The 60,948-nt window shown below is 41.4% G+C and overlaps 3 protein-coding genes across 5 annotated transcripts in view; 1 reads left to right on the forward strand and 2 right to left on the reverse strand.

Moving 5' to 3' along the window:
* Positions 1-10,758, reverse strand: part of LOC122823171 (rho GTPase-activating protein 44-like) — a 61,567-nt gene extending 50,809 nt beyond the window's left edge. Inside the window, exon 1 of one of the 2 annotated variants that reach the window (XM_044102523.1) lies at positions 10,396-10,758. In XM_044102523.1, coding sequence (XP_043958458.1) covers positions 10,396-10,448 — 53 coding nt within the window. In that variant the 5' untranslated portion in view covers positions 10,449-10,758. The remainder of the gene's footprint in view (positions 1-10,395) is intronic. The other variant, XM_044102522.1, reaches the window with a different exon arrangement.
* Positions 10,759-13,213: 2,455 nt separating this feature from the next.
* Positions 13,214-22,141, forward strand: stx4 (syntaxin 4). The gene is made up of 10 exons (XM_044102607.1): positions 13,214-13,424; positions 13,737-13,838; positions 16,230-16,329; positions 16,512-16,586; positions 16,661-16,731; positions 17,159-17,267; positions 18,737-18,810; positions 19,913-20,050; positions 20,125-20,235; positions 20,830-22,141. The coding sequence occupies exons 1-10, from the start codon at positions 13,395-13,397 to the stop codon at positions 20,905-20,907; spliced, it is 888 nt and encodes a 295-aa protein (XP_043958542.1). The 5' UTR covers positions 13,214-13,394; the 3' UTR covers positions 20,908-22,141.
* Positions 22,142-22,193: 52 nt separating this feature from the next.
* Positions 22,194-59,778, reverse strand: LOC122823211 (Snf2-related CREBBP activator protein). 2 transcript variants are annotated; one of them, XM_044102605.1, is made up of 34 exons: positions 59,523-59,778; positions 55,977-56,053; positions 50,896-53,588; positions 49,131-49,172; positions 47,661-47,915; positions 46,717-46,902; positions 46,457-46,597; positions 45,527-45,710; positions 43,825-44,000; positions 41,893-41,983; positions 41,673-41,762; positions 40,762-40,935; positions 40,413-40,630; positions 39,552-39,729; positions 39,313-39,449; positions 38,747-38,916; positions 36,774-37,103; positions 36,400-36,586; positions 36,127-36,296; positions 34,983-35,146; positions 34,664-34,879; positions 34,322-34,486; positions 33,074-33,229; positions 32,644-32,988; positions 31,632-31,795; positions 31,043-31,347; positions 30,765-30,967; positions 29,638-29,807; positions 29,208-29,404; positions 28,892-29,006; positions 28,685-28,810; positions 28,419-28,595; positions 28,250-28,333; positions 22,194-27,442 (listed from the first exon to the last, which is right to left on the reverse strand). In XM_044102605.1, the coding sequence occupies exons 3-34, from the start codon at positions 53,347-53,349 to the stop codon at positions 23,342-23,344; spliced, it is 11,871 nt and encodes a 3,956-aa protein (XP_043958540.1). In that variant the 5' UTR covers positions 53,350-53,588; positions 55,977-56,053; positions 59,523-59,778; the 3' UTR covers positions 22,194-23,341. The 2 variants fall into 2 exon arrangements, with proteins under 2 accessions (XP_043958540.1, XP_043958541.1); XM_044102606.1 differs by lacking the exon at positions 49,131-49,172.
* Positions 59,779-60,948: the final 1,170 nt, after the last annotated feature.

Raw genomic sequence — 60,948 nt, forward strand, 5'->3', positions numbered from 1 at the left:
ACAAAAACAACCACTAAGCAATGTATTAAAACAGGTTTGAACTTTTCTTTGCCATGTCACAATAACATCTGATGGCAGCATCATGCTGTGGGAGAGGTTTCCTGAGCAGGACGTGATTAGCGGTGAACTAAACACACGGCAACGCTGTAAAAGGAACCTGTCATAAGCTGCAAAGCAACTGTGAAGCAGGTTGACCTGACAATGAGCACAAAGAAACAAACACCCAAAAGATAAACATTTCTACAAAGTACTGAGTCAGTGGAGATGAAAATAAACAACATACTTGCCAGATTTATTTTTGTAAAAAGTATTTAAATGCATTCTTTCCCTTCTGTGGACTGCTTTGATTTGGCCTGACCCATGAAATCTAAATGAAATGCATCGCAGCAACTAACAGTTCACTTTTTATAAGGTGCTGGGAAAAAAAATAAAAAATCTAAAGTTGCCCTCTTTGTACTTTCAACAACATGAACTAAGATTCAGCTGTTTTAATCCTTGTGGACGGAATTAAAATGTGTCCCTGAGTTGAACTCCTGCAGAAACATGAACCTGCCATCAGAGAGTCTTTCATCCAGATCGGTAATCGTTTCAGCATCGTGTTCTGCTTCGGCAACACTCCTGATCATCAGCGCGTCTGCGTCTCGCTCCTGAGCGAGGCTCCTCTACCGGATCGCATTCACAATCAGATTCTGTTATTTTACGCGCAGTAAGCCTCAGCAGGAGGTCCCTCTCATTCTTCCCAATGATGTCATTTCCTGTGCTGTGTTAGACAACCCTCTGAGGAGCCACGCTGTTTTTAGGTGGGACCCACTATGACCTCATACGTCAGAGGCGGGTTTTAGTCTTTGTCTGATTCTTGTTAATGTGTCTTGATCTGTTTCAGAGTTTTACAAGTGCAATTTGTGAAGCTGTATTTGTTAAAAAAAAAAAAAAATAAAAAAAAGAGTAATGAAATCCACCCCTCCCAAAAAAAGAAATTTAAGTGAGTGCAGATTCTTTAAAAAATATATAGCAAATTATCATTTTTCTTAACTATTTGGAAATTTTTGGTAGCCTATTAGAGGATTAAAAAGGTTTTAAAAGAGCTGTTGAGGAAACAGTTTGAACATTACCTGTGAGGTCCCCCAGGGGTCACTGTTGAATATATTATTTCTGTTTTATTCAAATTAGATGTGCAAACTATCAAATATACTAGGATGTGATGTAAAAAAAAAAAACTGTCCAAAAGCAATCATGTTGATTTAATTTGAGAATCTAAACTGACTTTAATGTCTGCATGACAAGAACTGACAACCAAAATCCAAAAAAAAAAATATTAACATCCTGTTGCTTGTTTCCTTCCACCTAACTTTCAATTATTACACCAGTTTTTGACAGCCAGCCTTATCGGGGATGTCTGCTGCACAGATGTCAGGTCAGCTGTCTTTCATGGTTGTACTTTTATCGATCTGTGTAAATTTCAACACTAAATTTGGGTTTTCAGTAAGTTAACAGATGCAGAATAATACATGAGCTGAATTCCTGAAATAAATGCCCTTGGTGACTAAATTCATTGAGATACACCTGCAAAGTGATGTTTATAGTGATAATTAGACTTTTCTTTTTAGATGAAAGAAGTAAAGATCAATGTCTGACTCTTGATGGAGCAGCCTGATGTCTAATTTACTAATATTTGTTTGAGAAGCCGCCCTGTCATCCGTTTGTCGGCTCCTTCGCGGCTCAGAAACAAACCAAGAAGCGACTCCATCAACACACTCCAGTGAATTTCTTAACGCTCCACTGGCAGAAACATCTCCTTTAGAAAATCCCCAGGCGTCCCACCGCCCCCCAAAAAATAAACTCCCGTCTCAGAGGCGGTTTGACTGACGGCACCGTAAACATATTTCACCGCTGACTTAACTACAAATCTCTATAAAATTCAAGAAGCAAAGCAAGCGAATTTCTTCTAACATTTATGACTGGTGCTGCATCAAAGATGTTTGTTTTTTTATGTCAGCCTCTAACATGTTACAAATAATAAGTTTTAATTTCTGAGGTTTTATTCCAGTATCTATTGATGGGGGGTTTTTTCTACTGCTTGTGTCCTTTGCATTAATGGTTCCACTCTCAACTGGTGAACTTGTTTCCAGTCCTGTGAAAGAATAGGTTGCTCTTTCCTGCTGGTGAATTGACCAGTCAAATTGCACTTAGCCTATTGTCCACATTAAACCAGAGGACAGACACACAGTGAACACCAGGCCTTAGTTTTATACATTAAACTGATCTTCCAGATTTGCTGCTGCAAACAACACTTCTCCTGACCTTCATTCAACTCTTGCATGAAACCCAGATTTGGGCAAAACGCAAATAATAGTTATCCAGTCAACAAACACCAGAGCTGTGAATCTCTGCAGCTCCTCCAGAGTTACCATGAGCCTTTAGGCCGTTTTTCTGAATATATTAATGCTCCCCTGACCCACAGAGGCCAGGAGAGCATTAGTGGACAGCCATTAGTGGACAGGATTGATCAGAGCTCTCCGAGGTCCTCAAAGTTCTGAACATCATTTTATAACTTAATCCTGCTTTAAACTTCTCCACATTATTTCTGACCTTTTCGCTGTTTATTCACTTATACTCTTTCACAAACCCTTAAGGTCGTCTTAGAACAGCTGGATTTATGCTGAGATTAATGTGTGCACAATTAGACTCTGACGGCTGAAGGATTTCTGAAGGTAACTGACTACACAGCATTTTATTTAGAGGTATGGGAGTCTCATCAATATTAAGGAATTACTGACTTAAAACAAGATCCTATTTCTTACTGAAAAGTTACTTGTAAGTTAGTTTTGTCTTATTTCAAGTGTACCAAGATGCACTACAAACTAGACCACAAATACTTGATAAGACTACTTGGTGCTATCCACTGACCATGCCTCAAATGACAAATGACATTCAACAAATCTGATGCACTTCTAATAAAATCTTTGCCACCTACAGTAAATTATCACCTCAGCTGAGCCTGCAGAGATGCAACACCTCCTGCCGTAAACATAATGCCATCCACGTCAGGTCCATTCAGCTCGTTCTAAGCACATTTTCACACGTCTTACTGTATAGCAAGCAGCCTGAATACCTTATTATGTTACAAATGAAAGGCAATAAATTATATTAAAAAAAAAATAAAAAAAAATCAAGACAACATTTCAGAAATTAGCAGGTGTGCAAACAGCTCTGTCTTTGACAAATGGGTTCATTATGTTTCAGCTGAGTTGTCTGGCAGCCAAGGAGGGAAAACACGTCGGGGTAATTACTGAACACTTCTACGGAGCCATTTATGTTAATACAGCCCATAGAAGAAATCCATGATTGTCCAATAACAACTTTAAGCACTAAATCTGAGCCTTAAAGTGTCTGACTGCAGAAGAGATCACAAGACTTTGCTGATGTGAAGGATCTGCAGGATGTGCGTAGGCTGAAGTTTTATACAGTTCATGTGTGATTTCTATCAACAATAAAGAAAACAAGCAGGCCCTAAAATCCTCACGTTATGCATGAACTGGTGTTTTCATTTGATGTGTTGGTTTGACAGGCCACACTGGTGGTTACTGGTCTTATTCTGTAAATCTGTAACAATAACAGAGAAGAAGCTTTTCATGTCTCGTGAGCCTAAGGAGGGGGAATTATTTGGAGTTATTTCAAGAGCAAGGAAGATAAGTTAAGTGAATACATATTTTATGAAACAATAAGCACTCGTAACTCATCAGGTTGGATTTCCAGTTGGGTCAGGGTTGAGTCAACATCTTGAAAAACCTGTTTTACAGTTTAGATTTAATTACATTTTAGCATAGCTGTTTGGAAAGACACAAACCTGCATGTCCAGATATTATAGAAAGTCAAAAGTAATATTCAGTTCTATTTTCATATAATTCCTCATTTCATCCTACAGACAAGAAATGCCAACTCTATTTATGATGTATCTAACAAGGGCTGGATTTGACCCTAGTGCTTCACAAAAAAAGCAAAATGATGAATAAAATCTTAAAAATAAGCAGAATAAAATATTTAAAAAGTAGAAGAACATCTCAGCAGCTTGAATCTCATTCTTTTAGTCATGAGTCATTTGTCACGTGATACAATGAACCCCTACAGTAGGGAAAAAATATGAGACATTACACAGCTTTTTCCAAAAAAGCTTTAAACACAGCTTGTCATAAAAGAGCTAAACGGTGAGTCTAAACCATCTCAAGCTCACATTTCCCCCTGATTTCTTCACAATTAAAAAACTTGTCTAAATGGCCCATAATTGCAAACCCAGATTTTGCCTCTCTGAACTGTTTTCATACAAGTTACAGTAAATATGACACGGTTTTATCAAACTGCCTCGCAAAACACCGGCTTGCGCAGTTTTGAGTATGAACTGACATTATTCTTTATACTGAAGCGGGACCAAAGCTGTCTCTTTGTGAGGAGGTAAAAATGGGCCCTTTCTTGATTAATCGCAGCGCCGAACCGTTCAGCTTTTGGCTCCGGCTGTGTCACAGACAAGAGCGCAAAGACCTTGATCCTGTGGAGAACTGCAGGGAAACCACATCCCTCCTCCTGCAATCGAATAAAACCTGACGTGCAAGGCGGCTTTTACGAGGTCGCTGCCTCATCGAATGGAGGCAGAGAAAAATAACCCAGAAATAGAAAAACGTACAGAAAGAAAGAAAAAAATATCACTGGCCACTCGCTCATCAATTAATCATTCAGTCTCTATTTCTTCCTACAGCCTGGAATGTGACAAACAAAACAGCGGCGCAGGAAATGAAGCCATTAATGATTTGCTGCTTTTAAAAAAACGAAAACAATTTCTTGTGCTCTCCTCAATCACCAAAGCTGACAGACAATGCTGCCACAGTTCATTATGTCCTGTCACCTGCAGCTTGAATATTATACAGAAACAAAAATAAAAAAACAAAAACTATTTTCTTTCATCGGATGCAGTTAGATAAAGATCAGAAATCTGTCTCATGGTATCTCAGATCTCAACCCATTGCCATCTTTAAATAAGTATTCTGTCTCCTTTGAAGTGCCGGCCTGGGCAAAATCGTACCACTCGATACGAGCAAAGACACCAGTGAGAAACCCAGACATATTCTTTTATCGGCAGCACAAACATAGAAACGAGAAGATGAGCTGAAACACCCAGCAGGAAAAGTGACAGAGCCAAAAGAGGATTAGAGCCCGTCCCCTTCCTGCCATAACGCCGCTGTGCTCACACACAGTTACACGTTTTCATTCAGTCGCACAGTTTATGCAGCATTACACAGGATTAATGGTCCAGGCAGACTGTTTCAGAGATGAATTTAACTTTGTCTGAACCTCTCTTGACCTATATCCTCAACTGGAGCGGTGCAGCAGTGCCGCCCTAACGGGGGCACACTTCATTAGAGCGAGGAAGCCCATGTTGTCTGCACAACAAAACAGATGCAAGGACGTGGAGACGACTGCAAATGCAAAGAGGAACTTGAGGAATAGGATACTCAAGACTTCCACTCATAACCAAATCTAAGACTAATCAGTCTAATATTGTCAGAGGGTTAACGGGCCTCTCTGATTATTACTAATCAATAAAAGGCTACAACCTCTGAAAAAAATTGTGGGAAGACACATTTTCCAGAGGGCGCTGTGGGAAATATACTAACAATTTTATCATAATAAATGCTGACATAGAGGAACAACGCCACTGATCACGAAAAATTCAATTCTATACTATTTACTTAAAACGTAGCAAAGAAAAAGAACTGGTCATAAATCAGATATAATGATGTCTCATGCTTTTCTAACTTCCTGTAGCCGATAGCTGTGCTACTGTGTTAATGTTAATTTGTAAGTAAACACCAACAACAACAAAATTGGAAACAACTTCAGCAGGTCAAAAAAAGAGTAGAATCTTGGTCATTGTTGGGCCAATTTTATTTCAAAAACAATAGTAATAATGTAAAATATTCAACAAGTTTTTAAACTATTGATCAAATATCCCAACAGGCCTTCATTACATCTTTAGTTACAGCAGGTGGTTGCAAGCGTCCACTGTTGCCATCCATAAAGCAGCCAGGTTTCACAAACACACATAAACCCCCAGTTTCTACATCACATCACAGAAATAAGCTTTTCTAAATTGTTTTAGACCTTAAAGAGGCATTTTTGCCCCTAATCCAGCTAAATAAAACTCATTTAGAGCCACAAGTGTTACATGACCTGTTGATAAAAACACAATTTTTAATTTTTGATATACATCTACTATAGGAAATTTGTTAGTTTTAAAGGACCACCATTTTATTTCTGGTCCTCTATACAGAAAAACAATTATTATTATTATTATTATTATTATTATTATTATTATTATTATTATTATTATTAGTAGTAGTAGTAGTAGTAGTAGTAGTAGTAGTAGTAGTAGTAGTAGTAAAAAGGGACACCAATGTTAATATTGGCAAAAGAAAATGCACATTGTTTTAAACCTGACAAGAAAATTAGATATAAAAATGTTGTTGATACTTTTAGTGTCATTCTGTTGTGGAAATTCAATTAAATTATTAAAAGAAAAAAACAGTAAAGAGTTGAATCTGTTTTAAAATCTATGTTTAGTACTATTAGTTGTTTTTATATATGTATAATCTTCAGCCATAGCTGGTAAAAGCTATTGTTGAAGGTCCAAAGAGCCGCTTGTGGCTCCAGAGCTGCAGGTTGCAGATCCCTGTTTTAGACGTGAGCTAATCCCAGTCATCATGTTGGTATCCAAACTATCCGGTGTTGTTTAAATAAAGGCCAATTTAATCTAATGTACACCACAAATTCCAGAAAAATAAGAAAATATAATTTGAAAGAACGTTGCCATTGCTTTCAGCTAAATTTCTGAAACCAGAGGAATCAATGTGAAACTACATTGAAGATGTTTTTACAGCCAGTCCTGTGATATTCAGGCTTCCTGTTCCTGCCTGTTGCCCAAAACCGCTGAAGGTAACTGAAGGTAACTGAAGGTAACTGAAGGTAACTGAAGGTAACTGAAGGTAACTAAAGGTAACCACCACCCGCCTCCTTATTCATTTCATTTTCACTTTTCTATTCTAAGCATCTTATCTCTCAATCCCTGAATATATCACACAAGCATAACTTTAAAACCTATAATCAGTGATAAATCAGTTGTTACTTTGCGAGCCGAACAAAACAAACAGGTTGTACCAGCCTCAACTCATCAGGAAAAAAAAAAAAAAAGCTTCAATCAGCGTCGTTGATCCAGCAAGTTTCATTTCCAAACACGACAATTAAAGTGTTTCGAACTTGCCTAACATCATCAAAGAGTTGACTAACACGTGACCCAAATTGCCCGGGGTGCAGTGTTGACACATGACTCTGACTTTCTGTAAAAACCTCAGGGTGGGGTTGACAAACGACAGACAGACAAAGACTTTACAACACCTACTAAAAGCAAAACTAAGAAATCAGATGTGAAAGAGGCCATGGTGTTGAATACGCGCTTAGGGAAAAGTGAATTTACAGCCACTAAACAGGAATATAATGCCAAAAACAACATTATACTAACACTTGGTGATAAAATAGACATGTTTTCTAATTAAAGGAGTTAAATAAACATTCGGATTCAGCTTTATCTCTAGTATCAACTTTTGCCTCAAACAAGTATTAAATAAATCAATCATTATTGTGCAGTCTGGTATTATGTGAGGCACTACGCTTAGCTGATTGATTTTTCTTTAGCTAAAAATCTGAACTACTAGGCCACCGTCTGCGAAAATCAAGACATGGGATTTCTCAAATAAAGCTATTCTCAATCATAAAATAAAAGTCATCATTTACAGGTTCTGTGCATATTTCAAACAAGATATATTTCCTCCTTAAAAAAACCTCACAAAAGCATGCAAACACTGCAGAAAAAGTTACCAAATTTGCAAAACTATTCTTCCAAATGTGGACAGAGCTTTCACATGAGAATCTGGAACAAACTTCCAGAAAACTGTAAAACAGCTGAAACACTGACTTCCTTTAAATCTCAACTAAAAACCCACTTGTTTAGAGTTGTATTTGAAACGTAATCAATTGCAGATTTATTGACGGAATCTGACTTGATGTTGTGTTTTTATTGTTGATTCTATGTTGCATTGTGTTTTTGAGTTTGATTTGATGTAAAACACTTTGAAATGCCTTGCTGCTGAAATGTGCTATACAAATAAAGTTTGATTGATTGATTGATGAGAAAAGAAAACTATTCTGGACTGAGTCCCAAGACGATTCAGGACCTTAACAACACCTCTGTTTTGGTTTACATAGATAGCAATAGGTTTCTTAGCACAACAATTAGCTAATCGACAGGTTTGCCAACTTCCAGCTGGAACACTGTTAAGAAGGGTGTGGTGGCATTTCCAGATTCCCAGCTTTTGAGGCGAGTCTAATGCAGACGCTACGCTACGTTTGATTTGTCTCAAAAGTCAAAGCTCAGATCTGGGAATGGCGTCAAGATCGGGTCGAGCTTGTTCTACTAGCGAGTTGGAAAACCTGTGGGCTAATTTTGGTGGTGCTAGCTACTAATGGGAATGAAATTCAATAACTATTCGTAATAATCAGGCATGACATTATGACCACAGACAAGCAGAGAGGGCAAGACGTTTCATTTTCATTGTGGCAGCTGTTATTAAATGGGATAGCCTGCACTAGGCGTGGGAGCTGTGGGATATGTTAGACAAAACGAAGCTGATCCATGGAGACCCCATCTCACAACTCACAGGATTTAGAGAATCTACTGCTTGTGTGGACCAGTTACACACCATCAACATCAAAACAAGGGCAACCAGAACACTAAACCGAGTGGTCATAATGTTATGCCTGATCTGTGCATTTCTGTTTATGGGTTCAAACGCCAAACAAGCATGTCCGCAACAAAGGTGGTATGGTACTTCAACTTCCTGTCACATTGGTGTAACTCAATGCAAACTATTATAAGTGCTAGTAAATAGTTTATATCTGAAACCCTGACGGAGGAGCAGCCATTTTGAATATTCAATTTTGGGTTGCTTGGAGACCGGCTTTCCAAGTTGGATTTCTGAATTCAGGCGGTGTTCCCTTTTGTGTTTCCAATCTTCGGCATACAAATAGAGCTTCGTGGGTCAGGCTCAGACTGTTATTTTGTTTATTAACATAATCGACATTTAATTTGTGGCAGCATTACTGCCACCTACTGGCCTGGTATGGGTATTTCAACTTTCCTTGGAAGTGGAAAAGAGGAAGCAGAGTTGTACCTTCCCCCTGTTGCCGCATGCTTACTGAGGATGAGAGATTGCTCCAAATATAGAAACAGTCCACACACATACGACTTTACCAAGTAGTGTCATAAACTGATCTTAGCACTTTATAACGCAGATTTAAGTTGGACACAGAAATGCATAAACAAATGGATGCATTCATAAAAGTATATTTAAATTCAATACAGTCCAATCTGATAAAACAAAGCAATCATATTTAGTTTATTGTGGGAATGTTTCACAATTTTCTATTTAAGGAAATCAATGGGCTGACTTGGATTTTCCATTTTTGTATGGATTGATTGATAAAGTTTTGATAAGACTCTCATATCAACATCAACTCATGAGAAAATGGTTTTATTCCGACTTTATGAATCCATGTAACATGATTTATATTAGCTAAATATGAAATGTCCTTTTTGTCTTGTAAAGTACTTTGAAATCATTAGCTGTGAAGTGGCGCCACGTAAATAAACTCAACAGTAAAGTCATAATCAGGTCTGACTTCAACCTGCTGGGTCAAATGGAGCACAGCATTTCCAAATTTGTTTGGCCAGGTCCAGTTTATTATTTTGGACACTTGGATCATGTTATCCCCATGAATACAACCTGAAGCTGGCATCATGTGATCCCTTTCCCTCAAACAGATCTCTGTCACCTGAGAAAGTTCCAGTGGAGAGTATGCTGCCCTTACGCCTGAATGTTTGACCCTTCCACATCTAACTATCCATCACTTCACAATTACTAATCAGCGGTGAAATGTGCTCTTATTCCCTGATTAAAACCCATTTGCTGTATTGTGCTTGGAGGCTCTGCCAGCAGCCGCCCTGCGCCTGCCTGTCATTGGTCGGTGGGCAGCAGCAGCAGCAGCAGCAGTCCAGCTTCTTGGGTACCATGTCGGCTCCCTCCTCATCAGTGTGCGGGAACGCTCCTCCCTGCTGAGCTCAATCAATCACACATTATGTGGCACTCACGCTGACAGTAAACGCTTTGTGCGGACCGAGCCAAATGTTGCGGCATCGAGGAAACGACTTTGGTGACAGATCTCCAAAAGCCAACTGAACGTGGCAAGGACGCGTCATGAATCCACACCTCGTGTCATTAGTCCAGCTCTTACCTGCCTACTGTCTGGTTGGCGAGCTGTCTCATGCGGTTGAACTGCTTCTTCATCTTGTGTTTTTCTGCGTTTCCACCGAGCGGCAGAACCTCTCCGCAGATCTCATTGATGAATTAAAGTCCGCTCTCCGCGCTGATCCGAAGCAGACGAGGAGGTTCGGTGGTTAAATATCCGGTTCGGGCATCGCGGCGGACAGTCGGTGAGTTAATTCCAGCTCATTGTGTTTGTGAACACTGTGTTTCTGTCCTATGCTTCGCTCCGCAGCTCCGGAGATGCTGAACCGATTCCTCTCCCTCCCGGCGTTGACAGCCCGACGCTCCCCGCTGGTGCATCATGGGAAACGTAGTTCCGTCCTAAAAAAAATTCTATTTAATACACATTGCTGTGGGTTAGTATCCCGTTACCTCCTCAAACAACATGCGTAGCATGTCTCCCACCGTTGGTGTGTTGCTCATCGTGACACAAACAGCAACATTCAGGATGCTGGTCAGAGTTTGGGGGGGGGGGGGAACTGCATCAGTCTGCTGTCTTTTTGATGTTCCATACACATGCACATTATGTATATTATGTTCACAAAAATCTTGTACAATAGTGTATTGTTATTATAATTTTGTTGTCGTTGTTGTTAGTCTTGTTTTTATATATATTTAACACTTGGAACCTTTGTGTGAACCTACATATCTTTCATTTCCCCATTAAAAGCTACTTCTATTGCATTCTATTCTGCTTTATTTTGATTATTTTTATGTATAAAGTCCATTGAATCCAATCAGTTAACTACAGTTAACTGACGTCAGACAAAAGTCTGACGTCTATCAGTCTGGAAAAGGTTACAAACCCATGTCTAAGCCTGCAAACTACACTGAGAGCCTTTATCTAAATATGCTAACGAGTGGATAGCCTTCTGAATTTACTTTAAGGGAACATTAAAGAGTTATGCAGGAGGCCACAATAGAGCCCAGTACAATACTTAGGTTCAGTGTTCATGTTCACAACATAGAAAGCAAATATTGTAAATAGTCCATGCAAATCCTTGATGGCAGCTGTTGCAGCCAGTGGATTCCACAAGCAGTTACCTTTTCATGTACGGCTGGGTTTGTTTGGATAGTCTTGTTTTCCATTAATTAATCATATCATCACAAAAAAGTTCAAAAGAAATACCATAAAATACTGGTGTGGCACAAATATGTTTTTCCATAGTGCTGCAAGTACTTCAAAATCACAAAAGACAAAAAGGAGTTGTTCTCAGGTACCTGGTCAGTTATTCTGTCATTACATTTAAGCATAAGTGGCAAAAGTGAAAAAATAAACAGAAGTCACTTATTTTCACTTCATTATAAGCAGTATTTAGAGACATCACAAAATATTGACAAATATATATTATATCCAAATAACAGAAGTGTCAGCTAAATAACATATCAAGATGACTGAGCTAAGCGGTGATACTTATAATGTGCTCTTCCGTTTTCATAACCTTTCAGTAGGAAATATGTAGCATAACACAACATGAACATTATTTATTTTATGCAGTTAATCTGGGACCATCTGTGATCAGATCAACAAACTTTTCTTTTTCCGACTAATTTCTAAAGCTCCTCGGAAAATTCCCATGTCCACATCCCCCCACTCATACAGCCAAAAACTATGCAAAGATGCTAATTGTCACTTCAACTAATTTGCACGCCATTTTGTGCACTTTTGTGAATTTTTTGCTTTTTTTGCACTCTCACTCCATATTCTCTAAACATTAATTCCTATTTACTTCAAAACGTTGTGTTTTGGTAAAAATCTCAGTAATATTTTCCATTTTTGTATGGTGCCTTAAGTCTAAAACAACATAGTTATGTTTTTTTGTATGAACAAATGAGCAATCATGATTGGAAAAAAAGTTCTTGTGAGAAATCAGGCAGAACCTTGGCAGGTAAACAGCGCCACCTCGAGGGTTGTCATTTAAAAGAGAGAGGAAACATTAAATTTACTCCTGTGTTTTGAATAACTTCATTGTTCGTGTCGTTAATCACAAACTTTTATTTATTTTATTGGGAACTGATGAAGGAGGCCAAAAACCTTGCAATGGTAGCCTCCATTTTAATCCAGTCCCTGATACTTTGATACTCCTAAATAAAATCCAGTGGATTCAGTTCAGTCACCTCATTACTAAATAATGGAGTACACCTCTGTGTATTTTAATCTGTAGGTAATCCATCATGAAGAATAAAGATGTGGAGATATTTTACCCATGGTTAGATCATAAAACCATAGCCAAAAGCTTTAAATATCTTATAGAACATTCTCCAGTCTGTCATCTGAAGATGGATTTGCAAATCTTTGAAGAACAGATAGGCTGGACCAGAAAAAACATAAATCAGTACAACAACTAAAAGACCCGTGGATGAGCCGCAGAGATCAACTATTACTCATTCATTCCAAAAATCTAGATTTTAAGGAAGAGTGGCATGAAGGATCCCAAGGCTGTTGAAAGAAAGTCATACGAAAGCCTGCTACTCACCCAATAAATAGGTGATTTATTTATTTTTTGTATTTTATTACTGTATTTTATATCACTATATATTCTACATACATATCTGTCCTAGGAGAGTTGCTTTTACTCTCACAGTATATTATATCAAAAGCTATTCTTTTCTATTCTAATCTACTGTTATTCCGCTATCGTAATAATTTTACTCTTACCCAAGGCCTCTTTTTGGCTAGTCTGACCACGGATGCAGTAAAGTGTTAAAATATTAAAAATTGTGAAAAGCTGTGTACGGACCGCAACAAGGTGTTTTAGCTGATAACAGCATCTGCCACGCGATGGCGTCCCAGAGTTGGTGGCTGCTGTCAGACCGCAGAAGAAGAAGTGTACTACTGGAATTTACTTGTTGAATGACAGAAGAGGAAACACTTCGGGAGTTTCATAATCGGGAACAGCTATTGTTTCTTTTCGGCGTCGAGTCGCAGCGGGTTTCAACGTCAGATTGTAAACTTCTTTCGGAAAAATGCGGGACCGAACAAAAGAATTAGGAAGCGTGAGTTTCAAAGTTAGCGGCTAACATTAGCGAGCTAACCTGAAAAAGAAAAGTTAATGGTGTAGTCGAGGAGCGACTTTAAGCTCCAGTCTGTGGTGACAGCTTTTATTAAAATGACAACACAGGTTATGATGTCAAAAATGTTGTGTTTAATGGCTGTTTTTGAGTGTTTTTGGGAGCTTTATTGAGAGCTTCCGTTAGGATATGTGAGGCCAGGAGGCAGACTGGGCAGGGCTGCAGGGGGAGCAGCACAGTCAATGAAATCTAGCAGGGGGCTCATGTCTCTGTGGATCTGTTTTTATACTTCTACAGAATGCCGACGCTTCAGATGACGACGACGAAAGCAAAGCTCTGATGACCAAACCTGGAACATCAGCGAAGGATGACAAGGACAATGAGGCTTTCTTCAAAAAGGTCAGGCCAGCTGAGAAGAGAAGTGAAACCTCGTCCAGACGACTTGAAACATCCCTAAATATGCTATCCAAAGGGTTATTATTATTATTATTATTATTATTATTATTATTATTATTATTATTATTATTATTATTGAAAGAGTTTTAGAAATAACCACGATCGTATGTGTAGGTTGAAAAGTAGGAGCCTTCATTTACTGCAGGGTTGTGAAACTCATTTTCATTTTCGGCCATATCAAAAACCTAAACGCTCTCAAAGGGCCAGTTGTGCCAGAATGTATTAATAAAACCAATTCTGCACGTTAAGTGGCTCGAGATTCCATTTGTTATCAATATGCTCCGTTTACGAAAAGTAAAAAAAAAAAAAATCCACATCACATTTTGCAGTTTTTAGTCTTATTTGACGTATCTCATTTAAACCCTCTATATTGTGCATCACTAAGGAACATTACAACACTTTTCCAGGCTGATGTCCAACTCTTTCAGTTTCTGATTTCATTTACCAATGGATGGCAACCTTTCCAGTTCTCTGTTACCATGGTAACAGAGTTTCCGCACAAAGCCTCTTTGGTTTGCATTTCATATTTGCCTTATAACATACTTTAGTTGCTTTCGTCTGGCTTGTCTGGGTTCCCATCATATCTGATAATGCAGGTCTTCCAGTCTGGAAACATTCAGTTTTGTTTTGGTTGTGATTCTAAAACAAATGCAAGCAGACTACATGCTGTACAGCTGCTCCATAGCTTTAGTTGTATTAACATGCTTAAGATTTCTAATGACATAAAAAACATCAGAATGATGAAAGGCTACATTGCTAACAAGAAAATTGGCAACGATAAGCAAATGTATTTACTTTTAACATTAGAAAACTCAAAACTGGAGTATATGATTGGACATAACATGTTTTTTGAGGTGATTGTGAGTCCAGGAGTATTATTACTAATCAAGCTACTGGAGCGCAAAAAGCATGAAAAGGGAGAAATGTGACTTTGTCGTAATAATTTATGTGCTGTCCTTCAAAGAACACAGCATCCAGTTTCTGAAAGTGTTAAAATCAGGGCAAGATCTTTAAATATCGCACAGCCTGGTTGTTTTGACAACACGTTGGGCCTTAGTAATCCCTTTCCTCTGACCGAGGCCATGGACGAGGATTTTTGGTTTCAGTTCAAAAGATCTTGGTGTGAGAAAAGCAAGTGGCCATAAAAGTAATTTAAAAGCAAAAAAACAACAAAGGTGTTTTCTGTTTTTGTTTTAATTATTTTTTATGGCAGTTTGAGTGAAATTACCAGTCAACGTGACCAAGCAAGGTCATTATCTGCTGATGTAAACTCCTGTTCTGTTACAATAACAAACAACCATCCACTGATGAGGAGCTAGCAAATAAATGAAAACTTTTGTTTAATTTATCTATTATTTTTTTTAAATGGATAAATAAGGCCTCCTGTCCTGGACTATAATAATGCAGTTTTATTATTCTGATAAATATCTTGTCTTATTCCCCTTAGTGGAAGAGAAACATAAATAAATGCACCATCAAAACTTTAAATCACTGAACAATAATTGAGCCTTTCCTGACAACTTGTTAGTTCTTTATACTTTGTCCACCTCATGCAGTAATTATATATTCATATACTTATATAATACATATATAACTGCAGTTACTACTGGTGCAGTAGCTTGGAAATCTAACAAACCAGCACCCTACTGAGTGACTTATAAGAGTTCCTAGTGAACCCAGTCCGCCTGTCGTTCACCACGGTAGGAATTGACGTCTTATAGCAACATCTGCAACTGGAGGCTCTCAGTTGAACAGGCCTGTTGGTCAGGTGTCAGCCCTCATTCTGGTCTGCAAGTCTCACATTCCTCCACATAACTGGTCCGTGCTTTTCTTGTAAGAAACTGCAGTACAACGATGCAGCTGTCAAAATGTTACTTTGAAGACGTCGGCAAATGCTTCCTGCTAAGGTTACATACAATCTAAGAACTGCTGTAAAAAATAAAATTAAATTAAAAAAAAGAAGTATTTTTATTCTATAAAATTGATGCATTTGAGGTTGCCTCGTTGGTTCTGGCTGTTGCTCCCAGTTCTGGGTGTCTGTCCCAGCCGTTGCATAAGCTGTGATGCGTTTTCTGCCCTCGGCTAATGTCCAGCTGTTTACTAATCCAGGGGCAAACAGTTCCTCAAACAGAGACGTTTACTTTCATTAATGAATGAAAATTTCTTTGAAAAGCAATATTAACTGGGTCAGCGGTGGATGTATGAGAAGGCGATGAAAGCGATTCATAAAGCATGTTAAGTTGTTTACCACAGTTCTTCTTTCTCTTTCTACAGTTTGTGGTTTTGTCGTTGTCTGAAATATAAGAAAGACAAATTGCAACATTTGTGTTGCAGGTGCAAGATATTCACGAGTGCCTGCACGCGCTCAGGAGGATGGTGACCGAATTGGAGAACAAGCAGAAAACCGTGCTGGGCGTGGCGCTGCCAGAAGAGAGTACGTGTTTCAATCCAGAACGTCGTTCGCTTCAGCTAAATGCTCTAAATAATAATAAAACTCTGTTCTTAACGAAACGTTTCATTTTTAATTGAGCTAAACACTTCCCCAGGAACATATCTGATGCATGTTTAGGTAGGATATTCACACTGGTACTTGTCCTTCTCTGAATCCTCGGCCAGGCATGAAGAAAGAGCTCCAAACTCTCCGAGACGAGATCAAGACGTTGGCCGGTCAGATCCAGAGGAAGCTGAAGAGTAAGAGCTTTTCAGGTGGACGTTTTCGGTCTCCAGCCAGTCAGATTTAAGCCGTCGCCACTTTTTCTCTGCAGGTATCGAGCCTAAAAAGGGAGACGACGATGGAAAATATATTTCTATCAACATTCGGATGCAGCGCACTCAGGTAGCGTCTGAACAGGGAAACATGTTTAATTTTATTGTCTTCCCTGAAGGCTTTGGTGTTTAAGAAAAGGCCACAAGAACAAATGCATGGATTATAATACATCATTCTAAATAGCCTGCTTTTTACACTTTTTTCCTTTCACTGAATCTTCCGTGATGATGTTTGGGTGCAACACTCTGAGAACCGGATTTCCAAATAAAAAAAAAAAAATTATAATCTGACAAGAAGACCACAGACCGACATGACCACACTTTTTTCCCTCCACTCAACTTTCCGTTGACATGCAGGGATGCAGAAGACACCTGAAATAAGTTTCAGTTTTTCATCACATAAGTTTGAGAGCGGCAGCTGTTTAATTACACGCTTGAGAAGAGCGACGTTGCGGCTCGTTTCCCAGACTTGAAATGGTTCGCGTCTCTTTTCTCAGCACGGCGTTCTGTCGAAGGAGTTTGTGGAGCTGATGGGCTACTGCAACACCATCCAGTCCCAGTACAGAGACCGGAACGTGGAGCGAATACAGCGCCAGCTGAAGATTAGTGAGTCCACCAAGCTCAGTTCTTCTTTCTCTGTCTACAGTTTGTGCTTTTATTCTGCTAGGAAACATAAAATAAAATAAATCAGGCATCACTTCCTCTCAGCTGCCGCCGGTTGCCATGACAGTCCTCGCCAGACTCGTCTGTCGCATTGATTTTAACGGCTACAACAGATTAACATTTATACACGTCGCATAAATGCAGATTTGGAAAAAAAAAAGACAGTAATATTAATGCTTAAGAAAGAGAAGGTGACATTTGGAGGTTGACGGCTCTGCTGGGGGCATTTCTTAACTCTCTCCCATGATGCAACAATCGTGTTCGTTTCTGTTTCTGTTTATTTATCTGAACTTTGCTTCTGGGATTTCAAGATGATAAAGGCTCGCAAATCAGAGGCTTTGCACGTTCACTGACTGCGTTCAGGATAGAGAACAATCGAGTTACGGATGAGAATCTGCTTATAATAATAAGGATGCATTCAAAGCATTTATAAACGCAGCCTTGATTACCTCTTGTGTGGAAATGTAGCTTTATATTTTTCCTAAACGTTTCTCAAGAGCACAGGTTGCCTTCCTGATCTGTCCATTTTTTTATTTTATTTTTTAAAGTAAAGAAATAATACTAAACAAAACCAAAACCTCTTGGTTGAGCTTTTCGTACTAATATTGACATATAATGTTCAAAGTAATATTTTGTCTTTTCCCAGCGTTGTTCACACAGACTAAATTACAAGTCATATTGTTCTTTCTGCTCTCAAACATGTGTGGTGTAAAAAAAAGAAAAAGCAACCACCAACAATTATAAATTGAGTGATACCACACAAAAAGCTGCAGATTCTTCCCAACTTTGGTAAACCAATCTAAACACTTTTTGTTTAGATTGGCGTTGCTGTTTTTACGACTAAACCACACACAATGAGCTGCAAAAATTCATCTGCAAAGGTTGGTGTTGAGTTGCAAATCTAATGATCTTGTATTGCCACGAATGAAGCAAAAATACTGTTAAGTTTCAGGGATGATCAGAATTTCTCTGAACTGGAGGCAGACGAGCCTCTCTTACAGTAAACACAGACGGAAATGAAAAATTGTTGAACTTTTGACTTAGTTTTGTTGCTCAGTTTGTCTCAGAAAAGTCTGATGTGGCAACGATGATCGGTTCTAGTTAAAGGTCAGCAAACAAACTCATGTCCCGTGACTTTCTACCTTCTCACAATCCGTTCACACACATACTTGAAACAGTCCTCCATGTGCCAGCTGCATGGACACCGAAACAGTCAGGAAGTGGCTCTGAAAGAGTCGCAGCTTCCTGGAGAGTCTTGAACCTGAGCCAGACGTCGGCGGCTCCTCTGGCAGGTTTCAACGGGAGCAGCTTCTGAAATGCTACGGTGTTAGCGCAGCGCAGCGCAGCACACAGATCTGCATGTAGCTTTGTTATTGTTCCGGACTCTCATCTGCTTTACCCTCCGATTTCAGCCGGCGCCAACGTGACCGATGAGGAGCTGGACTCGATGCTCGAAAGCGGCCAGACGGATGTTTTCACTCAGAACGTGAGTTCTCTGGAAGAGAAATGGGCGGTAACCATGGAAACACAGATTAGCTGCTGTCAGTCAGGTTGACAGGTTTGATTTTTTTTTTTTTTTCTCTTCCTTTAAACTGGACCAGATTTGGTAAGAAAATCCTAGTTAGATTAGATTAAATATCCATCTAATGTTTCCACATTAGAACCACAAACCTCTCTGCTTCCTTTAGGGGTTTTTATGCCACAGACCAACACAAAGGTGTCCTACATGAGAACTGGATGAAAAATGAGGGACGTTTTGTCAAATAAAACTCTGAAAACGTTTTATTCCATTATTACAACAGACTCTCAATTGGATTTAAATCTAGACTTTGACTTGGCCGTTGTAACATACAGAAACGCTTGCATAAACCCTTCCGTTGTTCCTCTGGCTGCACGTTTATGGTTACCGTCCTGCTGGAGGGTTAAGCTCGGCATCACCACGTTTCACGTTTTCACGTAGGCCAAAAAGCTCTGCTTTCGTCCCGTCTGCCGAGATGGCCTTCTTCCAGAGTTGGGCCAGTCACAATAACAAATACCACTGGACGATAAGCGGTCTCAGAAATTATTGGCGTAAACGATAGCACTGTCGTTTGGATACCGTTTTCAAGTAATGTCTTAGTAATGCCACAATAATGCAATAGTTTAATTTCGTACGCTGGAATTGGAGGACATCTTAAAATTTGTAAAACACAACAACCAAAAGCAATAAGGTGAGAATAAAAACACACACAACCGAAACCATAAAGAAAGTGGATGTAAACAAAATGGCTCTTTAGAAAATATCAATCATCAGAATGCAGATTGAGCTTATTTTAATTTATCCAGGTTCATTTACTGCGACAGCTTAATCAGTCAATATGGCTAAATACACTGCATGAATTCAAGTTATTATTCGCAAAACATTGCTCAAATGTTACTTTTTTCATTTGTAGGCTTTGCATTCCTTTGAGTTGGTCTGCTACATAATAACCCAATACGAACACCTGTGGTTGAATCAACTGTAGCGTTTTGGCGTCGCCGTGGCGCAGAGCGAGGATTCCTGTCTTGTTAAAATACGAGACGCAAACACAAACCTCTCTGGTGTCCAGATCCTTAACGATGCTCAGGCCACGAAGCAGGCCCTGAACGAGATCGAGTCCAGACACGACGAGATCCTCAAGCTGGAGAGGAGCATCAGAGAGCTGCACGACATGTTCCAGTACCTCGCCATGGAGGTGGAGGCCCAGGTAAACCGCGGCGACGACGAACCTTCAGACTCCTCTGAAGAAGGTTTGATTCTGACGCGCTTTGTCGTCTTCAGGGGGAAATGGTGAACAGGATTGAAAATAACATCAACCAGTCTTCGAACTACGTGGAGAAAGCAAAGACCAACCTAGAGCAAGCCGTCACGTATCAGAGCAAAGCCCGCAAGGTAAACACGGTCCGCTTTCCGCCCGCCTAGTTTCAAGTCTACCTATGAAAACACAAGCTTCCAAAAAGTTAACATTCGTCGTCTTCAGTTTTGGAAACTTCAGAAAACACAAATATTTCTGCTCCAATGATGGAAGTGAAAGAACGAAGCTTGGATTTAAACCGGCCTTTAAAATCTGCATGTTTTTTTTTTTTTTGTGTTTTTTTTTATGCGATAGTTATAAGTGTGTGACATGTTAAGCTTCCCTTTCAGGCAAATTCTAGTTTACTTCCTACTTGTTTTTGTCCTGTAAAGCACTGCAGATTTCCCTTAGTATTAATGTTACAAAGCATTATGAATGAACAGTTTCCTTCTGTTCAGCTCCCTCCATTTTCCCATCAGCTCAGAAAATCTGTTCCTGCTAAAGAAATTCAAAATTCTACATCTTTGTAGTGTGTTCAAAGCGATGTTAGTTTTGACACATTTTGCACTTTTACAAGGTCAGCTTTATATGAACGTGAACGTTTAAGGGTTATAATCCTGTTTTCTTTGCGTATTTTTTTAATTTATTTTTTGCTTCTCTCGTTTCAATAATTTCTTTTCTTTCCACTGCAGAAAAAGATCTGGATTGCCATCTGTTTGGCCATCCTCCTCCTCATCATAGTCATCGCAGTGGTCTCCTCCTTCGCGTAGCGACACCTGGCTCCAAGCACATTGTGTAAATGCATCAGTTCATCAAGCCCGCAAGGAAGCGCGGGCGAATTTAGTCTGCGTGTCCACACCTTCCTCCTGTATCCTCTTCACGTCCTCGTCTTCCTCTGACACATCTGTCCATCCTCATTTACGTTCCGAGGGGAGACGCGCTCGCGCATCAATCTCGCCTGCGGTTTCCGTGCTGCGGGTTTTTGTCGGTTTCTTTTCCCACGACTCAAGAGGCCGCCTTCACTGTTACTTCGGCTGCACCTCCTTCGTGCAGAAGGGAAAGCAAACAGAGGAACTATAAGTGACCTTGAGCAAGGCACGCTGCAGTATTTAAGCCCCGACACTGATTATGCTGTTCTCAGGAAAAACTGTTTGATTCTTGTTACGCCTCTTGCATGAAATTAGAGACCTTAAAACATTTTTTATAGCCTTACAAAAAGAGACTAATATAATTGTACATAATGTAATGTTGCAGATTTACACTTTTGTTTGTTTGTTTTTTTTTTTTTTTTTAACTCTATCAAACTGCTTTCGTGTAACGAGTGTAAATAGGTTTTTTTCGGTCCCTGGTGTAAGAAGCTGCCTTGTAAAGACGAAACACTTTAGTCCGAGAAGCTCGTGTAAACGATCGGAACGTCGCTCAGGCTTCTGCGACAAATACAAATGAGGAAAGTCTTTAAAACCGTGCCTTCTCCTTTATATAGGGCGGGGAACATTATGTTATGCACTAACGCTGTTAAGAAGGGATGGAGTTGAGTTTTTAAATCGCCTTTTGTGTTTTAATTCAGTCTTTGCATCACAGCTGTACTCCTGCTTAAACTGGTTACTTTTTTTTTTTCCCCCCCTTCAGTTTGTCGCATCGTGACGACTCTGTCCTTGGCATGAGCCTGTATCAAAACCCACCGAATCTACAAAAAATATATACATCATGAACTAATTGCTCCCTATTGTTTTATGACTGGAAATATTTCCAAAAAAAAAAAAAGCCAGGTTTGTCCTTGTGAGATGAGGAATGGTGACGTTTCCTTATTTCATCCAGCAGCAAGTGGGGGAGGGGCTGCTTCACAGAGTCAGATGAAATTCAGGTCACTCACGTTTTTCTGTCATCTTATTAAAAGTTGGGAAAGGTCCACCAAGTAGCAGAAAGAGTCCTTACTGTATATTACATCTGATAAAGGTTGCATGAATGTTTTTAAATAAAGTTCTACTACTCTGACCCCCACAATCCCCATCAGTACTTTTTTTTTAAAATCATCTCCAAAAACTCACAAAAGCAGCAATTTTTGGTCTTTTTATTCAACTGCAAATGTCTTAATCTTCAAGTAAAACAAGGTGGAATAACAAGGGATCAAAGGAATGCAACAAATAGAGAGACGAACCAAAAGTAAGACCATCACCAGGAATCACCCGTTCCCGACAGATATCAAAATTAAATTTTACCGTCATCTGGAGCTGTACCGCTCATTTTATTCACATATATTTCCTCTTACATGAACGGAGGGTGACGAAGTGATGTCGGGGTGAGAAGAAACCTGTTAGCGCTGATGATGCTGATCATATATTTTGAGTATTTTTATTTTTTTTGTTGTTTTTTTTTTTTAACGAGAATGTGAAGCGCTCCACTGTCAGGAGCTTCAACAAGGCAGTCTGAGGTCAGGAAACCATCAGGCCCAGCAGGCACTCTTCACGAAAACATTTACCCCCTTTATTCAGTATAAATACTAGACTTTAGCGTTAACTGTTCAATCAGTACATTTTTTCAAACTGTAGATACACTGCAAGATACTAAGGACCGATTAACCCAGTTCATATGAAACACCAAAATGTACTGAAAAAGCCACATTATCTTCTCTTAATGTGCAAATTAATCCGATGAACAGAACTGACTGGGTGGGAGTAACATGGAATGGGGTCATCCAGCGCTCTGACAGACCTGCTCTCTTCCTAACACCCTGGAAGAAATCATAAAAATATGCATAACTTCTCAAAAGAATCAAGAGTTGATGGAAGTTGCAGAAGCAGTAACCTCCAAGTTACAATAAACGGGTCGCTTCAGGGTGCAAATGTTGGACAAATTCATTTCTATTTGAAACCCCCCCCACCCCCAACAGAGGGTGCTGTAAAGTCCCACCTCTGGCTTCCAGTCTTCAATAATTACAGTACTTTACGTGTTTAACCTTGCACCTTTCGTCCCTGGAGGTGAATTAAACCGCTGCACCTCCTCTGTCTTCAGTCCAGTCGCCCTGCGCCTCCCCCCTCTCCAGCAGGCACCACCCGGCAGTGAGGGGGGACCGGCTCGGTTCAGAAAGGGAGGCAGGGAGGCGTCTGCTTCGTGCAGCATGCGCTCCCTGCACAGCAGCCCTAGAGATTGTGACATGCTCTCGTTTCTGCTTTTAACTCTTTTTGTAAATCTTTGGCACTCTGGTCATGTCTTGTTGCGTTGTTGACTGGAGGAGGAGCGGGTGCTAGCGGCTGGGGAGCGCGCCTGCACCGCTGCGAGCGCAGCGACGCTCCGCAGCACCCTGTCCGGCATCCCCTCTGCTCCCGGGCTGCTCGTTACCTCCTGAGACTTCCTGCTGTCCTTCCGCCTCTCCCTCCTGTCGCTGTCCCGTTCGCTGCCTGAAGACGCGGCCCGGGAGCCTCTGCGCTCCGTGTTCTGGGAGCTGATGCTGCGGGTGCGCTGGCTGCTGTTGCTGCTGCTGCGGCTCCGACTGCTCCGCCCGCCGCAGTCGCCCTCACAGTCGCTGCTCATGCTACTGCAGGCGCTGTGGCCTTCGCCTTCCTTTCCTCTGGACAACTTCTTACCGTCCTTCTCCTCGGGTTTGGGCCTCTTATACTCCACCTCCAGCGGCGGAACCAGCTGACCGGGACACTGCCTGGTGGAGCGGGAAGCAGGGCGGCTCGCCTGATCTGGCGTTGAAGGTTTGCCGCTTTTGTTCTTGTTGTTATTCGGATTTACTGAGTTACTTTGAGGAGAGGTGGGGTCTTTAGGCTTTTGGTTTTTGTCGGAAGTGGAAGCAGCAGCTTTGGCTGCTGCATCTTTCCGTGGCGTGTGACCAGGAGTGTCCACTCTGCCTTTCATGGCTAGAAGCTTGGCAGCCGCATTCAGGGCCGAGCAGCGCTTCCCTAAAACCTCGGGCTCGGGCGGCAACAAGGGGGCGCTGTTTGTCTGTGCTTTGCTATCCTGTGACAGCTGAGGTCCCGTGGACTTCCTGGCCATCCTGACCGAAGAAGTGTCGCTTCCCGACTCTCCCCCAGTGGATGCGGTGGCATTGTTGGATGCGTTTTTGTCCGAGCTGTGTGTATTTTTCACATCCTTACTCTCCTTGTTGCCCTCTTCCTTCTCCTCGTCCTGCAGCCGGCGCTTGGCAGATCGGGTAAGTCGGGTCCTGCTCTCACTGCTGTCAGAGTCGGAGGAGGAAGAGGAAGAGGAAGACCTGGACCGTCTCCTGTGAGAGGCAGCCGTCCCAGCTTCATTCTTAGTCTCTTCCTCATCTTCCTCTTTCTCCTCGGGCTCTCCCTCAGATGCGTCAGTTCGCCTCTTCTTGGCAGGATGTCTGTTCTCATATGTCTTCTTGTGGTGAGCGTGTCTAGTGAGGGTCGATGAAGAGCTCCCCGACGATGGAGAAGAGGAGCACACAGAGTCCTGGCTGCTCTCACGGCTGATGGATCGCTTCTGCTTGGAAAGTTTCTGATCTTCAGCAGCTTCCTGCTCTGCTTCTTTCCCATCTCTATCTTTCAGAAGAGCCGCTTTTGGTTCTTCTTTTTCCTTTCCTGGGTCAGAGGAAGTTTCCACCTTTCTCCTCTTAGGTGGTGACGTACAGCTCTTCTCCACCTTACAGGACTCTACTTCATCCTTCACAGCATCTGCAACTATTTCTACTTCATAGTCTCCTTTAGTTTCCCTTATTGTAGCTGATTTCTCAACGGTTTCGTCCTTCTGGAGAGGCATCTCAGTGGGAGTCTCTTCAGAAGCATCAGTAGGCGCAGACGGTTCTTCCACTGGAGAAATGGTTGCAGCGGTTTGGGTAGTGGAAACCGAAGGAGACGAATCAGAGGCAGCAGCTGATATTTGGACTGCTTCCATGGCTACAGAGGTTGATGTAGATCTAATCTCTGAAGGACTTTCTGATGATGAGATTTCCATCATTCTCTCCGCTACTGCTGCAGTGGTAGAAGAAGTTGCGCTGACTTCCTCTATTAAAGGTAAACGAGTTTCTGCAAATGTGTTCGTCTCAGCGGACATTGCGTCAGAGGTTTCTTCAGGGTTTGGCTCGGCAAATGCCTTTGTATAACTTTCATGTTCTGGCTCTAGCGGAGCCTCTGAAGCCGTTTCAGTCAGCGGTGGTGTGAAAACTGACTGGATCAGGGCTGCAGTCTCTTCAGTCTTTGGTGACGGAGTATCGTCTTCAGCAGACAGAGTAACTGTTGCAGGAGTCTCATCAGACATGTTTGAGTTTGGTGAGGTTCTTTGCTTGGATTCTTCTGGAGTTGTGCTGTTTGATTGGTCGGCCTGAGGCATTTGCGTTGCACCTGGAAGTGTTTCTGAAGTTGCCTTTGTAACCTCCTGACCTCCATGCGGAGTCGAGGTAATAGCCGGTTCTGGAGGTGCAGCAGAGTCCTCCTGTGGAGCAGCAGTTGTAGTTGTGTGCAAGTCATCTGTTGTGACGACACTTTCTGTTTTGTCAGGCTCCAATGAAGGTTGAAGTGTTTGGACTGTTGCAGCAGGTGGAGGGCTAGCGTTTGAAGCTGCATCGTCTGCAGGGGATCTAGAAGAGTCCAGTTCTGTTGGTTCCAAAGGTGCAGGGACAGGGGAAGAGGTTGGTTCTGAATTAGCTTTTGAAACAACAGTGGTTGGAGATCCTGCTGAGACTGAAGGAGGTGAGGTGGGACTTCTGGCCTCTGGGGCGGAAACTAGAGTTGATGGGAGGAGATTTTCACCTGGAGTTGATGTGGCAGCAGAAGCAGGAACTGGTGCTGGTTCGGTTGGTACCTGAATCGGAGCGGAATCAAATATGGATGTTTCAACTTTATTTTCATCAGAGGGCTGTGCTGAATTTGAAGTCTCCGTTGGTGTTTTGTGGGTTCTGGTGGACTCAGACACTGTTGTAACTGTGTTGGGAACAGCTGCGGTTGGGGAGTCCGAGGGGACTCTGCTTTCCGTTTGTGGTACACTGGAGCTTCTTGCTTCACAAACAGAATCTGACAAGACTGTGGAGTCTTTACGGGGACGACCCCTCTTCCGCTTCGGGGACAGAGGGGGGCTCTTGTCCTCGCTTGGGGAGGAAGGCGAGGGAGTCACTCTGGTTTCAGGTTCAGGTAAAGCAGTGGGGATCTTGGGGGGACGGCCTCTCTTTCTTTTACTAGGCGTCCCAAGGCAGTTGACGTTGGACTCTGTGTCCAATTTCTTGGTCTGGGGCGCTCCTCTTCCTCGACCCTGAAGCTGCTGCTGCTCACCCAGTTGAGCCGCCATGCGGGATTCGGTCTCCAGTCTGCGTCGCACAGGAAGGTTTCGCAGCACTGGCATGTCAGGAGAAAGGTGCGGTGGGGAGTAGGGAGGGTAACCTCTGACAGGCTGAGGGTGGACAGTCGGACTTTGGCTGGAGTCGGTTTCCTGGGGGGATCTGTCCACAGTGAGTTTAGTCTTTTCATTGGGGCTCTGGGATGTGTGGTCCTTGCTTTGCTCGTCAGTAAATCCAGTGGCGTGCTCCTCCACTGCCACCTCCTCCGAGGAGGCTCCAGCTTCGCTTCCTCTCCTTCTCCTCCTTCGCGGCTCCTTCTCCTCCACCACCGTGACGAGCCGTCCTGGAAGTTTCCGCAGGACTTTGGCTAATGGGGAATCGTCCACCAGGCCCCGGAGTACCTCGCCATCTGCCGACTGGCGCTTGCGAGGCGATCTGGAGCTCGTGGAGGGAGGAGACATGTGCCCCTCATCATCTTTGGTCAGATGTTCTGCTCCAAAGCTGGAGTCTAATGAAGACTCAGACATTCTCCTTTCTTTCTCGTCTTCCTTATCCTCTCTGGCTGCTTTGGAGCTTTTGGAGTCGGACTCTCCGGCGCCCTGCTGCTTCCCTCCAGGAGGAGAGCTCGTAGAAGGGGAAGGCACTGGACTGGGATGGTAACGGCTGGGTTGAATCCTCGTTTTCACAGTCTGATGATCTCTGGCGGGAGACGAGCCTTTGAAAGACTTGGAGTCGTGAACCCTGCTGGATGTGGACGTTTTGACGGGGGTGGAGTCTTTGGCAGCTCCTCGTCCTCTCAGACCGCTACGGAGTCTTTCAGGCACTTCTCTCGGAGGTTCGGGTTCGGTTTCAGGCGAAGCTCCGCGAAGTCGACCGCTAGTCCGCGTGGAGGTCAGGGTCTTGTCCTTGGGTTTGCGTCCGCGGCGAGCTGGAGCTTGCTGAGCGGGTTCAGTAGAAACAGGCGTTGACATGAAGTCATCGTCATCTTCATCTGATGTAGGGTGGAGCATTAGTCCCTCCTCCTTGGCTTGGTCCAGACCCTTCCTGGCAGCTTCCACCTGCTCCTAAAACACAAGAGCAGAATTCACCGTTTAGGTTTTGATTTCAGTAAATGTTCAGAATAAATTAATTTCTTGAGTTATTTTGATCCAATTCTTTTATATGAATGCAAACATTTAAAATACAGATAAACTATATCATCATTAGAAAGTAGATTTATTTTAGTTATTCAATTCAAAACGTCAAGCTTGAACATCTTATATTGAGAGTAATATATTTACAGTGTTTGTTTCTGGTGCTTTCATAGTTATGGCTTATAGCCATAATTGTAGACTTTAATAATAGTATTGGTTTAGCAGATGGGCAATTTTCGGCATGATCAGTCCTGACAGATAACGTGGTAAATCTTTTTCTGCTCGGTGAACTTTCCACACCTAAGCCTCATCAGAGTGCAGTTCTCTCTGAGCGAAGACTTAAGCTGAAGTATTTTGAGTATCAGTGATGTGTTTAAAAGTGAAGAGGAAGCAGAGAGACGGAAAAAGCTCTCGTCTACAACATGTTAACCTGTGTTTACTCTTTATTTAGGGTAAGAATTAGACATTTGCTGATCAGAAAACAGGATTTTTATAGCCGGTTGTTCATAATTTGGCTGGAGTTGCACCAGCCAAATTCTTGGTGCAGCTCCCAAAGTAAATAGATAACAAAAAAATATTTATTAATCAGCCAACAAAAACAAATAAAATTCACTTATTTGTCTTGAGTGAGTGTAGAACTCACAGGGAAAACAAATCTGCTTCTCATCTTATCCAGATATTTCCCCTCTAATGATTCTTCAGTAAAACACGATGAAAGAATGTCGGGTGAGAAGTTACCTCTGCTTGCTTCAGCTCCTCCTTGCAGACGTCTTCCAAAGAAGCTTCCAGGAAGTTCATGGCGTAACGTTCAATGGGAGTGAGCTGCAGACAGGCAGGAGAGATGTGAGCGGAGAGCCGAACGGAACCGGATCAACATCTGGAAACCCAGAACCGCCTCATCAGTCACCTGTTCCACTAGAGCAGCGATTTCCTGTTCGGCTTTGGACAGCTCCTCCACTTCCTCCTGCTCCCCTCCGTCGTCCAGCGGGATGTTCTCGTTGAACTCTGCCAGCTCGGCCACCTGCTCTGCTTTGGCCTGCGAAGCCGCCACGATGTCCTCCTCATCCTCGGCTCGGCACAGCGCCTGGACCGATCGTAAAGCAACGGGATGAGTCGAGCAGCGACGAGATGAGGATGTAGGTATTGCTGGGAGATGATAGGATAAAAGCTCACCTGTTCCAGGATGGTGGTGCTCTGTTTGTTGACACCCTCCTCTTCCTCAGCCTGAGGGACGGACAGCTCCACAGCCACCTCCCTCTTCTCTCCATCGTTGACGTCAAACAGCTCCCTGATGGTTTGCTGAACGAAAGGAATAATTTAGCTGATTAAATACTTTCATTTTTCATCGACGCTTTCTCAAACATGGATGGATGTTGGTACCTCTTTGAAGAAGGCAGTAGTGAAGTTTCCTCCCTCGATTGCCATATCTCCCAGCATCCTCTTCTGGTTGGCTTTCTTTAAAATGTTTTCCTCGACTGTTCTCTCACTGATTAGTCTGAAAAAGCAGAAAAATGAAAACTGTTAGAAAAAACTATTTGGCTTGTCATCAAGCCTAGGATTAACATGAATTTGTTTAGCAGTTGAATTGTACAGGACAAATATGACTTAAAACTGAAATTATCAGTGTCATTTTTTTTTTTTTTTTTTGTCAAGTCAGGCTTTTTTGTGGACAAACAGATGTAATTAAATGCACCACCTGTAGATGTGGACGTCTCGGGTCTGGCCGATTCTGTGGCAGCGGTCTTGCGCCTGAGCGTCCATGGTGGGATTCCAGTCGCTGTCGTAGAAAACCACAGTATCAGCCCCGGTCAGATTGACCCCAACGCCCCCGCTGCGGGTTGACAAAATGAAGCAGAAAATGCGTCTGTCTGCGTTGAAGCGCTCCATGAGGGCCTGCAGAAGAAGGCGTGAGAAACAGTGAGAATCAGACATGTCAAAATGCCACGTTTACTTATGAAGATTTAAAAACAACCAATGAAAGTGCTTCTAAGAACTGTTTAGCGTTTCATTGTCAAAGGTCTCTTAACGCAGGTCAGTTAGATTTTCCAAACAAGATCACCTCAGTCTTCTTTTCAGAACAATATTTCAGTCATTAGCAGGAGTGTAAATGGAAATGTTTGCCAAACCTGTCTCTGCTCCACGCGCGTGCTGCCGTCCAGACGGAGGTAGATGTGTCCGTGGTAGTTGAGGAACTGCTCGAGGACGTCCAACATGCGCGTCATCTGAGTGAATATCAGCACTCGGTGGCCTCCGGACTTCAGCTTTCGCAGCAGAGTGTGCAGAGTCTGAAGCTTACCTGCATGCAGAGGACACACGTTTGACAAAACAGAACCTAGGAGAATACCGAAGTGCTATTTGGACCCCGGTGTGATTCTGAACATGATATGGAAGATGAACAGGTGACTGTCCATGTCAGCTTCTGAGGTAAAATATCCTATTGGTGGTTTTAAGAAGGAACTAAAGACCTTTTCTTTGCAAACAAAAATTTTTGGTCTGCTATGTTATGATGTTTTTTTTACAGATTTTTACTACAGAGAAAGGTGCTATATAAATACAATGTATATACTGTGTGAACTCACTATGCTACAAAGAAAAGCCATCTGCATTTATGCGGCGCTCCAGTGATTTGAACAAAATTTTTTGAACTGCAAGTTCAAGATCTGTTATTAAGATTTTGGTGAATTGTTTTGTCTACAGAAATGATGCTGAACAGTCCTGTATCATTTAATTCTAGGGATCAGAAAAATGTTATTTAATATTAATTAATCGAATACTGAAAATCTTTTATTAAATAAATTCATCTAAAAAGAAAAGTTAGCAGGACCTCTATGGTGTATGTTTAGAGATGATCATTTTGGGAAACACAGGAACATTGATCTCTACTAAACACATTCTTTTACACCAAAAGATTTTTGTTTTCACAGCTGTTTTTGTCTTTTAGCAACATCATTGTTATAGCTTTTATTTATTTTATTTGGATTTTAGCTTGTCAAGCAAAAGTGGTGGAAAAGTGCTACATGAACTTATATAAACAAGTCAGAGCAGCAATATACATTTGAAAAGAAAGCCGGTTGATTTATTTCAATATATTGTTTATCTGTCTCCACAAATAAAAATCCTGCAAAGATTTAGACGTACAATATGTGGAAAACTGTGGATAAGCTGCAGACACGATTCAGATGGAAGAATCTGTTTGGCTATTAGACATGCCTCTCCACCACTCTGTCTGGAAAGTACTCCTTCTGGGACTCACCGCAGTCGTACTGTATGAGCCTCAGGTCAGGAAACTGAGTCCTCATGTTGCAATGGATGCGGTGGAGGCTGCGCGTTAATGGAGCGACCTGACCCGCCAGCGTGGAGGAGAACACCGCTTGCTTGTGGCTCAGAGATGGAGGAGGATGGCAGCAGTGCATGGAGATCAGAGGAGCCTCCACAGGAGGGATCACAAACACAAACCTAAACATAGAAAAAACTCATTAACAAACAAATCTCCCTGCTTTATTAGCTTTATACGCGTCTGTTAATGTCTACCTGTCGATTATATGGCTGAGGAGCTCCACCCTTTGATCAGGGGTGTGGATGGCTTCTCTTAACGCAGGGCTCTGGAACCAGCAGTCCTGCTGCTGCGCGAGCAGACACCTGCTGTGGCCTGAGCGGCTCCACTCCCCCTCCGCCTTCAGAGCCGCCGGAGACGGATGAGGACCAGGGAGGAACGTCAGAAAGTCTAAAACCTCCCGGCCGAACACCGGCGTCGCCCCACAGTGGCGCTCATTGACTCGGAAGATGAAGTCCAGCCGACTGTCTCGCTGCCGTTTCATCTCATCAGCCAGCCATGACTGTTAAACCACAGAAATTCAGACGATCGTGAGGAGGAATGCCGCAAAAAAACAACAACAAAAAAACATGCTCATAGAGCAGAATCAGACTGCAGTCTGATAAATAACCAAAACGAGATGTACCCACAGGGATCTCACATGCCATCAGTAGGTATTTCTTTCACATGCATGCTTTATTTTTGCAGAAATTTAGACTAGAAACAAAGACAATCTACATGGCATCAGATTGTAGTTCTGGAGTAAAACTGAGTAAAATTGAATATAAAGATATAGAAGCCGCTCACCACATGGAAAGGAGAGCGTAGAGGTGGGCGGGGTGCCCTCCTGCGTGGGAGGTTGGTCTTCGCACTCCCGCTGGGCTTCGACTTTACCGGTGGTTGGCCGCTGCTGTCTCGAGGTGCTGCTGAGGGCTTGGCCACAGAAGGCGATGCAGCAACCACGGTTGGAGCTAAGGATAGGATGGAGAAGAAGGCAGAGAAACACTTAGCATACGGCTAATAACCTAGAAAATACAAACTCAACTTGGGCGCATCTGTGGAACCGCACACAAGATTCGTACGATTTTCCAGCAACAGACATTGTATTTAAAAACACAAATGAACTTAAGAAAAATAAATCTGTCTTAATTCACCAATATATATAATATGATATCAATTTATTACTGCTACTAATAATCTTGTGATGGTATTCTAGGCAAGCTAAAATATAACAAAATGTTATGCTTTGAAAGATATCCTTCACACACCTTAAGCAGCTGAAAAATCCTCTAGTTTCAATGCTGATGTTTAATGTATAAAATATAAGCCAACATTTTATTTCAAGTCATTGAGAATAATTAATATTCATTACACTAAAACAACCCAAACAAATTGTGTTAAGGTTAATTGCCTTCTTGCACAAAGAACGTTACAAAACAAAAACTATCAGTTTAAGTTTTCTAGGATTTAGCAGATAGAAATAATTCTGGTGAACCTAAAACAAAAGTTTCGTATGATTTAACTTCAGTTAGAAAAAACCGTGTCTGTCTTTTTATTATCTTTAAATATGTAACGTAAATAACGTTTTCCAAATTAAGACTAGCAGTTTCCAAATGTTGAAAACATGTCATTTGAAATTCAGGCATTTTAAGGCACTGCAAGCAGCCTGGTCAGTGTTCTGGCAACATCAAACAAGGCAGGCTGATAAATTAAGAACAAAACTGCAACAGGGTTGCTGGGAAGGGAACCTCTGCAGGAAATGTGGATCCAGGAAAGCTTGCAGCTCAGGAAAACAGATCCTCTTAGCATGTTGTCTCACCTGGCTGCTCTATGCTGCAGGGGGGCGGCTGCACTACCTTGAGGACTGGCCGGGGGGCTTGGGGCTGGTTTGGGGTGGAGCTCGGAGGTCTGAGGGGGGCTATAGTGTAGTGAGCCGTAGCGGGGCCGGGGCCGGGCCCGGGGGCGCGTGGGGCAATCTGCAGGAGAGCCGTGCTCCGGACAGGGGTGGTGTTGGTGTGAGGGTGCAGGGAAGGGGGCGGAGCCTGGGGAGCAAGACGTGGGGAGGGGGCAACTGCCAGTGTGGGGACGGGCCCACCCTCCTTGCCTGCTGCCTGGCGCACAACAATCTTCACGACTCCAGGGCTGCTCACCACGGTGGAGGTCACTGAAATGAAACCGGGAGAATTCCCAACTTGAGGACCAACTTCTATGTCTTGGGTTAAATTAACAGGAGGTCAAAGGTGAAATACCTTGGGGTGAGGCGTTGTGTGGCAGCTTGTTTGCAGCGGGATTGGCGACAGGTGTGTTTGCAGCATGTGTGGCGGTTGTGGTCTGGACAGTGAGCTGTGCAGGCTGACTGATGAGGTGATGCTGCACCCCGCTGGACACCAGGTGCATCACGTTACCTGGAGAGGAAACGGGGGGGAAAATCCACATGAGACAGAATCAAACACCGGGTTGCTACACAGTTTACACTTCAGAAGTTCAGACTTCTCAAGACTAACATTAAAATAAGCAATTTCTGACATTAAAGTACAAAGATAAGATTAGTACAAAGAAGTTCTTGCTTTATTTTTTTTCTATGTGCAGCATGAGCCAACTTTTCAACTTTGACATTTTCAAGACTCTATTCTCTTTTGCTCAATTAACTGTCCAGCTAATTTTCATTATTTAGAGAATCAAAAGGAAAGAAGTTGGGCTTTTTCACACAGTCACACAAATAATTGATCAAAGACCTATACCACAAGACGTTCTGGAACCATCAGTGGACATGCCCTTACAAGGGCACAAGGCTGACCGTTACAAATCAGTTTCACAGACAGCTAATGACAAAAGCAGCTGATAAACACAAGCATGTGTAAAAGTTTCTAACCCCCAAGCAAACATCCAAAAGACAGTTAATAGTGTACCACAAAAGAAAGGAATCAAGTAAACAACACACAGAATAAAAATATAAAAACATAACCTTTCAAATAAACTCATAAATAAATGAACTTAGATAATTTTTCTAACAATCTGCTCATATGAAGCCAGAATGACAGCTTAGTGTGTAAACCGATTCTTCACTATTTATTGGGGCGACTGTGGCTCTATGGTAGAGTAGAACCTTGCAATCGGAAGGTTGTAGGATCAATTCCAGCTTCCTCCTGCCACATGTCGATGTGCCTCTGGGCAAGGCACTTAACCCCAAATTGCCTACTGATCTGCGTATCGGTGTATGAATGTGTGTGTGTTTGTGAGTGCAAATGGGTGAATGTGACTCTAGTGTAAAGCACTTTGAGTGGTCAAAATGACTGGAAAAGCTCTATATAAGTTCAGTCCATTTACCACGTCCATGATTTAGAGTCAGTTTGATCCAAGGAGCTCAATAAATCTAATTTTAAACGCCCGAGACATGTTTCCACTAAATTTGGTCTCACACCAGGTTTAACTACTGCAGATTGAGTTCCTCCTTGATGTCATTTAAACTGTATAGTTGTGTAAATGTTTCAGACTACCTTGAACTGGGCGTGGGCCGGCCGCTGGGACCTGGTGGATTTGCGCTCCAGACAGAGTCAGTTTGTTGCCTTGAAGCTGGAAGGTGACGGGTTTGCTGCCCTGGCTCGATGACACTGGTCGCCCTGCCAACGAGGCCAGCTGTGCGATGCTCACCACCTCACCGGCTGGGAAAGAAAAACAAGACTAATGTTAGTTTATTATTTTACTTCAAAACAGATATTTTAGCGTGACACCAGGCTGCTGCACTGACATCAATATTTTATTTTTACCAGCTGATAATAAATGTGAGTTTTAGAGATAGATAACCCCTCAAGCACTTCCCCTAAAGTTAACACACTCACATGGCAACCTTGCTTGCATATCGGGGCTGAGTAAAACCCTCTGTGGCATGATGCTGCTGGGAGCCGGACTGGGATGGGCCGGTATACCGGCTGCACTGGGCGCACCGGGAGGCCGTACGGTCAGTATTGGCTTCGGCGTGTTGGATCTCACTGCGGTTTGAGGAGCCGGATGAATCGGAGGGCGAGGTGGAGCTGTGGGCACCACTGAACACACCACTGGAAGACATAAGAAACTATGAGCATGCAAATTTAAAAAATAAACCAACAAGATTTACGAAGAGTTATTTTTTAATGTTTTCTTTTTCTTTTTTGCACTGACCTTGCTGAACAACAGGAGCAGGAGATGGAGCAGGAACAGGAGCCGGAGTGGCTTCAGAGACGGGAGAAGGTTTGGGGGTCTGGGCTGCAGGTGGAACGGAGCAGGTGGGTTTGTTCATCAGCAGAACGGGTCGATTATCTCCTTTAGGAGGCGGCTGGAACATCCTAAAATAACACCACATCAACCATTCAGAGAAACACTAGTTAACAGAAATTCAACAGAAGAAGGTTTAGTGAGATTCAGTCAATTAGACAATGACGATAAAAGACCAGATTGTGACTAAGACTATATTTTATTTTAAACTAAAATGTGTGGCAAAATTAACACTGCGCCATACGTGAAAGCTGAGAACCAACTTCGTGAAGGTCTGCCTCTGGAAACTCTCACTAAACGGTTTAATAAGTTTATTTGTGTAGCACATTTCAAAAACAAGGCAGCTCAAAGGGCTTTACATTATATAAAAGTAACACAGTCACTAATTATGAAACAAGCAATAAACATTACATTTTGTTAAACGCCATCATTAAAATCAAGCAACAAATATTTTGATCAATGTTCCATTTTATTACTTTGGTTTTTAGACTTGACTTAAAGCTTTCAGCCTTCGGGCTGTTTTGCAGTTTTCCAGAAGCTGAATGCTGCTTCTTCGTATTTGGTTCTGGTTCGGCAGAACAAACCAGAACCAGAAGACCTGAGTGATCTGAAGGGTTGATACAACAACAAAAAAATCTTTTATGTATTCTGGTGCTAAGTCGTTCAGTAATTTATAGACTAATAGAAATATTTTAAAATCTGTTTTCTGAGCTGCAGGGAGCCACTGGAAGGACTTTAAAATGGTTCTGACTCACTATGTCAGAAAAATGTCAAAACAGAGAAAACATCGAGTATGAATTACTCATGTCATCACCGTCATTATGTTTAGGATGCCTGGAGGCAAAATATAATAAAGTATGTTTACTAACAAATCCATCTGACGAACTGGCCAAGTTTAGTCAATTTCTTTGAAGAACTACTGGATACTTTTCTTCAATAAACCCCTGGTTTGTATACAGTTCTCTTTCTCTTCCATGTTCATACATAACTTGCATACCTCTCCTATTTTGCATTTCTCTAATAATAATAATCTTGGCTGCAGCATATGTACCTGTTGACCTTCATGCGGACCGGTTTGGGTCTCGGCGGTGGTTCAGGGGACTCTGTAATCTCCTGTATAAGCTGGCGGCTGATTCTGTGGAGCGGCAGGAAGACGTCTGCCTGGTAACGGGTGACATGGTGCTCCAAACCGACAAGATCAAATGCAGAAAGGTCACAGCGCTGGAAAGTTAAAACAGAAAAACATGTATATTTTTTTTGCCATCCTTTCACAGCTCATTTGAGCAGCAAATAAAAGTTTTGTTGAGTAGCCATCCATGCTAACCTTCAGAGGAGAAATCTCCAGAGCTTCCTGCACCAGGGAGGCAGTACGGAAGACAATGGGCTGCGTGATGAAGGGCGACTGGATGGGTCGAGGGTCAAACAAGTTGGGGTGGTTGCACACTTTGCGGAGCTGCATGAGGATGTTGATGACGGACATGAAGTGACCACTGGCCAGCGTTTCCCGTGTCCTATGGATCAGAGAGAAGGCTGGAGGTTCATTTTCCAGGAGGAAAACTAGTCAGAGCCGAGATCATTTCACTCTAAAATTAAGCACTACTTTGTATTAGTGTATCACATAAAACCTGTGAAAAAAAAGTTCAAGTGGTGTGAATATTTTAAGACACTAAGTATTTTTCTGAACTTTCAGGAACTCACGAGGCTTGTGCCATGAAGTCGTCGTAGAGAAACCTCTGCCGCTTGGAGAGGCGGCAGCGAACCACGTGCTCGTATTTTTTCGGCATCTGCTTCTCAACGTCGGCCTTGATCCTCCTGAGCAGGAACGGCCTCAGCACCTTGTGAAGCCTCTTGACCAGGCCCTCGTTGTACTCCTGGCTGCCCTCGATCATTCCCGTCAGCGGGTTGGAGAACCACTCCTTGAACTCCCGGTGGGACTGGAAGACGTGAGGCATGAGGAAGTGCATGAGCGACCAGAGCTCCATCAGGCTGTTCTGCAGGGGAGTTCCTGTCAGGAGCAGCCGGCGGTGGCTGTGACAGAGAGATGGTAGAAGCGAGGTCAGGATAAAGACTCAGCCAGCAAACATGAAGATGGTTAAATCTAGCAAGAGTGGACGGTGGGTAACTCAAAATCCCCTAATTCAGACTTCAGGGGAGAGCACAACTTTCAGCAGATAATAGGAAGGCTGAACAATGTACAGCAAAGTGGATCTATTCTAACCTTTTGACCTTTCAACCGCCGTCTATCGTGTAACAGAAAATGCAGACGGCCCTTTGGAAATCTCACTTGTAAGATTTCTTTAGAAATTAGACATTTCCTTTAGACATAACATTAAAATAATTCCAGTAAATAACAGCGCTTAAAATAAACTACTCTTAATCCCAATTCTAGATGCTTGGAAAAGAAAATACACATTTCCAAAGTTCTTACATCTTACATTATTAGTTTTTAGAAAGTGGTCAAAAATGGTTAAATTTTTTTAGCAACAGCACAAATTCTGATCGATGCATTTTTACTTTTGTGTGTTATGGACATTTGAAAAAAAAATTGCTGAATCAGCAGGTCAGACCTCAAAGAAAAATAGAAATTCAAGAAAATCCACATTAGTACATCTCTAGTTTACTAAAAAACAACAACAAAAAATCTCCTCTCTTTTGGTGATTTTAGCTGGAATGTAGTCCAGCAGCCTGAATCCAACTTATCCTTCTGCGTCATATATCTTTACACGACAATTTTCCAGTGACATGCACATTGGCATACCACCAGCCAACAGTCTCATAATGAAAATTAGCTGAAAATAATATTTTTTACACATCTTTACAGCCTGATAGAGTTGGATTATTCATTTCGCCCATTAAAATTATGACAAAAATATTCCGTCTTTTATGACAAAAGCTTAATTTGAATGACAATGACAACAATGATCGTCAGTTTAACAACGAATTTAAAAAAAATCCAAAATATTGATATTTTCTTCTACATGTAATAAAATTTTTATTTTATTAAAACAGACATTCCTTCAATATTTTGAATTTGTAAGTGATTTAAATTTATATAAACTAGATGAATCAAAGCACTTGAGTGTTTCCTTAAGTTTAAAAGAAAACTATTTTGCAGAAGTACAAAGGGAAACTCTGCCCTTCTGTAAGTTTACATTTTCTGTCCATTCGTTTTACGCCACCAGAGGGCAGCGACAGACACAGATAGAACCCTGTGACAAATGAACTTCAAACTGAGCAGTCCAGCTCAAACTTCAGCTGAATGATTAAGAGTCCGGACGGATCACGGTGTGACGGGACATGCAAGAGTCTGATGTCTTTCTGCAGATCACGACATGCCTGGATTTTGGAGGTACTCATGAAATGAGCCGTAAAAATATCCTATTACCAAAAAGAACAGAAAAATAAAACACAAAGAACATCAGCAGTTTTGAAGCTACATATTGTTAACTCTTGCAATTAAAAACTGCAGTAAAAGAGTCAATTCACAGCTGTCATCTTACAGACAAAAGAACGGGACTAGCGGAGAGCACCACTGGCTCATTAAAATAATTGCAACCATTTAATTAAAAACAATAACAGATCTGATATACGAGTAGCGCTCTTTAATGATAGCAATAATAGAGGTAAAATATTCCACACACACCAAGCGAGGTTTGACAGAATCTACAGACCTGTTGAAGTTCAGCAGACTCTGCCAACGCTGGGACTTAAAGTTCTTGATGTTCTGAGCCTCGTCGAGGATCAGATAGCGCCAGGACTTTCGCCTGAACGCCTGGTGATCTTGCAGCACGAGCTTGTACGACGTGATGCAGACGTGGAAAGCATTGGGTTTCGTCCAGCCCTGTGAAAAGAATTGGAGAATAAAAAGTGAGCTGTTCTCATTTTCCACTGGCAAGGTTCTAAAAAAAAAATAAATCTCTGAACCCTTGTCCCTTTTTGTTATGGCAGATTTAAGGAGAAATATGCACTATTTTGTGTTTGTCACATTGAAATCTCAGGCAGATATATTGAAGTCTGGGGCTGTAATGCAACAAAATGTGGAAATGTTCAATTGACATGAATACTTTTCAAAAGTTGTGGATTGGTCGCTGCTGCCTCATGCTATTATAAGGATGTAACCTAGGCTACAATTCTGCTTCATGCTCTCAATATTTCAGCCCCACGTCAGACATGATGCCGCCTCTCGCCAGATGAAAGAAAAGCTGCAGACAAACCCAATAAAGCAGAGAAACGTCACCTGTCTCTTCAGCTTCCTCTCCTTCTGGCTTCCAAAGTAGGTGAGAATCTTAAAACCTGGACACCAGCGCTTTAGCTCCATCTCCCAGTTCAGCATCACACTGGTGGGGACAATGATGAGGTGGGGACCCCAGTTCCCTAAAGAAGAAGGAAAAAAAAACTGCTTGAAGGAAAGTAAAAGCACATGTACATGGAGAGGGATTTTAAAAACAGGCTTGAGGAATAAATATGGCCCGTTACCCTTTTCACAGGCCAGGTGGGCCAACAGGGCGATGGTTTGGATGGTTTTCCCCAGGCCCATTTCATCAGCCAGAATCCCATTGAGCTTCTTCTCGTACATGGTGACCAACCAGTCCAGTCCGATGTGTTGGTATTCCCGCAGTGTTCCATGAAGGAGGAATGGGATGGGGGTCTTTACCTTCAGACAGGAAAAATATGAGAAAGTAATGATCCAGATGTGAACAGGGTTAGAACGAACATGCACAGAAAAGCAGACTGGTATTTTCAGATTATCCAGCCCTGACTGGTGACCGGCCAGGCAGGAATTCAAACAAAGAAAGGAAAGAGGAAAAAAAACAAAAAAAACGATCCCCTTTAGGTCATCCTTAAGAATTACCAGGTCGTAACACTTAACACACCTCACTTTAAAAACTGTTATTGAGTGTGGCAGTCAAAATTAGCCATTACAGGTAATACTGACAGGTTTAAAACTGCAGTCTGAGGAAGAACTATTATTTAAAAATAATCTACTTTTTACATCATGTCTGGGGTTTTAGAAAGTAGGATTCAAGAGAGAATATGACTTTCAGCAGATAACAAGAAGGATTTATGTAATAAAGCTACATATTGTTAACGCTTTAAGGCTTTCAACTTGAAGAATATTACGGATTTGGAAACGTTATACAAGCGTTAATTAAACACCGCCTGCAGCCAAAAGGCATAAAAAACGAATTACAGGGAAATACTGTTTTTATTTTTTCTTCTATTTTAGGTCTTAAAGGAGACTTTGGAATACAGTCAAATTGGTAGCCGACCTACAGAAATGATGATTGGTGCATCTCTAGATCAGAAGATTGAGTGGTGGATGTTACACCAACCGACCTTGGTTGTAGCCAGAGTGTAGCCTTTAGGCTGCAGGCTCTCCGCCGTCGCAGCAATGTGGCTGATCTCTTTCTTTGGCCGCGAGCTGGAGGAAGGCGGGCTGTGGTCTCCCTCCTTCAGCAAAAGCTCCATCCCTTCATCTCCAAACTCATCCTCCTCCTCGTCACTCTCCTCTACATCTTTCTCTGAATTGTCATCTGCACTGTCTCCAGGGGAGTCTGAAAGAAGTGCATTAGAAAGACACAACAAATCAATGACAGAAAGTTTTTAAAACTTTCAAATTAGCAAAAAGAAAACAAAAAAAACAACAACTAATAAATAACTCCTGATTCGCAGGGAGTGCTGATACCCGAGGATGACGTGTTGCTTTCCACATCACTCTCATCTTCCTCATTCTCCACCTCCTCATCCCCAGACACCTCAGAATCGGAGCTGGCTTTGGAGGCAGAAGCAGAAGGAGCCTCAAAGTCAGAAGCGTAAGCTCCTTTGTACTTCTCCAGAAGCTCTTCCAGACTCATGTCGCCTGGAAGAGAACCAGAAACAAGTCGGGTTGGAGTTATTTGTCCTTCTACATAACAAGACTTGAAATGAAGTTCCTTGCAAAAGAAATTTTATTTTTTCCATTCCCCTTAAACATTCACTCAATTTGTTAAGATTACAAATGCAAAGTTTTATGCATTGATTGGGATTTTGTGTGATAAACAAATAAAAACATATAGCTCTCAATATTTATGCAGATAAAAATCTGAAAAGTATAGCTTGTACTTTTTATTTGCTTCTAATCAATACTTTGAAGCAAGTATTGCCAGGAGTCGTCCCACCCACAGTCTGAAATTTTTCCCCACTCTTGTTTTTAAAATTACTCTCTTCTTCCTGACCAAACTCATGTGAGGACAAGTTTGTCAACATTTCACTTTTTCTGTTTTCAAGTGGTGGATTTTTCATGTTTTCATTTTTGCTCTAAGAAAAATCTAAAATTAGGTATCATTTTTTCTACAGATCAATAATAAGAGTTACTTTGTGTTGGTCTTCTTCATAGTATCACAATATCACAAAATGTAAAAGAAAAAAGGCATGGATCCATTTGCAAAACACTAACATTGCAAGTAATTTTGATATAAACACATGAAGCAGGTAGGAGTAGTTATCTAGGTCATAGTGTGGCTGTAAAACAGGCTAAATTGGTGCAAAAAATACAAACATAAACAATTAAAAGTCTTTTTTTTTTTTTTTTTTTTTTTAAATAAAAACATCAACTACCTTCTTTGGCCAGGTCATCAAGTTCTTCAGCATGGTTGACGTTTCCTTCTACCTTCTCCTGAGCTGCTATGGTGTCTTCTTCATCCTCAGCTGAACACGAGGTGAGGTGAAACATCATTATTTTATTCAACATAAGAGATTTGGTATTATTTCTCCTTATCTAAAGTGTTAAAGTGTAGAGAAAATACAAAAAGTGGTTGTAGACTTAAATTAATCTTACCATCCTCCTCATTGGCAGTGAATTCTCCATCTTCATCCTCCTCCGCCGATAAAGAAGATTCGTTTGAGCATTCTTCCTCTGAGCCAGATTCCTAAGTTTTCCAAAGATTTGGTGATTACTTAGCCAACCCCTCCCCCCACAAAAAAAAAAAAACAACACAAAACTGGCACAAACTACCTGTATATTTAGATACAGCTGCTATGTCGTTAAACTGAGCAATTTAAAAACTCATACCTCACACTCAAAGTTGTAGGAAAGTTCAATGTTGTAAAACTTAAGGTTTATGCTCATAAACCCCTCATAAACTAAGGGGTTTATGAGCATGTCTATTGCACTTCAATATGTTCAGGGCTAATGTTTGTATAATAAAACCTAGACAGAACAAAAGGTGTCGTTAATCCAACATATTCGTCTCAGAAATTCATGCTCGGTTAGATGGAGCTCCAAATGAAGAGCAAAAAGCAGAGGAAGGGGCTCACATGTTTTAGCAAAAGATAACCAAAAGGCATCCAACATGACTTGAAAAGGTTTTTCTAACAGTTAGGCTCATTGCCCTTTCATCCAACCAAGAAGCTCGTTCTTGCTTGGTTCTTATTTGAAAATCTTACATTAGACTAAAGCTGCCCGTTTTCATACTGAAACAACTTTGCTTGACGTTCTTGAATTTTTGAAGCCATCATAAGCTTTCTAAAGCATGCTGTTGGCATAGAGAGTATGACTGGTTGTTACGAGCTAAAATTTAGCTCATAGTTATGACAGTTTGTGAAACTGCTATGAAAGATGATGACGTTACAGAAAACTTGCGATAAAAATCAGGTCTTTCAGATTGGAAGGCCTCTATGCCATCACCCTAATCTTTAGCTCAGATTCAAGTCGGGACTTTGACAGAAACACGAAATGTTACAATTACCTCAAATCAGAAGAAACATGTTGGTAAAATTACTTTAACTTTTAGTCAATCGGGAGTGTGAATAATATTGGATCTAACTGTACATTCAATTAATTTAACATCATTCAAACATAAACTTTTAAAGTTCCATTTTTCAGCCTCTACATTATTTCACTCATCAACCGTTCAAGTTGATGAGTGAACGGTTGATGAGTGACTCCCACTTGAAGTCTGATGCTCTTTACTCGTGAGCTGTCCTGAACAAGCCTTTCTGAAGAAGGAGGAATATCTGGTTGCCTCTTATTTTCAAAATTTAGGATGTGAAAGGAGGAGAAAAAACATACACGTCGTGCAGACACCAAAACTTTAACTTGCAAGAGCTCCACTGCACACTTTATAAGCTGTAGAGCACAATCTAATTGAGTGATCATTAGGCACCCTGCTGTGGAAGTGTTGTGCAGCTGAAATAAGACATTTTACAACAGGAGCAAAAAGCTCCCAAAGCAAATAAAACTTAACACTACAAAGAAATACACCTCAGCCAGCATATGCTGTTTTCCTTCATCAGTAAAATCCAGACTTGTAACAGAACCTTTTCATTACTTAGGATTTCAATGAGGCTTGGATTGAAAAAAAAAAACATACCTATAGGATATCCCAGCAAGACACACAGCTTAGTGTTTGCAAATATTCATTCATCTTTAAAATTTGAATCAAGACATGCAACAAACTTGAACTACTAGTAGAAAGGTAACCCACTTTCAAGTGCAAGATTTCTTTAAATTGAAACAAATTCCAGACTAAACCCTCATAACCGGTTCTCTGACTCTAGATGACTTGGCAGATGTAATTCTGTGTGAAAGAGGCTCTCATAAACCAGCTTAATAAGATAACCTGAAGCAGAAATTTACTTTTTCCTAAAAAAAACAAAAAAAACAACAACAAAAAACCCCAAAACAAATTATAAACATTTAAAATAGACTTGATGTCTGCTCATTGTTCTGCTCTGTGAAAGCGTTTCCAGAGCCGTTTGCTTGGGCTACCTGTGGGGGAGGCAGTTTGAGCGTGCTGAGCAGCTGGTCCAGGGGCAGCATGCTCTCCTCCTTTAGGAGCTCGATCTCCCTCTGATGGCTCGCCGCATCGTTGCCTTCTTGCTGCTCCTCCACCTCTATGGTCTCTTCATCGTCCTCCTCTTCACAAGGAGGCTCAAAGTCTCTGTCTGCAGAAGGAGAAGTTAAAAAAAGAGCATAAAAATACTAATATTAATAACTTGTTCTAATTTAGATAAGTTAAATATAACTAAATATTTTGCAGGTGTTTTTTTTACACCTTTGTTTAATGACTTTTAAAAAAAAATGCAGTACGCTTCATTACACTGAATGAACTTTTTGTGTTTTGACCAACTATTCAACACATTTTTTTTCTCCCCAAAGCCACATTAAACATACAAACCTTAATGATGAAGAAACCAACTATGGATCTGGTAACAAATCTTTTTGATTTAAATTTCCCGACCAGATAAAAATAAATAAATAACAGGGCCTAAATGGTTCTGCATATTTGTGGGAAAGTTGGAAAATTACCATTTTTATGATCCTACAGAAACCCTGAAGTTGGACGAGCAAAGTGATGATAATCTACACAGTGATTATAATCTACACTCCCATTCCATAAACTATGATATGTTCCAATGAGGCTTATTTGTCAGATTAAAAGTCCCTTTAGAGAATCGACACACCTTTGAGCAGGTATGCCCACATTACAGTATTAAAAATGTTTTTTTATAGGTTTGATGTGATATTCTAATTTAAAATGTTATGTTTTACGTGGCCGTCGCGGGTTCGATTCCCGGACCCGGCGACATTTGCCGCTTGTCTTCCCCCCTCTCTCTTCCCCTTTCCTGTCAGCCTACTGTCATATAAGGGACACTAGAGCCCACAAAAGACCCCCTGGTGGGGAGGAAAAAAATTTTTTATGTTTTCATTAACAGTAAGCAGAAAATTATCATAACAAACAGAAATAAAGGCTCTCAAACACCTGTCTGTGTGCAATTAAGTGCTCCACTTGGTGATAAAGTTCCTGAAATAAATGGACATTTCTGTAATATTATAATGTATTGAATGGGTCTGTGAGGTTCAAATGGGAACACAAATATGTGTAACATTCAGAGAAGTTGTTTTAACGCAAATGAAATGTACTTCCTTACTTGTTTGATCGTTTGTGGTCTGACCAGTGCAGCAGCCTCGACAATGTAAAGAGCATAACGCCTCAGTAGGTCTGAGCAGAACTGCAGCAGATCCAGAACTGATGCACTCTAAATCACCTGTTCTGGGTATGCTTTATGGAAAAGCATCCATAAAGAGCTTCGTTTTGCCTTGTGTTTTAAAGACAGAGAATGCTTTCAGGAAGCCATTAACTCGCTGCAGTGGAAACGTATGCTCTCCGACCTTCTGTAATCAGATGCCATTGATAACCAGAAGAAGAAGAAGAAGAAAAAGTCTGGCAGGTCTGACAAGCCCGAATCAGGCCTGACGGGGCGGGGGGGCACTCGGCATTAGTCACATTTCTACGTAACTCAAAGTTGCAGCGAGCTCAGCAGTGTGTACAGCTTTTTGTTTCTATGAAACACTTTTTGTATCCCTGAATGACCTGCCCATGGCATGTTGCTATGACAACATCCCTGTCTGATCCAATGAGTCGGCTCTAAAAGCGCTCTTTACCCGTGTTGACAAAGGGACAGCCTACCGTCTTCGTCAACAGGAGGTGGCAGAGATTTCTGCGGCGATACGTCGGTGTCCACCGGCCTCGCCAGCGACTTGCTGAGGAGGTCAGAGTATTTCTCAGTCTGGCCAACAATGAAGTCGAGCTGAAGGTCCAAAGCCTTCTTGCGCTTTTCCTCCAGTCTGGACTGCTGTTTGAACTGTACCACCTTTAAACACAAAAATCAAAACATCACCCCCTTTACAACTGTTAGTCGGTGATATCACCGACTAAAAGTTAATTGCATATGCAAACAGTTAAGCCCAAAAGTAATCCATACCTCTGTCAGATTTAAAATGATTTTCTTTCAAATAAAAAGATGGGAATTATGTTTCATCTTTTACAGAACGGCTCAACTAAGAATTTGACCTGAAAACTAATAAGTGGCCAGACAACAGACAGAGAGATCAACAGTTACTGTAAAATTGTGATAATATAACAACTATGACTGGATTAAAAGTAGCTTGTCTGATCTGCATTTGGTTTATCTGGAATAATTTATATCGGATCCACCTGGTCCGTAGCCAGTTTTTTTTTACCCCAGAGTTTGATCACTGCTGAACTGAACTGAGCAAAAATGCTGGCAGTAAAATATCTTGAGGCAACTTTTGTTTTAAAATTAAAAATGTAGCAGATATGAGAAAAACTGAGCCAAAAAATGTATAAAGATATATACATTCTCATAGGATATCGTCCCTTCTCAAGTCATTTTTTACCTAAATCGTCTTTTGATAGAAAAGAAGTGATGATTTGTTTCCCCCAAAATAACTTTGGGCAAAAAATTATTTGGGTGATTATTTCAGGACAGTGACGATATGCTAAATTAAATGTTGCCACTGAATCAGTCATGACAGCTATGCTTCTGACTGACTGAGCCGATTTCTAAGTTTAAAATGCAGCAGGGATGTTTTTGACCTTCTCAACGTTGCTCCAGAACGCCCGGACTTCCTTGGCTATAGAAGCGGCCACTCTTCTGATTTTGGCGTGCTCGTCTCTCTTGGCTTTCTCTTCCTTTTGCCTCAGCTCCTCATGATGTCGCATAACCATTCGCACCACCTAGCAATACATCAGCAGAACATGTCTAAAATATTTAACGTGTACATCAGAGATGCGCCCCCATTCATTTGTCATACTAAAACGTACCAATTGTAGTTCTGTTTTGAACCGATCCTTACCTTTCTGGCCACACCTCTCTTCCACCGTCTCTCTTGAGCGAAGTCAGCAGAGAGCCACTGCATCTCCTCACAGAGGTAATCCCAGTGAACTTTGGTCCGCTGCGGCTCCGGCAGACGGGAGAGACGCTTCGTTGACCAGAAACCTTCTTTCTTTAGAGCCTGGGTTCGATGTTCAATGTCTGCTTCCTACAGCGTACAAACACTTTTTAGTGTTCGTTGAAATTACGCTTTGGTGGAAATTATTCCCAGGCAAAATTATTTAAAATTTAGTTGTCTAGACAGTTTAAATGTATGGAAAGGCCACAATTATGGCCATTCATGTGCACGTTTCTGACTTTTCAGCTGCAAATTTGACTTGCATTGGTTTGATTTCATAATATTAGCTTTTAATAGTGTGGGGTTTCATAACCCCTCACCTCCAAACTCCCAGGTGAATGACACAGTAACGAGGATTATCCTCCCTTCAACACAGAGAGCACTTGGCTTTGACAACAATGAGGAGGTCAGCATTTTAGTCCCGCTCACCCCCGTTTACACTATTTAGAGTGCAGTACTGTTTGTAACAAAACTTGTAACAACTGCAATAACTGTAAAGATATATTCTGCACGTTTCTGCTTTCGTAATGGTTTTTCCAGGCTTTAACCACAGCCAGCTCCATTGTTCTGGGTATTTATTTCCTTTTAGTTTCCCCTTTTTCAGTGATCAACTTCCTGGCTGCTTTGCCACAAAGTTTTTGGGCCAAGAACAAAACTCAACCACGTTCCTGTTAGAAATACCACAGCTAATGTAGCAACAAAAAAAAAAACAAAAAAAAAGACAAAAATATTATTTTAATCTGCAATTACTTTGATTAGCTTAAAGATGCAAATGGAATGTTTTGTGCCAAATCACGTTTATTTTTGGTGAAATAAAGCCAAATTTTGTTCCTATACATCTTACTCACATGTTTTGCCAGCTCTGCCATGTCAGCATGCCGATCTCCACGGGAACGATGGGGTGTGGTCTGGTCTGGCGGCGAAGAGGAGGAACTGTAGCCCACAGAGGAAGGAGAAACAAACTTGCCATGAGGACCCCTGAGAGGCGAGCTCTTCTCCCGTTGAGGTGTCGTCCAATCAGGAGTGGATGAGGGGCAGTGGAAGGAAGTGGAGGCGGTCGGAGACGAACTGACCGCGACTCTATCGGAGATCCACTGGCGCACCTGAGGGCCGAGACAGACGGTTGAGGAGAATTTTATTTTAATGTGAAAAAGTGATGAATGCAAAAGCAGAGGTGGGCACGCTCCGTCAAAGCATGAAGTGCACTTATTTCTGTGATTTATTAATTATCTGGGTAGATAATATATATTTTCAGTAATTTGTAAATAAATAAGAAAAGGGGAAAAAAAAGAACATACATTTCATTTTGATAAATATGTCTTAAAGCTAATGAAAACACAAAATCTTTTAACTAAGAGAAAACTGCTGACTTGACAGTTTTACAACTACCACTTATACTCTACACCTACAGGATAAGCCAAAGAAGGCCAATGGTAAAAGAGTTAGCCACTCAGTTTGCAGTATCCAAACATATCACCAAGAAGTTAGGTGGAAGGAAAAAGTGCAGTGGGGAAAGGTGCAAAAGCAGCAAAGAAAAGTAATCACAGGAAATTTTAGTGCGCTTCATGTTTCCCTCGACTGATGAGCTTCATTTTCCTCCAGGACTTGGTACCTTTCCAAACTGCCACATATACCAAAGCTCGCTTTGAGGACCGTGATATGTTTGACTGGCCAGCAAACTCACCTGGCCTGAACTACGAAGAGCAACAGTAGGGTATTGTCAAGATCAGACCCACCAACACAGAAAAGCTGGAAAAAAATAATAAATGACACAACAGCAGTGCCACAGGCTAATCACGTCCATGTTACACTGCTTTAATACAGTAACTCAAGCAAAAGGAGACCTCGCCAAACAGAGTCTGAAACGTTAGCTGTTCACAAAGTCCCATCTTCAAACATGTTAAAAGAAAGTATCCATTAATATTCTTGTATGCAGCACTTTGAAGGCTCATGACATGAACATCAATAATAACGGTCAAGTCAGGAGTCTTCCTGCAGATCACATACTGTAGGTCATTGCATAACATTTCTATCAAAGAAATCTTGTTGGTCTTATCGAAACACACCAGTCTGTGTATTTACTTTATATGCTATAGGTTTAACTGCATAAATTGATTTACTAAAATGATCTGAATCTCATCAAAATAATCTAATTTACTAGAAAATGCCTTTAGACTCTCAATCATAGATCTTTTGTGGTCATCCTCATGCAAAAAAAAGAAAACCAAAACCAAAGATGCCCATTTGTGTTAAAAGTGACCCAAACTGAATGTCCTGTGAGCATGAGCCTATGTGGGTGTCTGACAACCACCGCTTACCTTAAGGAACAGTGCCTGTGTGTCAGTCCTGCTCTCTTCATGCTGGAAAACACACATGGCCTGAGCATGCAGCCAACTTAAAGGGAGCTGCATAAAACCGACACTATACCATGAGTTGCATTGATGGACCACATGCAGCAGGAAGACAGTGGAAAACATGATCACAATGTTACACTCCAAAGCTTTGTTATTAGATAAAACCAGAACATTTTTATTCCTCCAGGTTCTATGATAGGATAAATATTAGACCTACAAGTAAAACCGGAGAACGTTGAACATCAGCTGAAAACAAAACGGAACCCAGCTTCGGCTGAAAAGATGCTTTAATGAACATAACTGATGTAAAATTTTGTATTAAAGAACAGTTTACTGATGCTCATCTTAAATCTAATCAAGGGTACAAAAAGAATGACAGACAATACTGTAATTTTCTTACAATGAAGCCAAATTGAAAAAGCTTTGTGTAGAAAAACTAAGTGCACCCTATGATTTAATAGCTAGCTTTAGCCCACTGAGATTTGTAGAGATTCTCCCAGCTCTTGGGGTCGCACCACAGCATTTCAATCAACATGGGGTCTCCACTTTTCTTTTTCACCTATCATGTTGTAGATCTGTTGCTGTGGTTGGAATCACTGTCCTCCTAACAGTTTGGCAGCATCATGTTATGGCTGCCCAAAGCATCATCCAGCCACTCCATTGCCAAACAGTGATCCAGTTTCTGTTCCAGTTTTCTTCCTGTTAAAGTGGAGATTTTCCTCTCCACTGTTGCCACACGCATGCCGAGTACGAGGGACTGCTGTAAAGTTGACTCAGAGCAAGCGATTGTCTGCCATCACTACATGCTCATCCAGGAGTAAATTCTGCAAGTCACTTGAGTTGAAGCAATCTGCTGAGATTCCCAAGACAGAAACCTTTTTTGAATAAGCTGAACTTGATGCACAGTTTGATAACTAGGATTAATAAGAATATACATATGATTGGAATGAAGTGACTTTTTTTTGTAAAGCGCTTGAAGAACTGCACTAAAAAACAGTTCATATTCTTTTCAAAGCAGTTTACTCTTTTGACTCTCCCATACAAGAGAGTATGGGGGAGTCCTAATTGTACTTTCACAAACTTTTCAACATTTAACATGCCAGCTGTACACAGTAGTCTGCCATGGACAAGACTTTATTTTTATTTCTGTTAATTAGGATGTTTTCTGCTTACATATTTTGCTTATAGAAATTTAATATTTGAATATTACATCAGACCAATAAAAAAACAATATAAACGTGAGATTAATTAATAGTATTTTTAATATCTGCCTAAAGGTTGTTATTTTCAAAAGGTATCGTTAATATGACAAACGAGTGTCAGAGTACGTATTCTAATTTATTGACTATAGCTTGGCGACAACACTATTACAAACACATTGAACACATTAGCAATGTGCTAACAGTCCAGCTTCTATTAGCAGCATCTGGCAGCAACTTAATTTAAATTGTATGGATTTCGAAAGGGGGAACTTTGATTCTCCACAGAGCTTTTCTATTTTTGTTTATTAAATGACTACAACAGGAAATGGAAATAGTGTGGTTTTGTGCACCTGATATTAGTTTTTAAGAAGTTTTAAAACCTGATATAGGAAAGATATATTTTTTAATATGTCCAGATATGTACAACTTTAAAATTAAAAGAGTGTATTTTATTTTTGTTAATGAGTGCACTACCCAGCAATAGTTTGATCAAGCACACGTCATGGTGTGATTTTCAGTTGAAGTACCTTGTGTGTAGAGCTGGGAGTCATCATCTCACTCCTGTCAGGGTCTGCTTCATCATCACTGTCTTCTTCAGCGCTGCTGACCCGGCCCAACTCGCCCTCTTGGATGTCACTTGCTTGTTCGTCCTGATCTTGGTCCATATCCTCGCTGTCATCTTCTGCATCGTCGGGGTAGCTGTTGGAGTCATTGGGATTGGTAGATGCCGTCTCAGTTTCGTCCCTCTCTTCAGCAGCTGAAAGCATGACAAAAGTTTGAGGTGTGACGTGTTGGGGTGCTGAGACATCCTGCGGAGGGGTATCTGCCTCTTTTGTTGACATTTTGGTAAAGGTTAAGGCCTCTGATTTGCTGGTTGAAGATGTAGGGCGGACTGATGAAATCTGCTGGGCTTTGCCAGGAATTGTTGCCGTTGATGTTTTATGCACAAAGCACGGCATTTGATCTTTGTGAACACTAAGGGCTGTAGACACAAACGGAGAATCGGCAGCTAAAACAGGTTGGGGAAGGCACTCCTTAGACACTGTGCCAGGCAGAGCGATGTGGGGACCGTCCACATTCTGCTGCTGGGACACCTTTGCCTGAAGGGAGGGTGGGTGCTTCAGGAGAGGAGTCTCTCCTGTCTTAAAAAGGAGCAGCTTTGGATTTATAACAGCAGAGGAGTAAGTGGTACAGAATGCCTCTGGTTTGGTTTCTGTGGACACTACAACGTTCTGAACAGATGGAGTCAAAGACAGACTCATTCTAGTTCCTTCTTGAGAAGAAACGCAAAACTCAGGCTTGACCGCGTTTACGACAGCAAATCCTGGGGTCTGACTTGTAGTGCTGGAGACACGCACCGAAACAGCAGAGGACATTTCCGGTCCCCCGCTTGGACCTACAGACGATAAAAGTGCTTCCTGCGGCAGTGAAACCGTTTGAACCGCTGCAGAATCGCCCATCTGTGTTAAACCCACGTCTGCTGAACTGGTCTGTGAACAATGCGTCCCAGTTTGCGTAGTGACGTCGGCCTCCTCAATGGTGAACGAGTCAGATGTAACAGCAGCTACTTGAAGTAAGCAGACCTCGCTTGCGTGTGTCACTTCCACAGTTTGGTTAGATTTTAGCACTAAATGTTGTCCCACCGGGTTATGAGCATCATCACTAGGCGATGCCAGCGCCTCCTGGGAGATGATGATGGTGTCGGCTTGCGCAACAGTGTGAATAGAAGGCTCGAGGTCCTCTTCTGCATTTTCCAGTAGCGCGTTGAAGAGGTTCACCTCGTAGCCTGGCGAGTGAGGTATCTGCCCGCCGCCTCCAACGCAGATGGTTTCCTCGGCGACCTCCTCCACCAGACTACAGAACTCGTACACCTCCACCGGCTGGGAGTGGAGCTCCACCCCACCCTGGATGTCATCTTCATACAGCTTCGGTTCCCCCGCTGAAAGCTGGTTGACAATGGCGGCCTGGCAGACGGTGCCGTCTTCCCGCTGCAGGAGGTAATTCTGATTCAGGTGCACATTGGACCAGTCACCACTGTCCCTGACCACCACAATTTCTTGAGCCTCGCCGGAGCGCAGAATCTCGGCGATCAGTGATGTCTCAGTTGAGGGGACCTGATCTGAAGTATGAGCCGTTCCTGCCTGCAGCGAGACCACTAGACTTGTGTCAGGCAGCGATGACCCTGCAGGGGGAGTCGAGGAACTCTCCTTCAAAGAGGAGAACTCTGGCAGCATGTTGGCGGTGGCGTCAGTCGATTTATCCCCCATGTTCTGTGGAGCCACTTCCGGGGCGACACAGAAGGACACTGAGGTTTCTCTTCCAGGTGCGGACTGTCCGGCCTTTGACAAAAGATGAGGTTGTGTTTCCGAGTGGAGAAATGTCCTGACTGATTCCAGAGAGTTTGTTTTCTTCGTCTCCACTGCATCGTGTGAAATCTCTCCGACTGCTCTAGGTTTTGTTTCCGATAGGTCAGTTTGCTTAGTTTGGAGTTGAGATTTTGAGTCCTGTCCACTTCCCACTGACTCTGCAACCCCTGACAGAGTTTTGTCGCTGTGAGAAACTGTGTGAACTGGCAGCTCCTGGACTTTAAATCCAACACTTGACTGGGAACTTGCAGAGGAAGCGACTGTGAAACAGATTTGAGATTGGGGTTGCAGGAGAATATTTTCTCTGGTAATTTCCACATTTGTTCCAGTCTCTGGTTTGAACTCTGTAACAACCACAGCCCCAGGACCTTGTTGAGGTGGCTGGATCTGGTATTCCTGACTATTTGAGAGGCTTTTCTCCTTAATAGCTTGTGACCCGTATTGATGCTCTTCCACTGTGCTGTTAATCTGTGATGTGAGAGGAGTATGAGTGGGAGTGGGAAGTCTTTGTGTCCCAGACGCAGCCTCCTCAGAAAGGACCTCCTGTGAAATGATGGCCTTAATGTTGCTGCTTGGGAGAGTCCCAGGCAAAGTGTTCGTGGGGGCGTTCTCCATGCTGGGGTACGTGGAGTTGCTGCAGTCTGACAACGGCACTGCGGACGGATTTGTGAACGGAGGGACCGGGCGGTGGGCAGCTGCGACCGGCTGCTGGGCATGCCGAGGCGACTCCCCAGCCACATTCTGTGCAGCCTGGGGGTTGGCACCCAGCACATCCACAGCCGGGGAGGCGAGCTGCCGCTCCGCCTCCTCTCCAGATCTTCTTTCCTCTGAGCTGCTCCGACCACACACTGCCCCTATGGAGAGTAGAGACATTGAGACGTCAGAAAAATTTGTCTGAATGATGATCAGTGGCATCACATCCTCAAATGCCATAGTTTTGCAGAACTGGTAATGAACCGCTCATATGCAATGACTTGTAAAAGTATTCATAACCCCCGTCTCACATCTACAACCACAAGAATAAACTTAGCTTATTGGGATTTAATGAAAATGACAACATAGAGAGTAGAATTGTGAAGTGAAAGGAAAAGAATGGCTACAAAATTTTACTGAATATTATTATGCAATAAAATAATTATATAACTCTCTTCATAGTTATATTTTATTAATAACTGTGAAGAGAGCAATGTGGCACTGAAGTCAAATTCCTTGTTGGTGTGCACAAATGTGGCGAATGATGTTGCTTCGGATTGTTTATACAAAAAAATAAATAAAATCTTGAAGTGTGGTGTGAAATTGAATTTAGCTCCCGTATTCCACATTTTGAAGAACCATGTTTTGCTGTAATTACAGTGGCAAATCTTTGAAGATCATTCTCTAATAGTAATTTCATTTAAGAGCACATATCTCTCTGCAAAATAGTGCAAGCTCAGCCAGACTGGATGGAGTGCATCTTTGAACACTAGAGTTAGGGATGCACAACATCAGAATTGACAACAGTTTTAACCAATGCAAGTCATTTTTAAGACATGGTATCAATCCGATATGCAAAAATGTGCTGATATTAATTTCCACCTTATTACTGTTTGTGTCCGGTCATGTGGCATTTGTTTGCACATTGAACAGTTATAGTGATGCAGCACAAGATTTGGAGGCATTAACCAAAGCAGAGAGACGATGTGTGTGGTGTGGAGATTTTTATAATGTTGAAATAATAAAGATATATTGGTAAATATCAGTTATCGGATGACACAGGAATATTAATATTTGATATTAGCCCAAATTTTCACATCAGCGCATTCTTGATCACATTCTGATTTCACAGAGTCATCGTACTTTATTTCTGGCTTTATGTTTAGGGTTGTAATCTTTGAGGTTTTCTTCTAGGATACTCCTGCATTTAGCTCCGTCCGACTTCCCATCAACTCTGACCAGCTTCATTGATTCTGCCTCCATGACATTTCACGGAGAGATTAGAACTTTCAGACTGGTGCCGTTTTAATTTTGGTTTCATCTCACCAGACCACATGTCTGCAGCCATATAAGGCTTGTGGCAGACAGCAAACCAAACTTCTAGGGACTTTTTTTCCTAATATAACTTGATTTTTTATTTTATTTTTTTTGCCACTTGCTTGCAGAAGCCCGGGTTTGTAGAGTGCACAACTAATTGTTGCTCTGTCAACAGATTCCCCCACTTGAGTTGTGAATCTCTGCAGCTCCTCCAAAGTTAGAATAGCCCACCGGTATGCTTCTCTGATTAATACACTCATTGAATGGCTGCTTAGTTCAGGTGGGCGGCTATGTTTTGGTCGGCTTGCGGTTGTGCCAAGCTCTTTACATTTTCAAATGTTGACTAACCTAATGTTACACAATATTAGAATAAAATTAAACTGTGATATTTTTAATTTATATTTTATGTACATTTTGAAATAAATCCAGGTTTTTTCCCTTATTCTTTTGCAAGATAACACAGTCAATCTGAAAGAGTTTCAGTGTCTTGGCCAATGAAATCAACATCAGATGGGGAATCGAGTGTTCATCCAACATATCGTTACTGGGATGCAGTGTGTGAAATATAAAGATCAACCAAATACTGAATTCAAGTTACCACAGCATCACACATGCTGATGTTGTGATTATGATGCCAATTTTAATACATTAAGAAGCTCAAGACTGAACAGTATCCTGTGGCTACTGCCTATGCTAATTAATCACCTAGCCCCAGTTGAAACTTCTCCACAACTTTCTTTCTGACTCGTCTGCTGTGTTCCTTGATCTCCATGATGATGTTTGTTCCCTAATGCTTTCTAACAGACTAAATTACTCACAAGAAGATCATATTTAGTACTTACGGTACTTCAAAAGGCTTTACACAATTCATACTTTACTCTGTCTTTTGAATATTTATTATCTGTCCGAGTCATTTTAGCCATTTGTCTGAATGTGTTTAAATAACTAGAAGTCCAACTGTGTGATAATCCTGCAATATCCACCAGCAGTTCTCACCCAGTTTCTTTCCAAGGCAGGCGGCTCAAGTCTGTGTTGAGCAACACAAACTCACATCCTGTTATTCAGCAGGTATCATCATTATGCAGTTTGAACACAAACAAAACATTCCATCATAAACCTGCAGCCACCCTCAGACAACATATGATTCTGTGGACGTTTTGAGACGTTTCTGTGAGAAGTGAGATTAAAAACTGTTTGATCAGATTGGATGTGTTTACAAAGCGACATCTTACCTGTCTGTGGTGTGAGACACAGGTCTTCTGTGCTTTCTACTTCCAGGATGCTGAAATTAGTCTCCCTTCCACATGTTCTGAGGAAGTGGGGGAAAAAAAAAAAAAAAGATTAAATGATTAACTGCGTTTCACAATTAACAACTCTTGTGAAACAATATTTTGCTCCCGCCACTTTTACTCTGTGACATGTTTCTAATTAAACGGGAATGAAGGGGTGGGGGCGATGATACATTTTTCATACTGGAACGTATTGGAATTACAACTTCAGGGGTTGTTCTTGATGCATTTCCAACTGGGAAAAATTCAACTTCACAGTACAGGGCCTGCACACTATTGTTCTCCTTTCTGAGAGCGTCAATGACTGCCTGCTGAAAAAAATTTAAGTCAGCAGTCTTTCCCATAATTTGTGGAAATATTTTTTTTCATTGGCCTGACCTAATTTGGTAATTTTCTGAGAATCTGACTTCTATATTTCTTTAGCTGCAAGCTGTAGTTGTTTTAATTAGTATAAATTAACATTTAAAATAAATCACTGTCATGGATCTATAACTGAGCATCAATGATGCGCCACATTGACGCAGTAATTCATGCAAAAGGAGCCCAACCAAGTATTCAGTGCACAGAAAAGGTCACACATTTCAGAAGTTCATTTGTTTGAAATATCCAGTTTTTTGTTGAGCACATGTAATACCCTAATCATTTGGGACACTGAATTATGGGTGTTTTAATCATCTGTAAACGATTATCATCAAAAATAGAAGAAATAAAGCCTTGAAATATTCCTCTCTATCTGTAATGAAAATACAAGTTTCCCTTTCTGATATGAACGTAAAAAATATAATTCAGGTAAGGATTGAAAGAGTACGCAAGATGTACATGAGCACTGTATTAACGAACATGGGTCATAGTGATGATGTTAAACAGTAATGGCATAAAGAAATTAATATTGAGAATGCTGAGAAGGAATGCCTCCAAGCTTTAAAAACAGTCTTCCTCCGTTAGTTGCTACACCTGGACAGACTTTTCATGGGGAAACTCTCTCTGCAACATTTTTTATCAAAACTAACAGGACTCAGCTGAGCAGCTGGAGGTAATATGGTTGATTGTCCTCATTCTTTTAGGTCCATCCACCCAAGCACTTAGGGAATGTTGCTGCAGTCAGTTCACAAACTCTGGGTTTCTCTGTTAGAGTAACTTTTGCATCTCTATATCTCAGAGAAAAAAAAACAAACAAAAAGTGTTGGTATGTTGAAGCATTAAGCGTTCCTTTCATAAGAAGTAAAGAGCAACTCAAAAAAAAAAACAACAAGAAGACAGTCCCCTCTGCACCAAACTTTGCACTTGACACAATGCAAGTATCAGTATCCTAGCAACTGCCAAACCCAGACTCGTCCACTGAATTGCCAGACAGAGAGGTACGATTTATCACTCCAGAGTCCACTAGTGGCGTCCTTTACACAACTGCATCTGACAGTGTGCCTTGGTTTGGTGATGTAGGGCTTCAGTGTACCTGCTCAGACATTAAAACCTATGCAATGACGCCCTATGTCCACTGTTCTTGAACTAATACGAAGACCACACAAAGTTTGAAGGTCTGTAGCTACAGACCTGAAGAACACTGGAAACCTCTGCACACCATGTCACATTTTGTGATTTTACGTGGTTTATTGCTTAGTGGCAGAGTTGTCGTCATTCCCAATCACATCCATGTCTATGGAGATCACTTCTACTTCCATATACTACTAAAAGCTGACTAAAGAATATCTTACCAGAATTTAAATTTCCTGACTGGACTTATTGCACAGCTAGCACTCTACCATTGTACTGTGACTGATTTCCTGCGTGTGACACGTTATTTTACAAAGGTTTACAGAAACTTTTAGGGTGCGCATGAGCTGGATTTTATACACCTCTGGCCATTAAAGTGTGTGAAACACAGGGTCATTATAATGGATTTTTGACCTCAACAACTTTTATCACATAGTGTAATTTTTAAAAAAGGACTGTAGCTTTACTCACAGAATAAACATGCATCACACTCGTTCTTTTACAAGAAATATATATATAACTGACAGCTTAAAGAGCTGTATCACCTCATTTAACATATAAAAAAATGTAAACGATTAATTTGATCTTTGTTTATGTTAACTCAGATGGGGAAAAACGGGATTAGGAGAAAAAAGAAAAACATATTTCATAACTACTACTATGATTATTAGTGTCTCACATCTGGTCATCCTTTACAAAACTTTCTGGAGGCAGCTGAGGGCCTATGCAGCTTTATTAGAAAGTGAAACGATAAAACAAGTATCAGTGTACGTAGGGAAGGTGAGTAATGTCAAGTCAGTCGGGGAGCAACAGTACTGCTAAGCAGGACAACTCCTTGCTCCTGCTCAGTGTATGGGGCTGTGTTTCACTGGGTAATGTTGCAGCAGTAATAAAAACCGGAGCAGCAGCTCCAAGTTGAACGTGCTGCAGTCGCCCACAGGAAGCTACTGGGAATCCTGCAGCACACGCTCTCTCCAACGGGCAAAAAAAAAAAAAAACAAAGCCGGTGGTCCAGCGCGCGCAGCTGGGCCTTTAGTCATTCAATCTTTGATTTGGGTAACGTTCCCTCGCTGTGGCTAGTTCTAGTCGCCACATGTACTCGAATCCACCCTGATAAAAATCTAACGCGTTTAACCAGCGGGTATGTCTGCAAGCACCGGTTCCGCCGATCATGTGATTCATGAATCGGACTTTTGCTTCCCGTCCGAGAGTGATCGGAGCTGCTTTCACCAAAAAAATAAATAATAATAACAGTGAACGCCTAACGTTACCGGTTAGCCAGCTAACGCTAGCCTCTACAATAAACACAGTGGGATGTGTTGCGCGAAAAAGAGAAAGCAAGCTGCTAACTAGCAAAGCTTGAAGAGTTAGTAGGGTGCGATCATTTAATGCGCAGGCGCCCCTTTCCTCTCCCTGTTTGTTATGTAATGCTCCGGTTCTGACACAGCCCGTTGAAACCAACACATCTGATAAATTACAACACAAAAAACACAAAAAAAGTCACATTAAAACCCGCTTGTGCACGTAAAACAGAAGGGGGAGGGAGTGGGGAATCGCAAGTGACGTCACTGCGTGGGGTCAAACCTCTATAGAAAAATATTATTTACTTACTTAATTTAAAATATTGAGAAATATTTATTTACACCGAAAAAGAGAAAGGTATAAAACGCCATTATAAAGTTTCATATAAATTTTGCAATGAACATGTGGGGGGATTCAAGGGGGTTAACAACGCCTCCCCTCCAAATCATGACTTAAATAGAAATTCCTTTTGTTACACGGCGTTACACTTGCCTTCATTCGTGGTACCACTTTATATATAAGCATTCTGTCGCGCAAAGCACAAAAATTATGAGCTCATTTCCTTTAAAACACGCCACTAGGTCAAACGTACTCTGGTAACGTCCTGCCGTTAGTTTCAGACCCCCTTTATGTCCCCCCATTACTTCCTCCTTGCCCCCCTCCCTCTCAAGGCCGCCATCTTAAGTTCCCACCTACCTGAAATTTCCGACTGATTTTCTTTTACTAAATTCTCGCTGAAGGAGTCGTCATCCGCGTAAAATCGTACTCAATCCGTGATGTCGGCAGTCCAAACTGGCTCTCGGTACCCAACGAGGTACACCTAGGACTGTGGGAAGAAGTTAAAATCCGGAGCGGGAGAGACTGGGTTTCGGCGCAGAATGTAGCGGTCGCGGGGAGGAGACTTTACGCAGCGAAATGGTGGCGGAGCGCTGCTGCTGACAAAGTACACAACACTCCGTAATCTCGCGAGATAGAGTCAAGCGCGCCACTTGAAATTTGGAAATACCAATCTTTCCAACTGTGCGAATTATTTTGTCTGTGTAGCAGGATAGAAACGTCACACCTGAAACAATTTTACCCATATGCCTGATGAAGTAATGCGATTTTATTAATTTTAACACATTTTTAGACAAGTTTCAACAAGAATTCAGATTCAAATTTATAAATTTACAGTGAGTCATATTTCCCCCAGACATCTAAAGTTTTGCAAAAAGAAGCCAATTTAGGCAGAAGTTTAAAATGCGGTACTTTTGTTGCTAGTTTCCGAACAGGTTTATCAATTATGCAGAGAAGTGCCTGGCAGTATTCAACACAAAGGCGGTCCGAGTTAAGTGCGTGAGTTTGGGGTGCTTCAACAATAGTGGCCCCACCCCCAAGGTCGAGTTTTTTTGTTTTGTTTTGTTTTGATTTTTGTGAGACTGTAAAAAAATAAACTTAAGTAAGTTGTTGATTTAACATTCAATTCTAGAAATGACTTTTTTTCATGAAAGTATTAGTGGAAACATGTGGGTAACATGCCCTACATGTAAATATCAATTAATTCAAATTATATATATATATATATATATATATATATATATATATATATATATATATATATATATATATATATATATATATATATATATATATATATATATATATATATATATATATATATATATATATATATATATATATATATATATATATATATATATATATAAGTTACTTTATTTTAGCACTTAGAAATTTAAAAAGTAAAAAGCACACAGATTAATTGCACATAGAGTGATATATTTCACACAGTTAGTTCTGCTATTCTAAATGATTATGGCTTACAGATAAAAAAAAAAACACCCTACATTTCTACTTTTTAAACAATTATATTTCACGACACACAAAGAAAGAATTGAACTGAATAAACTGTTCAATATAGAGACATGCTTTCAGGAAAATGTCTGTATCAAATATCATTCCAATACAAAGAGCCTTCAGGGAAAATTGATAGACCAGCAGAAAGCCACAGACACCTTGGCAAAAAGCTTTTTGATGAAGAAGGCTTTATCTAGCTCTGTACTGAACCTTAGAAATAGGATGTTGAATGGAAAGAAATGCAAAATAATAATAATAATATAGTACC

This window comes from Gambusia affinis, linkage group LG20 (assembly GCF_019740435.1).
Source record: "Gambusia affinis linkage group LG20, SWU_Gaff_1.0, whole genome shotgun sequence".
Lineage (NCBI taxonomy): Eukaryota > Metazoa > Chordata > Actinopteri > Cyprinodontiformes > Poeciliidae > Gambusia > Gambusia affinis.

Coding starts and splice junctions, on each gene's coding strand:
- LOC122823211 (XM_044102605.1), bottom strand. CDS start 53,349: ATGGAGAACGCCCCCACGAACACTTTGCCTGGGACTCTCCCAAGCAGC. Junction 33,230..34,321: donor CGGCCCACGCCCAGTTCAAG/GTAGTCTGAAAC, acceptor TTTCCTCTCCAG/GTAACGTGATGCACCTGGTG. Junction 31,348..31,631: donor TACGCTCTCCTTTCCATGTG/GTGAGCGGCTTC, acceptor GTGGTTTAACAG/TCATGGCTGGCTGATGAGAT.
- stx4 (XM_044102607.1), top strand. CDS start 13,395: ATGCGGGACCGAACAAAAGAATTAGGAAGC. Junction 16,587..16,660: donor GATCCAGAGGAAGCTGAAGA/GTAAGAGCTTTT, acceptor TTTTCTCTGCAG/GTATCGAGCCTAAAAAGGGA. Junction 18,811..19,912: donor CGGATGTTTTCACTCAGAAC/GTGAGTTCTCTG, acceptor TCTGGTGTCCAG/ATCCTTAACGATGCTCAGGC.